Source organism: Pangasianodon hypophthalmus, chromosome 19, assembly GCF_027358585.1.
Source record: "Pangasianodon hypophthalmus isolate fPanHyp1 chromosome 19, fPanHyp1.pri, whole genome shotgun sequence".
NCBI lineage: Eukaryota > Metazoa > Chordata > Actinopteri > Siluriformes > Pangasiidae > Pangasianodon > Pangasianodon hypophthalmus.
Genome location: NC_069728.1, coordinates 19,979,717 through 20,050,610, shown reverse-complemented (window position 1 = coordinate 20,050,610; position 70,894 = coordinate 19,979,717). Strand labels below are relative to the sequence as shown.

The window sequence follows — 70,894 nt, the reverse complement described above, 5'->3', positions numbered from 1 at the left end:
TGAGGGATTTAAAGATAGCCGCTTCACTATTACTGTAAATGCCCATAAGTTTGATATCAACATTAATGGAGTAAGAGAAAATGATCGAGGAGATTATTTCTGTGTAGAACTGGAGGGAAGTTTACTAAAGTTCACATCTGGAACACGTCTGCAATTTGAAGGTAAACAGTTTTACTCTGATAACCTGCTAATTCCAGATCAACACTTTAACCAGAATTATGTGTACATATGCATTAAATGTTGAATATTTCACATTATTTATATTTAGTATCATTTCTGTTTAGAGATGAAACCCAGTCGTAGACCTGGAACAGTTAACAAGAACACAGATTCTGTTACACTCCAGGGTTCAGACAGCAGCGATGGAAAAGGTAAGAGTTTTAATCAAATAAGCTTCCTTTTACTTTCTATAACAGAATTTTCTCTAGTTAAAACCTTTTCCTGTTAATAAATCATCCAATATTGTAAAGTATTTTTTCAGTGTACTCCATTATGTACTTTAGCTTAAGATGTTTTTTAAAACAATTTTATTTTTCCATACAGGTTGTACTGATCAGATGCATGTGTTGTTCTGGCTCTCTATTGTTAGAGTTGGAGTTCTTGCCTTCATGATTATTGTCTTTCCAATAATCCTCCTTGTTTTCAAATTAAGATCAAATTAGAAATTCAAAAACAAATGGAAGAAATACTGATTTAAGAGAACAATATGTTAGATCAGCTGGCTGGCTTCACATGTCTCAGAGATAGCACGTGATAGACTTCGCCCTGCCTGGTTGGTAGCTGTTGTGTGCTAGGGGAGACCTAACTGGAGGGAAAGAATTGCTCATGAACAAATTAGAGAGGAAGTCATGGAACAATACAAAAAATGCATTTAATAAAAGTAAAATCTAAAGTGAATATACAATGCAGTAGTCCTCTTTATTTCTAAAATTTTTTTTATAACTTGAAAGATAACATCGTATTTTCCACATCTGCTAATTCCAGATCAACACTTTAACCAGAATTATGTGTACATATGCATTAAATGTTGAATATTTCACATTATTCATATTTAGTATCATTTCTGTTCATTTGCTGCTTTTCCATTTTATTTGTAAAGGTGAAGAGATGAAACTCTGTTCTACACCTGGAACGGTTAACAAGAACACAGATTCTGTTACACTCCAGGGTTCGAACAGCAGCAATGGAGAAGGTAAGAATTTTGATCAAATAAGCTTCCTTTCACTTTCTATAACAGAATTTTCTCTAGTTAAAACCTTTTCCTGTTAAAAAAAAAAACATACAATATTCATACAAGTTGTCCATTTTTTTTATCATTTCAGGAAATGTGTATTGGATTATTGCCTTAACAACCTCCATAATAATATCTCTTATTCTAATTGCGGTTCTGATTGGAATTTTATTTAAAAATCAAAGAAAAGGTTTGTTTACTTTTATTATTATTATTTATAGAGTCATTGTATAAAGATGTCACCAAAATGTGAATCCTTTCTACATTTAAACTTTACATATGTGTATTATTGTTCAGGTGCTTCATCAAGAAACCATCAAATTCCCACCAATCAGGTAATCCAGTCTTCTATTAACTGTGATTCTGTTCTGTTAAATAAATTCACATCTGACCTACAATCCACAATGCACAGAGAATTTTAGCAGACAACTATTTACAAACTATCAATGTAATAATTATTTGTAGTCTTTTAATGTGCTCTGGTTTATAAATGGCTCTTGTTCTTTATCAGGCTGATGATGAAGATGCCTTGAACTATGCAGCTGTGAGTTTTGCTAAGAAACCTTCATCCTCCAGAGCATCCAGAGACAAGAGCCATGAAGACGTTTATGCACAAGTTAAAATAAAATAGATATAGAGAAATGACTTCACACTTGAAATACAATATAAATGCAATTATTCACCCAGTTTGTAGACAGATGTGTCATATTTTAATGAGACAAAAACATTTTTATTGCTGTAAGTTTTATCACCATTTCCAAACCTTTGTAATGTACTAATTTGCCTTACTTGATGGATGTATTTGTTTTTTAAATTTATTTAATGATTTTTATCACTTTTATTTTAATTTTACTTTCATTATCTGCTGGGGTTTTTTTTCTGAAAGCCTTACATTTGGAATGTTTTCTCAGCATTTTCTCTTAAAGTTTCTAGTTTCCTAGAATGTAAAAAAAAAATTTTTTTTTTTTTATTTTGAAGGTTAAACTATCAAGAAATGGCTCATGGTACACAATTTGCTTAAACTTTTATTTTGTAATTTATTTTGCTTGGGAGCTTTATAAAGATGCTAAATCTTTTGAATATTGTAATTACTTTAGATTAGCTAAAACTTTTTTGTAGCCAGTACATCTGTAAACGTAATACATTTTCCACTTTTCCAGAAATACTAAGGGCCTTTAAGTGCAACAGGGCTGAATATAAAGACGAGTGGTTTCTGCATTACTGATGAGATTTGACTGCTTAACCTGAAACTAAATTCCAGACAGAAATTTACGTGAATGATCTTAATTACCATAATTAATCAAATTTCATTTAATTTTGTTTAAATCAATTTTCAACATTTATTAAAAATTTTGTTTAGTTCATAATTAATAGACAAATCTTCCAGATCAACATGTTTATTGACTCCAGTCCTTCACTTGAAGCTCATGTAGCTAATATTACTAGGATAGCCTTCTTTCATCACAGAAATATTGCTAAGATAAGAAATATAACGTCACTACACAATGCAGAAAAACAGTTCATGCTTTTGTTACCTCTAGGTTGGATTATTGTAATGCCTTACTGTCTGGACATTCTACTGGTGCATAAACAAGCTCCACTTAGTCCAGAATGCAGCAGCTAGTGTTCTTACTAGAACCAGACGATATGACCACATCACCTCTATCTTATTCACACTGCATTGGCTCCCAATCAAATTTCGCATTGATTATAAAATATTACTGCTGATCTATAAAGCACCGAATGGTCTTGTGCCGCAGTACCTGAGTGAACTTCTGGTGTTTTATGATCCACCACACCTACTTCGATCAAAAGGCTCTTTGTTGGTGCCTCGAATAGTGATTGCTACAGCAGAGGGCAGAGCTTTCTCTTACAAAGCCCCACAGTTATGGAACAGCATTGCAATTAGTGTTCAGGACTCAGATACAGTCTCAGTGTTTAAGTCGAGTCTGAAAACATCTTTCTTTAGTCAAGCCCTTTGTCAGTAGTTTTTTTCTTAGGTAAAGGAGCAGATCTGGAGAGCTCATGGGCATAGAGTGTTTAGGGGAACTGGGATGTTTGGATGCTGTTTTTCCCCCACTCTCATACGTTCACTCAGGTTTGTTGATGATGGAGCGGCTGGCCGCTTTATGTTCCAGATCACCCTCATGTCTGTGTTACCGGTTGGATCTCCTTTTTATTTATGTTGTCATACCTTGTCTTGCTGGAGTCCCTGCTTTCACTCTACACACAATGTACAATTTCTTTAACCATTATGTGACAGTGAGCATATCACTTCCTGATTGATAATAATAATAATACATTTTATTTATAAAGCACTTTACATTTTAAAGAAAATCTCAAAGTGCTACAGAAAAGAGTCATAATAACATACAGCAATTAAAACCAGCTGCCAACTGAGATTAGCACAGAAATTTAAACTATAAATATTAAAACACTTTTTAAAAAGGTAAGTTTTTAGACCCCTTTTAAAAGCATCAGTCATTTGTGGAGCCCTCAGCTGTCCAGGGAGGGCATTCCATAGGCGACGAGCAGCGGCGCAAAAGGCTCGATCCCCAATGGTGCGGGTCTTCGTCCTAGGGGGGAGGAGACAATGAGTGTTTGTAGAGCGGAGGGGACGTGCTGAAATCTGTGGGGTGAGGAGTTCTTTAAGGTAAGTGGGGGCATTGCCATAGATGCACTGATGTGTGAGGAGGGAGACCTTGTATTCAATCCGAGCGGAAATGGGAAGCCAGTGTAATGATTGAAGAATTGGTGTGATGTGTTCGTATTTACGCACCCTCATCAGGATCCTAGTGGAACTATTCTGTATGTGCTGGAGTTCCCAAATGCTAGGAGGGTCATGTCTTCTGCTTGGTGATATAGAGCAGAAGGTCACTGGTGCTGGCTCAGCCTGGACATAAAACACACCTGTATGAAATGTTGCCTGCTTGTGTGAACCCCCAAAATCAACTGCCTGTATCTCTTTTGCATATTTGCAGGAGTAATTTTCACTGAAATCTCCATGGATGAGGCATTCATTTGGGCCAAGGTTTTCACGCAGTTTCCTGTACAGGGAATACTGCCATCTGATGTTATAGATGTGTCCACGGAAGTTAAACAATCTGTCCTGAAACTGAGTCACAAGTTCATCCTCTGTTATAGCAATTTCCTTTTTGATTGTAACAGTGGAGCTATTACAACCATTCACGTGACTTATCTTTTCAAGGGACCACTGAGTCAGATTTACCTCTTTGTTCTGAGGGTATCTGAAGAGTGAACACGTAGTCATCTTGCATTCTTTGCATTGGCCATATGCACACTCCTTTTTTGTCATATTGCACGCAGTGGCATCAGCCTTTTCCTCCAGATTTTTAGAAGTAAGGATGCCAAGTGAAAACAGTTTGTCTGCCATATACTGCAAGTTCTCATGGGTTTTGCAGAGGCAAGTATCCCGGTCAGCCTCTTTTGGCTGTGTAATCCAAAATGGTCTCTGGGCACAAAAAGAAGAGTAAGACACATGCTTATGCTCTGCAGTGAACTTCTTGTGGAGATTGACCATTGTGGCACAGAGAATTCTTCTTTGCTTTTTTATTTTTCTTACAGTGACTGTGTTCTTCTTTCCGGTGACAACCCTACTCACATCATATCTCAGAAAGAATTGTTTGACAGTGCTCCTTAGACCTTGAGAGATTATATTCTTCTGTCTTATGAAATCAAGTTCTCTCCCACATGTTTTCCACCTGCATAAATTTATTTGACCCTTTCTTTTTTTGCTGCAGAATATCTTGCCTTTATTTCACTTAAAAGAGAGAAGTGAAACCTAAGGGTTTTTTTGACCAGTGATGAGGCATTGCTTCCCTCAAGAATGCTTACTGTTTTGGTTGTGGGGCTCTCAGGATTAATTTTCAGCATTTTCTTCTTTAGACAGCCACATTTTGTTTTGTATTTTGCAGCCTTTTTTTCTCCCTTTCAAGTTTATGTTGCAGCTTTTTCAGTTGTCAGTAGCATTGCCTTCTCTCTCGGTGGCTTTTCTTTTTTCCATGGATTTTTTGCCTGCAATACGTCAAAATATGATTAAGCCACGTGCCATCACTTACAAATGGTTAAGTATATAATTTGAATTATTTACATACAAAATATGATTTACAGTTACAATCTCTTTTATTCATCCTAAAACCTGACCTGGATATGCTGGGTATCCTCCTTGGACTATCTGAACTTAATGGTGTATCTGGTGGAGTCAAGGTGCCCTGTTGTGACTCTCTGCTCTTTCTTGCCCTGTATTCTGTCTTATATATTCTCCATTTCTTCCTTGCTGCTCTCTTTTCCCTATCTGAGAGATCTCATATTCTCAGTCTTTTTTTGCACTGAATGTCTTTTAAAAAGGTCTGCTTTTTCTTTTGAAGGTACTCTGCTCTTCTAACTAGGTCTGCATCTCTGCGCTGTCTATAAAGACGCTGCTTTTCAGCAGCAGTTAATCTTGCCATACCTGACAAGAGAGATACAATTATATGATTATGAATGTCCTATGTGTTTTATTAAAAATATAACATTTCTGTATATTGTCTGTGGAGTTACTATAGAGTCTGTGGTGTTACCAGGAAAGACAGTAACACCACAGACAGTAACACCACAGACAAATTAGCCTAAATCATCCAGACTTTTCTAAAATGGAGGCTGCCATCATGATGATTCAAAGATCAGGGGACATTTTGGAAATATTAATAAGTATGTATTTATCAAAATTTTGATTAAAATATGTCAGATCTGCAAGTTATCAACATAACACCACAGACACTAATAAAGTGTGACACATGAAATTGTCAGAAATTTAGCTAACTTTAAGAAAATTAATAAGAAATAATGTACTCACCATGCACCTCTCAGATCAACCAGCACCTGCAATGACCTTTACACACAGGACGTAGTCCAAATAGATTTCTCCCTTTTCTTAAAGGGGCGACATCCATTGTTGTAACACCACAGACATGAATTTGGGGGACACAACTTTTGTCTTAGATATAACAAAATATGTATTTTTTAAAACAATTTAATAAAATTGTATATGTTAAAAAAAATCTATATTCACAATATAACCACTTTATTTGTGTTAAAAATGTTATATTGTTGCAATTACATTCCATGATACCTCTCTGAGGCATGGCGGGGAACATGCATATTTTGTTATAAATGCAATCTCTCAAACTCAATTAAATACAAAAAACAAAAATGTAACTATTAACACTGCACAAATTGTGTTTACCCTACAGAATACAAACATGTAAACATTTTGTGATTTATTGGTATTTAAAGTTTATTTCGACTGTTGTAAAGTAGAGGGACACCACTTGCCACACCAATTGAAGAATGACCCAAACACCTAAATATCCCATTACACTAAAGGCAACTTCACAGAGCTGCGGCTCAACTACGGGGCAGACTGGGCAAAAAGGTAATTGTTCACCCTATTCACACCCCACACTCACACATGTACCAGCAGAAAATCCCCGTGCACACTGCAAGGCACAGCATTCGGTGCAAAGACGCCACCACCAAAAAGAGGAGGACAGCCACACTCCCTACTCCTATGGAGGCCTGCAGCTCCTAGAAGAAAACACACACTCAAACACACACACACACAAAATTAGCACACAAAATAGTAGCCCTGTTGCAGATAACAAATAAAAACAAGCCACAAGGCTTCAATGTTCTGCCAGACTTCAATACACTTAACTATACACAAATTAAATTAACACAAACAATTCTAAACAAACAACAAATAAAGACAAAATAATAATGTTCCAAGTTGACCATACAAACACCAATCTACTGTTAAAATGGCCTCAGGACTCTGGATATAATAGGATACTCAGTTACTCGGCCTACATTCAAGCATCGCTGAACGTATGCAAAACTGATAGCGCTGAGCTGAAAATAGAACAAATTGCCAAACACCCAACTACAACAGCCGATACACCATTGCGCTAATCAAATAAAATACATACCTAATGAAAAGCAGATGTATATAAATTTAATCCACACGCGATAAGATGAAGAGCACTAAACCGGCAGTAATGTTATCACCCACTTTTCAGACAATGAAGCCAACTCGGAAGAGCAGACAGCAAAAGGTGTCAGAGCAGCTTCCAACCACAGGCCAGGAAACGGGGTGATATCCCGGGAAATGACGCATTCCTGAGCTACCGGTGTGTGTCGCTTATATATATATATATACGCTCGACACGGCGCCAATTAATGACATCACAGGGCAGATAGGCATTAGTCCATCATGCCACATTATGTTAATGTGTCATATCAACACCGGAAGAGGCAGTGCTCTCCAGCTCACGTAACACGGACAGGCCTAAAAACAGGACTACAACACCCATCCTTCACGTACCTTCTCATGTTCACCATAATTCTGATTGCACATGCCTGGACTCAATCACAGTTACACTACTTAAAGACTCTCACTTCAACAGATCATTGTGAAGTATATGATCAGTGTCACATACCTGTCTATACCAAGCCTTCTATCTCTGTGCTCTAGTGTTTATGGTTATGGCTACGTTTCTGGATTCTGGTTTATGTCTTTGTCTCTTGCCCAAGTAACTCTGTTTGCACATCTCCTGACTTCTGCCTGTTTGTTGACTTTGACCCTGTTTCTCGTTTTGGATTTGCTTGTCTTTGCAAAAATAAAGAAACTTTAACTGCAACTGTAACTGATTCCACCACTTGATGTAATGATATTGTATCCATATATCATAATGTTTATTTTCAAATAAAATGTAAAATAAAAATGTAAAATTACAAAAAAAAATTAATCAAATACTGTTAATGTTATGAAATAATGCAGAATAAGAAACTTAAAATGGCAATTGTGCATTGGTCCATTACCATTACCATTAGATAGATGGTAAGAACAGGTCATTAAATATATAAAAAAAAATTTAAATAAAATTATAATATAATATAATAATGTTTAACATTAAAATTACACGCGGAATGTTGATACTTGTCATCTCAACATATGTAACGGAGTTCAAATATTGCTGTTAATTCATTCCAAAATTAGGAAAAGTTACCATTGACTGTTGCACCACAATATTTGCATATATTTGCATACCTTATATGGTGGGGTGGCGCTACGCGATTTTCGCGACATTTCGATTGTTGAAGTGATGCAAAATAAGTCAGTGTGAGCTACTGGCTAAAACTCTTAAGTCTGAGGCTTGAAAACACAGTGTTATTTCTGTTAAAGTGAAAGCATTGTGTGATGTGAGAAAGTGCTGCTGTAGCCAGTAAAACCTCTTCATATGCTTCAAGAGTGCTTTGACACTTGGTCCAAATAATTAAGTCGGCACACAGGACTGATTCTGGGCTTGTTTGGAGTGGGCTTATAATTGCAGGTTTGCCTTCACATGGAAGAATTCCTTTACATACATCACTTTATGTTCATTCATTTGCTGTTTTTATTATTATTTTCCTTTGGTACCAACAGACATGCAACAAAGAACAGCACTGTTTACAAGCATGGCATGGCATTGTGTTTTAAATTACGTATATTGTTGTAGTGATTCATGCAGATCAAAGATCACTCTGGAGAGCCTGGTTGTTGATGCCATTAGACTTTATTCTTTCCAGAATTAAGCCGAGCAGTTGTCTGCAGACAAAAGCTCCCTAACTCTTAAATGTACAGATGGTTCCTGCTCTCCCCACTTAGGAGGCTACCACTGCCTATGTAAGTTCATATAATGTGCTTTCAGGCCTCCGTGTTATACATTTCCTGCAGGCTACCCATTCCTATCTAAGGTCATATAGATCACTTTCAGGCCTTTGTGTCACCGTGTGCACTATACCGGCTCCATACATCTACACCATTGAGGATTAAATATTATCAAATCTGAGTACACATTTTGTGGTTAATATTTTATGGTTACAATATTTCTATAATATTTCCATAAATATTAAGGGGCTTAAAAACGTGTGGTCTACTGCTTAAACTGAAATTAAATTCCAAATACTAAATATTAAAATGGATAAAAAAATATATATTAATGACTGCTGAAGTGCCAAGTTATTATTTACATTTCATTTTTTATTTTACATATTTTACAGCATGACTCATGTTATTACAAACTGAGGAACATCGTTTTCATAATTTGTTGTATGTGATATGTCTAATACGCCTTCCTGGACTCTCAAACATGTACATGATGTGATGTGGAAAATACGATGTTATCTTTGAAGTTATAAAAAAAAAAATCTTAGAAATAAAGAGGACTAGTGTGTTGTATATTCACTTTAGATTTTATTTAATTAAATACATTTTTTGTATTTTTCTATGACTTCGTCTCTAATTTGTTCATGAGCAATTCTTTCCTCCAGTTAGGACTCCCCTATCACACAACAGCTACCAACCAGGCAGGGTGAAGGCTATCACGTGCTATCTCTGAGACATGTGAAACCAGCCAGCTGCATCTTTATGAACTACTGCTCATGCAACATCAGGGTGTGGAATAACACACTCACAGATGCCCATGATTGGATAGTGTTGCTGTGATTGACAGGGGAGAGAGTGTATGTCCCTCCCTCCCTGAGAGCATGGACAATTTTGCTCTCTTGGACTTCAGGCCACAGATAGTTGTGGCATCGTTTGGATTAGAGCTTGAGACGATAGGGCGAGCGATTTTCTACTGCGCCACTCAGGAGCCCTTAAATGCAGCTGTAAGTACAGCTGGTAAATACCTCCACATTACAGTTAGACCAAAATCATTCCAGTATACAGCCAGTATAAGCACTTAGCTCTAGTTAAATCTAACACATTTTTTTCTTAAATCAGTATTTCTTCCATTTGTTTTTGAATTTCTAATTTAATCTTAATTTGAAAACAATCAGAATTATTGGAAAGAAAATAAGCATGAAGGCAAGAACTCCAACTCTAACAACGGAGAGCCAGAACAACACATGCATCTGATCAGTACAACTGTAACCTGTATGGAAAAATAACATTGTTTTAAAAAAAACACCAGGAGCTAAAATATATAATGTATTACACTAAAAAAAATATTTTAAATATTGGATGATTTATTAACAGGAAAAGGTTTTGTCCTTTAGTTTCCATTTCACACCAGAGTGTTTGCGTCAGTGTTAATGGAAACAGCACTGTGGTTTAAAGTGAGAGATCGTCTCCAGGTTACGTATGTAACCATGGTTCCCCGAGGGAACGAGACGCTGCGTCACGAAACGCTATGGGAACGCCCCCGCGTGACCGCGCTCTGAATCACGTGTCTAATCCGTCCAATGGATGGGCGAGACGTCACGGGCGGGGTGACGTGGCGACCCGGAAGCATAAAAGCCCGAGCGGCGAGCCCCGCGTTAGCTTACTGGAAAATGAAGCAAGCGCCGCAGGGACGCCGGAAGTGTGGCACCGAGACGCAGCGTCTCGTTCCCTCGGGGAACCATGGTTACATACGTAACCTGGAGACGTTCTCCTTCAGGAACTCGAGCTGCGTCACGAAACGCTATGGGAACGAGTATACCCACGCCGCCAGACTTACAAGTCCCTGCCTCCAGGAGGAGGCAAGCCTAAGGCACAAGGACAGAGGAGCCGGGAGTGGCTCGGGTATCTAGGTCATAAAACCTGGCAAAGGTCAGGGGCGTGGACCATCCCGCCGCGTTGCAGATGTCCTGTAAGGACACACCTGCCAGAAAGGCCTTAGAGGCCGCCACCGCTCGGGTAGAGTGAGCCTTGACCCCCAGGGGACTGGGGAGACCAGAGGACTCGAAAGCCAGAGAAATGGATTCTACAATCCACCGGCTGAGGGTCTGCTTAGAAGCAGGAAAACCCCTCTTAGGGGGACCAAAGCAAACAAGCAACTGGTCCGCCTTTCTCCACAGGGCAGTTCTGTGGACGTATGCGTCCAGTGACTGGCCATCGAGAGGGGCGTGGCAGGCCGCAATAGCCGCCACGTACACCTTCAGGGTGGAGTGGGTCAGTCCCGCGGAGAGGCGGGCCTGCAAGAACTCCAGCACTGTACCAACTGGGCAGTGAACAGGGTCAAGCCGGCGGTCTCCGCACCAGGAAGTGAAAAGCTTCCACTTCAGGGCGTACAGTTTCCTCGTAGAGGGAGCTCTGGACTGGAGGATGGTCTCCACAACCTCGGTTGAGAGACCGGAAGTGCGGAGTTGTGCCCCCTCAGAGGCCACACCCACAGCTTCCACAGCTCCGGGCGGGGGTGAAGATGGCCCCCCGCCTGTGAGAGGAGATCCCTCCTGATCGGAATCTCCCATGGGGAGCCGTCTAGGAGGGAAATCAGGTCCGAGAACCATACTCGGCCCGGCCAGAACGGGGCTACTAACAGTAGACGAATTCCGTCCCGACGCACTCTCTCCAGAACTCCCGGGAGCAGAGCGACCGGAGGAAAGGCGTACAGACGCAGCCTCGGCCACGGCTGTACCATGGCATCCAGTCCAAGAGGAGCTGGATGAATCAGAGAGAACCAAAGGGGACAGTGCGACGTCTCCTGCGTCGCAAACAGATCCACCTGGGCTCTGCCGAACATACGCCATATGAGCTCCACCACCTCGGGGTGGAGTCTCCATTCCCCGGGCACCGGCCCCTGCCTCGACAGGGCGTCCGCTCCCACGTTGAGATGACCAGGGATGTAGGCCGCTCTCAATGAGAGGAGGTTCCCTTGGGACCACACAAGGATCTGGAGCGCCAGCCTGTAAAGGGGGCGCGAACGCAGACCTCCCTGGCGGTTGATGTAAGAGACCACCGTCGTGTTGTCGGTGCGCACCAACACGTGGCGGCCTCTTAGGTCTGGGAGAAAGTGTTTCAGAGCTAGAAACACGGCCAGCATCTCCAGGCGGTTGATGTGCCAAGTGAGATGGCGGCCGCTCCACAGACCATGGGCAGGACGGCCACTCATGACCGCTCCCCATCCGATGAGGGACGCATCCGTCGCTAGCACTACGCGGCGACCAGGAGCTCCCAGGACCGGGCCCTGAGACAAGAACCCAGGTTCTCTCCACACAGCTAAGGCACGGCGGCATCGCCGCGTGACCTTGATCATGCGGAGCGGGTTTCCTTTGTTTCGGAAAAACCCCCTGGTCTTGAGCCACCACTGTAGGGGTCTCATGTGCAGCAGGCCAAACGGTATCACGTTGGACGCAGCTGCCAATAGGCCCAGCAGTCTCTGAAACTGCTTTACAGTGAGTGACCGGCCTACTTTCGCTCTCGCGACCGCTGTGAGGACCGACTCGATCCGAGCAGGAGACAAACGTGCCTGCATCGTGGTCGAATCCCACACAACGCCTAGATAAGCAGTTCTCTGAGCTGGAGAAAGCACGCTTTTCTCGGCGTTTAGTCTTAACCCCAGTTCCTTCATATGGGCGAGAACGACATCTCGATGCCGAGCCGCCATCTGCTCTGAATGAGCTAAAATCAACCAGTCGTCGATATAGTTCAGTATGCGGATGCCCTGTAGTCGCATGGGAGCCAGGGCAGCATCCACGCACTTTGTGAAGGTGCGGGGTGAGAGTGCTAGGCCGAAGGGAAGAACCCGATACTGGTAAGCTTCGCCCCCGAAAGCGAACCTCAGGAACTTCCTGTGCGGGGGAAGGATGGAGATGTGGAAATACGCATCTTTTAGGTCGATCATGACGAACCAGTCCTCGGACCTGATCTGAGACACGACCGTAAGCATCCTGAACTTCAGTCGAGCGACTGAGAGGTTCAATTGCCGCAAGTCCAAAATGGGACGCCGCCCTCCCCCCTTCTTGGGAACAATGAAGTACCGGCTGTAGAACCCTGACTCCCTGTTGTGAGGAGGGACCACCTCGATGGCCTCCTTCCTCAGGAGAGTACGTACTTCCTGCTCCAAAACCAGAGCCTGCTCGGGACCCACCACAGTGGGAAGAACCCCAGAAAAACGAGGTGGAGGCAAGCCGAACTGAATTCGGTAGCCTCTTTCTACAGTACGCAGGACCCAATGAGACACATTCGGCAGAAGTTTCCACGCTGCAAGAAAGCTCACTAAGGGAATCAGTCTCTCGAGACTGACCTCTGGTGTAATAGAAGCGGTTAGCTGGGTGCCCTGAGGCGGCGAACCGACATGGGGGAAATGAGCTAACCGCTGCGAAGGCCTCAGGAGAGGCCGCGAGCCTCCCAGACCCGCTACATTGCCGGGCGAGAACTGGGAGAGGCGCTCGCCAGAGACTGCTGCGCCCCGAAGCACCATAGGTGGCAGGGTTGGCAGATCGACCTCCTGAGGGCACTGGGGGGACCCGGGCACCGTAAGATGAGGTGTACGCCGCGTCGCCCCAGAGGGGCCCGCCCTCGGAAGCCCTGGGCCAAAACCATCAGGGCTTCTTAGCCGCGGCCCTTCTGGACATGAGGACGGTCCTCAGATCCGCCTTAGTGCCCGAAGGGCCGGGCCCAGAGCGTCGTCGCGACTCCTGCTCCCGCCTCGGGGGAGCACGGGAGGCGACGCTCTGCTTTTGGGCCTCCCTGTAGGAGGGGGCCGTACACGGAGGGGGCTGCCCCCGCCCGGCAGCCCCACGAGCTAGAGAGCGACGGGGGAGGAACCGCTGAAACGCCGCCGCCTGAGCACGGGCCTGCTGGTATCTCTCGACGACGGAGTCTACCGCGTCGCCAAACAGGCCCGAGGGAGTAAGCGGGGCGTCCATGAGCACGACCCTGTCCTTCTCTTTCATATCGGACAGGGTCAGCCAGAGATGCCTCTCCGCCGCCACCAGGACTGCCATAGACCGACCGATAGCACGGGCGGTCTCCTTGGTGGCGCGGAGGGACAGATCAGCGGCCCGCCTGAGCTCAGCTACCTGCTCAGACGTACTCTTCCCCTGCTCATCCAGCTCTTTAAGCAGGTCAGCCTGGTACGCCTGTAACACCGCCATGGTGTGCAGACACGCACCGGCCTGACCTGCTGCCGTGTACGCCTTGCCTACCAGCGCTGAGGTGGTCCGCAGCGGCTTGGTAGGCAACGCCGGAGCCTTCAGGGACGATGCAGCAGCAGGGGACAGATAGCTGGCTAGCGTCTGTTCAACCCTGGGCATCGCCCTGTAGCCGGAGTAGTCCAGCCCCGCCACATTAGCGTAATGGGAAGAAGTGGGGCTGAACAACCGGGCTGAAAACGGCCTATTCCAGGACCTCCACACCTCAGTGTGGAGGTCCGGAAAAAAGGGCAGGCTCCGGGGCGGAGGTGGTGGCCTACTGCGCAAAAAACGCTCCTCCAGTCTAGAGCCCTGAGGCTCAGGCCGTGACTCAGCGGGCCAGTCAATGCTAAGCTTAGCGACTGCCCGCGCAACCACCTCGAGCAGCTCCCCGTATTGAGGAGACTGCGGCTCAGGGTCGACGCTCTCCACATCGACCTCCTTGGAGGACGATAGGTGGAGCGCCGAGTCCGCTCCCCGGGGGGAAGAAACCGCAGAGCGTGCTTCCGAGCCCAGGGAGGGGACAGAGGACCTGGAGGGTGACTCAGTGTGCCCGTCTCCATTCCCTACGCCAGGTCCATCTGCGAGCCCCACGAGCGCAACTGCCGCTCTGCCTCGGCAGAAGCGGGGCCGGCACCGCGAGGCACGCTAGTGAGGGCTCCCTCCTCAAAGAGAGCCCAGCGGGAGCGGAGAGTGCGCAGCGGTAAACGCTCGCAATGTGCGCAGCCGGCTCCCTCGAGAGCCGACTGAACATGCTCCGCTCCCAAACAGGCAACGCACAGACTGTGTGTATCCCCGCCCGTAATATATCGCGGACAGGGAGGAACACACGGCCTGAAGTGCTGCCCGCTCTCGCCCTTCGTCTTATCCTTGGCTTTAGGCATGCCAACGATAAAACACCAACCAGACAGAAAATAGACAGACAATAAACACAGAGCGCTTGCTGAAAACAGGAAGCTAACGCGGGGCTCGCCGCTCGGGCTTTTATGCTTCCGGGTCGCTACGTCACCCCGCCCGTGCCGTCTCGCCCATCCATTGGACGGATTAGACACGTGATTCAGAGCGTGGTCACGCGGGGGCGTTCCTATAGTGTTTCGTGATGCAGCTCGAGTTCCTGAAGGGGAACTTCTTACACCAGAACAGCTCCTCATTTGCAGGGATTCCTCCATGATGACATGCTGCTTGAGTGCTGCTACCAAATGAAACTTATTGAAAAAAACAATTAAAGGATGAACCTCCAGCAAAGTTGCATATGCATAAGTGACGTATGGAATTGCAGAAGTGATCCATGGCTCAGAATTAATTCATCTGTGTGAAAGCCAACCTGGGATTATGAGCCCCACCTCAAACAAGCCTAGAAGCAGTCATGAGAGTGGACTCAAGTGTTCAGGCCAAGTGTGAAAACGCTCTTAACCCATTTGTAGAAGTGTTACTGGCTGCAGCAGCTCTCTCACATCATGCAGTTGTTTTAGTTTAACAGAAATAGCATTGTGGTTTCTGAGTTTCTGGTACCGAGCGTTTTAATCAGCAGCTCACACTTATTTTGGGTCACTTCATCAGTCCAAATGTCTTTGTGTTAGAATCTCAGGCTGACACACAAAAGAGCTGGAGTTCATTAATAAAAATCTCTCTAAAAATATCATGTAAAATGTTGAAGGCGCTATTTATTCAAACTGTGCTAGAGACTGTGCTCTATCTGTGGGAGGCCTGTTATCCACCCTAAAGGACATAACAACAGAAAAACAATTGGTAATAATTAAAGTATAATCTCACACCTTTTGGTAGATATGAATCCTTTAATGATTAACCTGTATAAAAAATCTTCAAACTTATTCATGCAAAACGTTTAGACACAGTGCTGCTACAGTCTATGAGTCTGGCAGTTTCAGCACCTTTGATGTGGTAAAAACCTTAATGACCTCACGTTGGTGTTTTGTTTGTCCTCTAGTTTCCATCTCACACCAGAGAGTGTGTGTCAGTGTTAATGGAAACAGCACTGTGGTTTAAAGTGAGAGATATAAACTAAAGAGTTTGATTCTTTCTTTATCAGGGCTGTAAGAGATGTTAGACTTTTATAAATCCAGTGGTTCTGACGGAGATCGAGATGTGGTAGCACACAGCCGGCACTTGAGGTCTAGAAATATGGTGCATTGTTATGTGTAGTCCAAACCACCACCAAAGAGATCGGGACCAGATTTTATAAAAATTTATATTATACAAAGTGTTTTTCTTATGTCACACTGTTTGTATTGTTCAGTGTGTGTGATGGATTCATGGCTCAGTCTCGGTGCTTGGCTCTTCATAGATGCAGTGGCCCATCCCTCCTGCGTTCACACCTAAACACACACACAAAGAGTAAAGCCTGGTTTAAACTTCTGTGTTAACGTATATTTGTGTCTTTGTGTTGTGAAACAGAGAGGGGGATTACGGGTAAATGTGGCATGCAGAGAAGTGCTAGCATAGTCCTGTTTTATAAAGCACAGTCTGTAGCACAGTTTGAATAAATAGTGCTCTCAACATTCTACATGATATTTTTAGAGACATTTTAATTAATGAACTTGAGCTCTTTTGTGTGTTAACCTGAGATTCTAACACAAAGACATTTGGACTGTTGAAGTGACCCAAAATAATTCAGTGTGAGCTGCTGATTAAAACACTCGGTACTAGAAACTGAGAAACCACAATGCTATTTCTGTTAGACTAAAACAACTGCATGATGTGAGAGAGCTGCTGCAGCCAGTAACACTTCTACAAATGCATTAAAAGCGTTTTCACACTTGGCCTCTACACTTGAGTCCACTCTCATGACTGCTTCTAGGCTTGTTTGGGGGCGGGGCTCATAATCCCAGGTTTGCTTTCACACAGAGGAATGAATTCTGAGCCATGGATCACTTCTGCAATTCCATACGTCACTTATGCAAATGAACCATTGCTAGAGGTTCATCCTTTTATTGTTTTTTTTATAGTTTTACTCGTTACAAGCACTCAAGCAGCATGTCATCATGGAGACATGATGCAAATGAGGAGCTGTTCTGGTGTAAGAAGATTTCAGCCACGGAGGGCGACATGAGACGTGTGTATTTTTTTAATGTTCTCCGTACAAACACTCACAGCACAAGGGTGAGTTCATTACAGTAAAGTTGCTCCAGTCCTAGCGTGGTTTTACTTATCAATAAGGCATTCTGTCTCCTCCACTGACAATAACAACCCTTTCCCCAACATCACCAAACTTGAAACTGGAAGTGTACTGGCCTCACTGGCTACCTCACTCAGCTATCCAGTAAGTTCCACTCCTCCACACAGTGACCCCCGGACCACGACGTGATGTCGAGGTGTTTAAGTTTCATGAAAGGTGTGAAAGTGAAAAATACATACAAAGGCATCAGTTAGTAATTGGAGTTACACAAGCATACATCACACACTACATTCATTCATTATGTTAGAAATGCTGGGACTTAGCTAGAAATGCTAAGTACTTAACTACTGTGACTAATTTACATGTCAAATGCTGTTAATGTAATGAAATAACACTGAACATGAAACTTAAAAGGGTAAGTAAATTGATGTGGTTAGAAAGTTAATTAACACATGAAACATGTGGATTTGATAGATGGTAAGAACAGGTCTTTAATATATAATTTAACAATCGATGGTAAAATCTCTTGTGGAGAAACTCTAGTGTGTGTATATGCAGGGTTTTAAGGTAACCACCAAGCACTTCTAGAAAAAAGCTGTCACTCCTCTTTTCAGAATTAAATGTTAAAACTATAAATTTATACAAACACTTTCTGATTAACTGCTGTACGCAGCATCTTTATAAAAAGAAATAAAGAATAAAAGTAACCTTTTCTGCTGTAAACCTTTCTAGTGTCTACATCTTAAATAACACAGATGAGCTTTTTCCCTCAAGTGTCTGATGTTTACTGTAAAACCCTGTATAAACGCTCACTCCACTTTCTACCTTAGACAAATGATTTGTGAAAGGACCATACTGAAACTGTACTGCGTCCCGCTCCCCCACAGCGGGATTACACATTATTCCTCTTTGGGGTTGTTAGATCTGCTGACCTAAAAGCACTTCATTAAACTTCTTCTATCAGAGAGGTTCCAGCACACAGGACTGATAGAGCTCCAGCAGATCATATCTCTAAAGTCATGTGACTCATCACATCAGAATAGACAAGAATTCACTGTCAGCTTCACATCTCATTACAGCTAATGGACCAATCAAATCAGTCCACAGCTTCAAAACATGCAATCAGGCGTGAGTCTGTACCTGGTTTTCTACTGAACACACAAGTTCATTACCTCACTATCACTTTGTCTAAACAGGAACGATGATCACACTCTTTGTCGCTCTTTACTCTCTGCTTTGTCTCTGCACAGCTGGTGAGTAACATTTAGAAAACTTTCATTTAAAATAGTAATATTACATATTTAACTAATTCACTGACATCATTAAACATTAAATATTAAACACTTTTTTACAGTAAAAACTTCTGACATCAAGGAGCTTCATGTGAAAACAGTAAAGCGTGGAGAAAATGTAACTATGGAGTGTAACATTAGCAGGGTCAGAAGCAAAAATAATTTATTTTGGTACAGACAGAGTTTTGGAAAATTACCTCAGTTTTTAGCAAGACCATACAGTAACACTTTGGGCTACACATTTGCTGAGGGTTTTAAAGATAGCCGCTTCAGTATTACTGTAAATGAACATAAGTTTGATCTCTACATTAATGGAGCAAGAGAAGATGATGGAGGAGAATATTTTTGTGGAGAACTGGATGGAAGTTTACTAAGGTTCACATCTGGAACACGTCTGCAATTTGAAGGTAAACAGTTTTACTCTGATAACCTGCTAATTCCAGATCAACACTTTAACCAGAATTATGTGTACATATGCATTAAATGTTGAATATTTCACATTATTCATATTTAGTATCATTTCTTTTTATTTGCTGCTTTTCCAATTTATTTGTAAAGCTGAAGAGATGAAACCCTGTCCTACACCTGGAACGGTTAACAAGAACACAGATTCTGTTACACTCCAGGGTTCAGACAGCAGCGAAGGAAAAGGTAAGAGTTTTAATCAAATAAGCTTCCTTTCCCTTTCTATAACAGAATTTTCTCTAGTTAAAACCTCCTGCTGTTAATAAATCATCCAATATTGTAAAGTATTTTTTCAGTGTACTCCATTATGTACTTTAGCTTCAGATGTTTTTTAAAACAATTTTATTTTTCCGTACAGGTTGTACTGATCAGATGCATGTGCTGTTCTGGCTCTCCATTGTTAGAGTTGGAGTTCTTGCCTTCATGATTATTGTCTTTCCAACAGTCCTCCTTGTTTTCAAATTAAGATCAAATTAGAAATTCAAAAACAACTGGAAAAAATTCTGATATAAGAAAACAATGTGTTAGATTTAACTAGAGCTAATTGCTTATATTGGCTGTATACTGGAATGATTTTGGTCTAACTGTAATGTGGAAGTATTTACCAGCTGTACTTACAGCTGCATTTAAGAGCTCCTGAGTGGCGCAGTAGAAAATCGTTCTCCCTATCGTCTCGAGCTCTAATCCAAACGATGCCACAACCATCTCTGGCCTCGTGTCCAAGAGAGCAAAATTGTCCATGCTCTCGGGGAGGGAGGGACATACACTCTCTCCCCTGTCAATCACAGCAACACTATCCAATCATGGGCATCTGTGAGTGTGTTATTCCGCACCCTGATGTTGCATGAGCAGCATTTCGAAAAGATGCAGCTGGCTGGCTTTACATGTCTCAGAGATAGCACGTGATAGCCTTCACCCTGCCTGGTTGGTAGCTGTTGTGTAATGGGGAGACCTAACTGGAGGAAGGGAATTGGCTATGAACAAATTAGAGAGGAAGTCATGGAAAAATACAAAAAATGCATTTAATTAAATAAAATCTGAAGTGAATATACAAAGCAGTAGTCCTCTTTATTTCTAAGATTTTTTTTTTGTAACTTCAAAGATAACATCATATTTTCCACATCACATCATGTACATGTTTGAGAGTCCAGGGAGGTGTATTAGACATATCACATACAACAAATTAAGAAAATGATGTTCCCCAGTTTTTAATAATATGAGTCACACTGAAAATCATGTAAAATAAAAATGAAATGAAAATTATAACTTTGCACTTCATCAGACATTAATATACTTTTTTTTATCCATTTTAATATTTACTATTTGCAATTTAATTTCAGTTTAAGCAGTAGAATCTAATCAGTAACGCAGTAACCACACGGTTTTTATATTTAGTCCTCTTACAGTTTAAGCCCCTTAATATTTATGGAAATATTATAGAAATATTGTAACCATAAAATATTAACCACAAAATGTGTACTCAGATTTGATAATATTTAATCCTCAATGGTGTAGCTGTATAGAGCCGGTATAGTGCACAAGGTGACACAGAGGCCTGAAAGTGTTCTATATGACCTTAGATAGGAATGGGTAGCCTGCAGGAAATGTATAACACGGAGGCCTGACAGCGCCCTATATGAACTTACATAGGCAGTGGTAGCCTCCTAAGTGGGGAGAGCAGGAACAAGCTGTAAATTTAAGTGAGAAAGGCTGCCTTAAACCATAACATAAGCATATATGGGAATGTTGGGTCTTGTGAAAAACAGGATGTGTAAGCTTTTTCACATCAGTGTATATAAGAATGCCCTTCAGAAGAGTTGGGGAGCTTTTGTCTTTTGCTCTCCAGAGTGATCTTTGATCTGCATGAATCGCTACAACAACATACGTAATTTAAAACACATAATCATGCATTATAGTTACTGATTTACTGACTACAATTGCGAAAAATGAAAGCAGTGGTCTGGGGTTTTGCTTCATCTGAACCCTGGTCCGGTCTGCATTGTGTATGGAAGCTATCAGCGCCACGCTGCATGCCGAGTAATGTGATTGGTTCAACTTGTCACCTGTTTCAAGTTTAGTGATGATGGGAAAACGGTCAGACTTTTATAAGACTGGAGCACTGTAATTATCTTACTCTTGTGGTGTGAGTGTTTGTACTGAGAACATACAAAAGAAAACAGCTTCTCTTTTCCAGGTTTTCCTGCACAATGCCATGCCATGCTTGTAAACAGTGCTGTTGTTTGTTGCATGTCTGTTGGTACCAAAGGAAAATGATAATTAAAAACAGCGAATGGATGAACATAAAGTGATGTATGTAAAGGAATTCTTCCATGTGAAGGCAAACCTGCAATTATAAGCCTGCCCCAAACAAGCCCAGAATCAGTCCTGAGTGCAGACTGAAAGCACTCTTGAAGCATTTGAAGAAGTTTTACTGGCTGCAGCAGCACTTTCTCACATCACACAATGCTTTCACTTTAACAAAAACAACACTGACTCAGACTTAAGAGTTTTAGCCAGCAGCTCACACTGACTTATTTTGCGTCACTTCAACAATCCAAATGTCTTTATGTTAGAAGTAAACACTACAGCACGGGTCAGGAAGCTATCAAAGTCAAGCGAAAGAAACAATCATTAACAATCTGACATTTTCAGCTCTTAAAATATTCCTTGTAAGTATATACAGTATGTGTGACTAGCGGTAGGCAAAGACTCACTTTGGGATCAGGTGGACAGTCACTCAGTTCCCCTTCAGGAACTCGAGCTGCGTCACGAAACGCTATGGGAACGCTCCCGCGTGACCGCGCTCTGAATCACGTGTCTAATCCGTCCAATGGATGGGCGAGACGTCACGGGCGGGGTGACGTAGCGACCCGGAAGCATAAAAGCCCGAGCGGCGAGCCCCGCGTTAGCTTCCTGTTTTCAGCAAGCGCTCTGTGTTTATTGTCTGTCTATTTTTGTCTTTTGGTGTTTTATCGTTGGCATGCCTAGAGCCAAGGATAAGACTAAGGGCGAGAGCGGGCAGCGCTTCAGGCCGTGTGTTCCTCCCTGTCCACGATTTATTACGGGCGGGGATACACACAGTCTGTGCGTTGCCTGTTTGGGAGCGGAGCATGTTCAGTCGGCTCTCGAGGGAGCCGGCTGCGCACATTGCGAGCGTTTACCGCTGCGCACTCTCCGCTCCCGCTGGGCTCTCTTTGAGGAGGGAGCCCTCACTAGCGTGCCTCGCGGTGCCGGCCCCGCTTCTGCCGAGGCAGAGCGGCGGTTGCGCTCGTGGGGCTCGCAGATGGACCTGGCGGAGGGAATGGAGACGGGCCCGTCCCTTTCTCCTTCCTCACCCTCCAGGTCCTCTGTCCCCTCCCTGGGCTCGGAAGCACGCTCTGCGGTTTCCTCCCCCCGGGGAGCGGACTCGGCGCTCCACCTATCATCCGAGGAGGAGGTCGATGTGGAGAGCGTCGACCCTGAGCCGCAGTCTCCTCAATACGGGGAGCTGCTCGAGGTGGTTGCACGGGCAGTCGCTAAGCTTAGCATTGACTGGCCCGCTGAGTCACGGCCTGAGCCTCAGGGCTCTAGACTGGACGAGCGTTTTTTGCGCAGTAGGCCGCCACCTCCGCCCCGGAGCCTGCCCTTTTTTCCGGACCTCCACACTGAGGTGTCGAGGTCCTGGAATAGGCCATTTTCGGCCCGGGCTGGACTACTCCGGCTACAGGGCGATGCCCAGGGTTGAACAGATGCTAGCCAGCTATCTGTCCCCTGCTGCTGCATCGTCCCTGAAGGCTCCGGCGTTGCCTACCAAGCCGCTGCGGACCACCTAAGCGCTGGTAGGTAAGGCGTACACGGCAGCAGGTCAGGCCGGTGCGTGTCTGCACACCATGGCGGTGTTACAGGCGTACCAGGCTGACCTGCTTAAAGAGCTGGATGAGCAGGGGAAGAGTACGTCTGAGCAGGTAGCTGAGCTCAGGCGGGCCGCTGATCTGTCCCTCCGCGCCACCAAGGAGACCGCCCGTGCTATCGGTCGGTCTATGGCAGTCCTGGTGGCGGCGGAGAGGCATCTCTGGCTGACCCTGTCCGATATGAAAGAGAAGGACAGGGTCGTGCTCATGGACGCCCCGCTTACTCCCTCGGGCCTGTTTGGCGACGCGGTAGACTCCTTCGTCGAGAGATACCAGCAGGCCCGTGCTCAGGCGGCGGCGTTTCAGCGGTTCCTCCCCCGTCGCTCTCTAGCTCGTGGGGCTGCCGGGCGGGGGCAGCCCCCTCCGTGTACGGCCCCCTCCTACAGGGAGGCCCAAAAGCAGAGCGTCGCCTCCCGTGCTCCCCCGAGGCGGGAGCAGGAGTCGCGACGACGCTCTGGGCCCGGCCCTTCGGGCGCTAAGGCGGATCTGAGGACCATCCTCATGTCCAGAAGGGCCGCGGCTAAGAAGCCCTGATGGTTTTGGCCCAGGGCTTCCGAGGGCAGGCCCCTCTGGGGCGACGCGGCGTACACCTCATCTTACGGTGCCCGGGTCCCCCCAGTGCCCTCAGGAGGTCGCTCTGCCAACCCTGCCACCTATGGTGCTTCAGGGCGCAGCGGTCTCCGGCGAGCGCCTCTCCCAGTTCTCGCCCGGCAACGTAGCGGGTCTGGGAGGCTCGCGGCCTCTCCTGAGGCCTTCGCAGCGGTTAGCTCATTTCCCCCATGTCAGTTCGCCGCCTCAGGGCACCCAGCTAACCCCTTCTATTACACCAGAGGTCAGTCTCGAGAGGCTGATTCCCTTAGTGAGCTTTCTGGCAGCGTGGAAACTTCTGCCGAATGTGTCTCATTGGGTCCTGCGTACTGTAGAAAGAGGCTACCGAATTCAGTTCGGCTCGCCTCCACCTCGTTTTTCTGGGGTTCTTCCCACTGTGGTGGGTCCCGAGCAGGCTCTGGTATTGGAGCAGGAAGTACGTACTCTCCTGAGGAAGGAGGCCATCGAGGTGGTCCCTCCTCACGACAGGGAGTCAGGGTTCTACAGCCGGTACTTCATTGTTCCCAAGAAGGGGGGAGGGTTGCATCCCATTTTGGACTTGCGGCAATTGAACCTCTCAGTCGCTCGACTGAAGTTCAGGATGCTTACGGTCGTGTCTCAGATCAGGTCCGAGGACTGGTTCGTCACGATCGACCTAAAAGATGCGTATTTCCACATCTCCATCCTTCCCCCGCACAGGAAGTTCCTGAGGTTCGCTTTCGGGGGCGAAGCTTACCAGTATCGGGTTCTTCCCTTCGGCCTAGCACTCTCACCCCGCACCTTCACGAAGTGCGTGGATGCTGCCCTGGCTCCTATGCGACTACGGGGCATCCACATACTGAACTATATCGACGACTGGTTGATTTTAGCTCATTCAGAGCAGATGGCGGCTTGGCATCGAGATGTCGTTCTCGCCCATATGAAGGAACTGGGGTTAAGACTAAACACCGAGAAAAGCGTGCTTTCTCCAGCTCAGAGAACCGCTTATCTAGGCGTCGTGTGGGATTCGACCACGATGCAGGCACGTTTGTCTCCTGCTCGGATCGAGTCGGTCCTCACAGCGGTCGCGAGAGTGAAAGTAGGCCGGTCACTCACTGTAAAGCAGTTTCAGAGACTGCTGGGCCTATTGGCAGCTGCGTCCAATGTGATACCGTTTGGCCTGCTGCACATGAGACCCCTACAGTGGTGGCTCAAGACCAGGGGGTTTTTCCGAAACAGAGGAAACCCGCTCCGCATGATCAAGGTCACGCGACGATGCCGCCGTGCCTTAGCTGTGTGGAGAGAACCTGGGTTCTTGTCTCAGGGCCCGATCCTGGGAGCTCCTGGTCGCCGCGTAGTGCTAGCGACGGATGCGTCCCTCACCGGATGGGGAGCGGTCATGAGTGGCCGTCCTGCCCGTGGTCTGTGGAGCAGCCGCCATCTCACTTGGCACATCAACCGCCTGGAGATGCTGGCCGTGTTTCTGGCTCTGAAACACTTTCTCCCAGACCTAAGAGGCCGCCACGTGTTGGTGCGCACCGACAACACGACGGTGGTCTCTTACATCAACCGCCAGGGAGGTCTGCGTTCGCGCCCCCTTTACAGGCTGGCGCTCCAGATCCTTGTGTGGTCCCAAGGGAACCTCCTCTCATTGAGAGCGGCCTACATCCCTGGTCATCTCAACGTGGGAGCGGACGCCCTGTCGAGGCAGGGGCCGGTGCCCGGGGAATGGAGACTCCACCCCGAGGTGGTGGAGCTCATATGGCGTATGTTCGGCAGAGCCCAGGTGGATCTGTTTGCGACGCAGGAGACGTCGCACTGTCCACTTTGGTTCTCTCTGATTCATCCAGCTCCTCTTGGACTGGATGCCATGGTACAGCCGTGGCCGAGGCCGAGAGTGCGTCGGGACGGAATTCGTCTACTGTTAGTAGCCCCGTTCTGGCCGGGCCGAGTATGGTTCTCGGACCTGATTTCCCTCCTAGACGGCTCCCCATGGGAGATTCCGATCAGGAGGGATCTCCTCTCACAGGCGGGGGGCCATCTTCACCCCCGCCCGGAGCTGTGGAAGCTGTGGGTGTGGCCTCTGAGGGGGCACAACTCCGCGCTTCCGGTCTCTCAACCGAGGTTGTGGAGACCATCCTCCAGTCCAGAGCTCCCTCTACGAGGAAACTGTACGCCCTGAAGTGGAAGCTTTTCACTTCCTGGTGCGGAGACCGCCGGCTTGACCCTGTTCACTGCCCAGTTGGTACAGTGCTGGAGTTCTTGCAGGCCCGCCTCTCCGCGGGACTGACCCACTCCACCCTGAAGGTGTACGTGGCGGCTATTGCGGCCTGCCATGCCCCTCTCGATGGCCAGTCAGTGGGCAGGCACCCCTGGGTGACACGTTTCCTCCGCGGTGCGCTGAGGATCAGACCTCCAGCTCGATCTCGGGTCCCCTCGTGGGACCTGGCCGTGGTTTTAGAGGCTCTCTGCAAACCCCCCTTCGAGCCCATAGAGGAGATTTCGGACCGTCTTCTGACGTTGAAAACTGCCTTTCTCTTGGCAATTTCCTCTCTTAGGAGAGTGGGGGGTTAGACTTTGCGCCTGGTTTGGCCAAAGCATTCTTGTACCCCCGAGCGGGGTACGTACCGAAAGTCCCCTCCTCGGCACCACGGCCGGTCGTGCTGCAGGCTTTCTGTCCTCCTCCCTTTAGGGAGCCCGACCATCGGAAGCTCAATTGTACGTGTCCAGTGCGAGCACTGGACGCGTACGTCCACAGAACTGCCCTGTGGAGAAAGGCGGACCAGTTGCTTGTTTGCTTTGGTCCCCCTAAGACGGGTTTTCCTGCTTCTAAGCAGACCCTCAGCCGGTGGATTGTAGAATCCATTTCTCTGGCTTTCGAGTCCTCTGGTCTCCCCAGTCCCCTGGGGGTCAAGGCTCACTCTACCCGAGCGGTGGCGGCCTCTAAGGCCTTTCTGGCAGGTGTGTCCTTACAGGACATCTGCAATGCGGCGGGATGGTCCACGCCCCTGACCTTTGCCAGGTTTCCTCTGTCCTTGTGCCTTAGGCTTGCCTCCTCCTGGAGGCAGGGACTTGTAAGTCTGGCGGCGTGGGTATACTCGTTCCCATAGCGTTTCGTGACGCAGCTCGAGTTCCTGAAGGGGAACGTCTCCAGGTTACGTATGTAACCATGGTTCCCCGAGGGAACGAGACACTGCGTCTCGGTGCCACACTTCCGGCGTCCCTGCGGCGCTTGCTTCATTTTCCAGTAAGCTAACGCGGGGCTCGCCGCTCGGGCTTTTATGCTTCCGGGTCGCTACGTCACCCCGACCGTGACGTCTCGCCCATCCATTGGACGGATTAGACACGTGATTCAGAGCGCGGTCACGCGGGAGCGTTCCCATAGCGTTTCGTGACGCAGCGTCTCGTTCCCTCGGGGAACCATGGTTACATACGTAACCTGGAGACGTTTTCTTTTATTGGACCTTGCACAAACACGACCAAAGGCTGGTTAACATATAGTCGACTGATGTTACTCGGAGGTTTTAACGACAGCGAGAGATATAAAGCTCTGCTTTGTAATGTCCAGATAATGTCCAAGGTGACCTTGAACATATAGTGGACAGAAACTCAAAATAAATCATACATTTAGGAAAATAAAATATAAAACACTCATTCCATCATTACTTCCATCAATTCACATTAATACAAAACAACAATAAACTAAGTGACCATCAGTTTATGAATTACATATTTTTTTTTAAAATGAAACTAGCTACATAACTCAGCATGTGCGAGCAGATTACACATGGTCTAATGCTCAGTCTCAATTAGGGCTGGATCCAAGATGGCGGTGAGGCAGTAGCACGCAGTGGCCACTCCGGATACAAAATGGTGCTTTTTTCGTCCTTAGGCCGACTTTTTAATGGCACATGGACATCGGAGCTACCGGTGTTCGTGTTTACCACTGCCAGACACTTATAAACCTCAAACACTACAATACAGCCTCTCTGCAAGAAGATCTGTTGGAGAAGCTACGCGATCTCGGCTTGCTGCGGGGACCAGGCCTCCAGCCCTCGGTGTCGCCCGATGCCGGTGGCCGGGGGAGGGGACGTCGCAAGCGGTGCGCGAGAAAGCAGAAGCGCGGCAAGAGGGCGGGGGTTCGTGCTAGGCTAAAAACAAACCCTAGCCGGCCAGCTCTCCCGTCCATCCTGCTCTCCAATGTCTGCTCCCTGGATAATAAACTCGGCTACATCCGACTCCAGCAGGCTATGCGGCGTGAGTTTAGAGACTGCTGCGTCTATGTTTTCATGGAGACATGGCTCAGCAACAGAGTTCCGGACGCCGCCATTCAGCTAGATGGGCTAGCCTCTGTGCGGTAAGGCTCCGGGGGCGGGTTGTGTGTTTACATCAACATGGAATGGTGCAAGAACTCTGTGCTAGTCTCTAGTTACTGCTCATCGCTGGTGGAGTTTATGACTGTTAGATCTAGACCTTTTTATTTACCACGGGAATTCACTACTGTTTTCATAATCGGTGTATACATTCCCCCCAGTGCTAACGCTAATGCTAAGGAGGCGCTCTGTGTACTGTATGGGGCTATTAGCGAGCTGCAGAATTCACACCCTGATGGACTGTTTATTATTGCCGGAGATTTCAACCATGCAAATCTCAAGTCAGTGCTCCCTAAATACCAGCATACAGACCGCTAGTCAGACGCTCCAAACCGGTTCTGAAGCAGGTGAAAACCTGGCCAGCAGGAGCCATCTCTGCTCTTCAGGACTGTTTTGAACACACTGACTGGCACATGTTCAGGGAAGCGGCAACTGACAGCGACTTCACTGACTTGGAGGAATACGCGACATCGGTGACCAGCTATATTAGCAAGTGCATTGATGATGTCACCGCCTCCAAGACCATCACTTCACGCTCCAACCAGAAGCCATGGATGACTGCAGACGTGCGTGCGCTACTGAGGACCCGTAACTCCGCCTTCAGAGCAGGCGATAAGGTGGCCCTAAGAACAGCAAGGGCCAAACTGTCCCGGGCCATCAGAGAAGCAAAGCACGCACACGGTCAGAGAATCCACGACCACTTCAAGACCAGCAGAGACACCCGGCACATGTGGCAGGGCATCCAGAACATCACCAACTACAGGTCATCACCATCTGCCTGTGACAGTGATGCCTCCCTCCCAGATGCGCTGAACGACTTCTACGCTTGGTTCGAGGCACAGAATGGCATGACGGCGAGGAAGATCACCCCTTCTCCCAATGACCAGGTGCTGCGTCTAACCATGGCTGATGTGAGGAAGACTCTACACAGAGTCAACCCACAGAAGGCTGCTGGACCAGACAACATTCCTGGCAGGGTGCTCAGGGGATGTGCAGAACAGTTGGCAGGTGTTTTCACGGACATCTTCAACACCTCCCTGAGCAGCACCATTGTCCCGACGTGCTTCAAGGCCACCACCATCATCCCCGTGCCAAAGAAGTCTTCAGGGTCCTGCCTCAATGACTACCGTCCCGTTGCACTTACACCCATCATCATGAAGTGCTTTGAGAGGCTCGTCATGAGGCACGTCAAGACCCTGCTGCCTCCCTCACTGGACCCCCTGCAATTCGCTTACCGCCCCAACCGCTCAACAGATGACGCCGTCACCACCACCCTCCATCTGGCCCTCACCCGCAATAAAGACACTTATGTTAGAATGCTGTTCATAGACTTCAGTTCAGCATTCAACACAATCATTCCTCAGCACCTGATCGGAAAGCTGAACCTGCTGGGCCTGAACACCTCCCTCTGCAACTGGATCCTGGACTTCCTGACTGGGAGACCTCAGTCAGTCCGGATCGGGAACAGCATCTCCAACACCACCACACTGAGCACTGGGGCCCCACAGGGCTGTGTGCTCAGTCCACTGCTGTTCACTCTGCTGACTCACGACTGTGTAGCAATGTACAGCTCGAATCATATCATCAAGTTCGCCGATGACACGACCGTGGTGGGTCTCATCAGCAAGAACAACGAGTCAGCATACAGAGAGGAGGTGCAGCGGCTAACGGACTGGTGCAAAGCCAACAACCTGTCCCTGAACGTGGACAAAACTAAAGAGATGGTTGTTGACTTCAGAAGAGCACAGAATGACCACTCTTCGCTGAACATTGATGGCTTCTCCGTGGAGATCGTCAAGAGTACCAAGTTTCTTGGTGTTCACCTGGTGGAGAACCTCACCTGGTCGCTCAACACCAGCTCCATAACAAAGAAAGCCCAGCAGCGCCTGTACTTTCTGCGAAGGCTGAGGAAAGAACATCTTCCACCCTCCATCCTGACCATGTTCTACAGAGGGACTATCGAGAGCATCCTGAGCAGCTGCATCACTGCCTGGTTTGGGAATTGCACTGTTTCAGATCGCAAGACCCTGCAGCGGATAGTGAGGACAGCTGAGAAGATCATCGGGGTCTCTCTTCCCTCCATCACAGACATTTACACCTCACGCTTCATCTGCAAAGCCACCAGCATTGTGGATGACCCCACACACCCCTCTTCACACTCCTGCCGTCTGGTAAACGGTACCGAAGCTTTCGGGCCCTCACAACCAGACTGTGCAACAGTTTCTTCCCTCATGCCATCAGACTCCTAAATACCTAGAACTGGACTGAAGGAACACACACACACACATACATATACACACACACACATATATACACACACACAACTGAACTGGTCCAAAGGAACTCACGCATACATACATACATATATATACACACAACGGAACATCCTCTATGCACATGCATTGCACATGTTTTGCACATGTCTTATTATTGCTGCTACTACTATGTTTACACTGTTTACACTACCTCAGCTGTAATATTTGCACTACTGTCACTTTATCACTTTCAACAGGACTGTGTACTGGTCGGCGTCGTAGTTATGTACTGTCTGTTCTGTCTTGTGCTGTCTGCACATGTTTGAACTTGTGCACTTTACGTTAATTTATGTAATTTATGTAGTCCCCATAGTTCTGTGTTGTTCTGTGTTGTCTTATGTGGCACCTTGGTCCTGGAGAAACATTGTTTCGTTTCACTGTGTACTTGTATATGGCTGAAATGACAATAAACTCCACTTGACTTGCCTTGACTTGACTTGAATTTCTTACAAAGAACATGGATATTACAAAATAAAACACATATCTGGAACAAACACGACCAAAGACTGGTTAATATACAGTGGACCGATGTTGCTCGGAGGTTTTAACTGAAATAAACTGAAAGGTTCAGAGTTCACATGCAGGTTGATGGCGCAATTAGATACCCTCAGCTTTAACATTGCAAATATCATACACTGGACCTGACCAACAGAATCTGAACGCTGATAGATGAAAGAAGTAACCTTTTGTGTGATTCAAGCTCTAAACCTGCACCTGAAAACAACCATAATTCATTTTAACTTACAATAGAGCAATCATCAGAGCAACTTACTGACAGCAAGAGATATAAAGCGTAGCACCACCCCACCATATAAGGTATGCAAATATATGTAAATATAGTGGTGCAACAGCCAATGGTAAGTTTTCCCAATTTCAGCATGAATTTAACATTCTCTCCCTCTCTCTCCATCTCTCTCTCTCTCTCTCTCTCACTCTCTGTTGAGCTACACATGCTACTTCTGAGATGCCAGTGGTGCTGACCACTTCTGCTCCCCGGACCTGCCCGACCCATCCTGATGCCCCAGTTCTTGTTGGAGTTCTCATCGCTTGAGTTCGCTCACTGCTGCTGGTGGTGGCCCCATATGGACTGCCTGAAGAACTGTTTGGATTGCTGGGGATGGTGCCTCCTGGGGGCTGTGGAGATGGCTTGGGGATCACATATGGGGAGCTGTACCGAAACGGCTTGGGACTGTGATTGCTGTAGTGGCTTTGGGGCTGCAGTTGCCACGAGCACCTTCGTACTCAGGGCTCCATCAGTGGACAGTGGATAGATTTTAATCAACCGGACTTCTTGCAAAAACTGTGATGAATTTACTGGTTGCACAATTGCACTATTTGTCCATGTAGTACACAATAATTGAAGGGATTGATATCCGTTGCACCCAGATGAGGATGGGTTCCCTTTTGAGCTTGGTTCCTCTCAAGGTTTCTTCCTCATATTGTATCAGGGAGTTTTTCCTTGCCACCATCGCCTCTGGCTTGCTCATTAGGGATAAATTCACATATTTACAATATATTTTTTGTGAATCCATTTATTTGTGTAAAGCTGCTTTGTGACAATGTCCATTGTTAAAAGAGCTGTACAAATAAAATTGAATTGAATTAAATTTAACAGCAATATTTGACCTCCGTTACATATGTTGTGATGACAAGTATCAATATTCAGAGTGTATTTTTAATGTTAAACATTATAAGGAAGTTATATATTTAATGACCTGTTATTACCTTCTATCAAAGCCACACATTTCATGTGTTAATTAACTTTCTAATGACCAATGCACACCTGCCCTTTTAATTTTGATATTCCATGTTATTTCATAACATTTGCATATTTGATTAATTTTTTGTTGTAATTTTAAAATTTTATTTTACATTTTATTTGAACATAAACATTATAATATATGCATACAATATCATTACATCAAGTGGTGGAATAAGTTACAATTGCAGGTAAAGTTTCATTATTTTTGCAAAGACAAAGAAATCCAAAACGAGAAGCAGCATCAAAGTCGACAAACAGGCAGAAGTCAGGAGATGTGCAAACAGAGTTACTTGGGCAAGAGACAAAGACATAAACCAGAATCCAGAAACGTAGTCATAACCACAAACACTAGAGCACAGAGATAGAAGGCTTGGTATAGACAGGTATGTGACACTGATCATATACTTCATATTGATCTGTTGAAGTGAAAGCCTTTAAGTAGTGTGACTGTGATTGAGTTCAGGCATTTGCAATCTGAATAATGGTGAACATGAGAAGGTACGTGAAAGATGGGTGTTGTAGTCCTGTTTTTAGGCCTGTCCGTGTTACGTGAGCTGGAGAGCACTGCCTCTTCCGGTGTTGATATGACACATTAACATAATGTGGCATGATGGACTAATGCCTATCTGCCCTGTGATGTCATTAATTGGCGCCGCGTCGATCGTATATATAAGCGACACACACCGGCAGCTCAGGAATGCGTCATTTCCCGGGATATCACCCCGTGGCCTGTGGTTCCTGGCCTGTGGTTGGAAGCTGCTCTGACACCTTTTGCTGTCTGCTCTTCCGAGTTGGCTTCATTGTTTGAAAAGTGGGTGATAACATTACTGCCGGTTTATTGCTTTCCATCTTATCACGTCTGGATTAAATTGATACACATTTGCCCTTCATTAGGTGTGTAGTTTATTTGATTAACACAACACTGTATCGGCTGTTGTAGTTGGGCGATTGGCAATATGTTTTATTTTCAGCTTAGCGCTATCGGTTATGCATACGGACGGCGACTGTTGAACGTAGGCCGAATAATTGAGTACCATGTTAGATCCAGAGTCCTGAGGCCATTTTAACGGTAGGTTAGTGTTTCTTAGTAGTTTCTCTCTTTTTTTAATAACATTGAATATGATTATTTTAAACCGTATCCACTGTCTGCAGGGTGAAGTGCCGGTTCTTTGCAGTGCATTACCGCTGCTTTGTTCCTAGTGGTCTGCATCGAGCACATCGTGTGTTTGTTCCTGTGTGTTAACCCTCATTGTGGATACTTTTCTCTAGTTTTTTGTGTTTGTTTGTTAATTGTTTTTTTTTTGTTTGTTTTTTTCTTTTTGTATTTAAAACACCAGCTGATCATTAAGTTTAATATTTGAATATTGTTTTCTTCTTTGTGTAATGGAGCATTGTGATTGGTTTTCTCATTTGTCTGAGCCAATCAGTCGTCATTCAGTTTGACAGGTCAATTTTGTTTCTTTCTTTGTATGGTCAACTTGGAACATTATTATTTTGTCTTTATTTGTTGTTTCTTTGGAATTGTTTGTGTATATTAAATTATATAATTTAATTTGTGTATAGTTAAGTGTATTGAAGCCTGGCGGAACGTTGAAGCCTTGTGGCTTGTTTTTAAGAAGTTTTTTCTGTAAAACAATATTTAATGTTTAATGATGTCAGTAAATTAGTTAAATATGTAATATTACTATTTTAAATGAAAGTTTTCTAAATGTTACTCACCAGCTGTGCGAGAGTAAAGAGTGACAAAGAGTGCGATCATCGTTCCTGTTTAGACAAAGTGATAGTGAGGTAATGAACTTGTGTGTTCAGTAGAAAACCAGGTCCAGACTCATGCCTAATTGGATGTTTTGAAGCTGTGGACTGATTTGATTGGTCCATTAGCTGTAATGAGATGTGAAGCTCACAGTGAATTCTTGTCTATTCTGATGCTGTGATGAGTCACATGACTTTACAGATATGATCTACTGGAGCTCTATCAGTCCTGTGTGCTGGAACCTCTCTGATAGAAGACGTTTAATGAAGTGCTTTTAGGTCAGCAGATCTAACAACCCCAAAGAGGAATAATGAGTAATCCCGCTGTGGGGGAGCGGGACGCAGTACAGTTTCAGTATGGTCCTTTCACAAAGCATTTGTCTAAGGTAGAAACTGGAGTGAGCGTTTATACAGGGCTTTACAGTAAACATCAGACATTTGAGGGAAAAAAGCTCATCTGTATTATTTAAGATGTAGACACTAGAAAGGTTTACAGTAGAAAAGGTTACTTTCTTTATTTATTTCTTTTTAAAAAGATGTTGCATACAGCAGTTAATGAGAAAGTGCGTATATAAATTAATAGTTTTTACATTTAATTATAAAAGAGAGGAGTGACAGCTTTTTTCTAGAAGTGCTTGGTGGTTACCTTAAAACCCTGCATATACACGCACTAGAGTTTCTGCACAATGGGCTTTACCATTGATCATTAAATTATATATTTAATGACATATTCTTACAACGTATCAATTCCACATGTTTCATTTGTTAATTAACTTTCTAACCACATCAATGCACTTACCCTTTTAAGTTTCATGTTCAGTGTTAGTTCATGACATTAACAGTATTTGACATGTAAATTAGTCACAGTAGCTAAGTACTTAGCATTTCTAGCTAAGTCCCAGCATTTCTAACATAAGCATGAATGAATGTAGTGTGTGATTTATGCTTGTGTAACTCCAATTACTAACTGACGCCTTTGATGTATGTTTCAGTTGTTATTGTCAGTGGAGGAGACAGAACGCATTATTGATAAATAAAACCACACTTTGCTAGGACTGGAGCAACTTTACTGTAATGAGCTCACCCTTGTGCTGCGAGTGTTTGTACAGAGAAGATTAAAAAATACACACGTCTCATGTCGGCCTTCGTGGCTAAAATCTTCTTACACCAGAACAGCTCCTCATTTGCAGGGATTCCTCCATGATGACATGCTGCTTGAGTGCTGCTACCAAATGAAACTAATAAAAAACAATTAAAGGATGAACCTCCAGCAAAGTTGCATTTGCATAAGTGAGGTATGGAATTGCAGAAGTGATCCATGGCTCAGAATTAATTCCTCTGTGTAAAAGCAAACCTGAGATTATGAGCCCCGCCCCCAAACAAGCCTAGAAGCAGTCATGAGAGTGGACTCAAGTGTTCAGGCCAAGTGTGAAAATGCTCTTAACACATTTGTAGAAGTGTTACTGGCTGCAGCAGCTCTCTCACATCATGCAGTTGTTTTAGTTTAACAGAAATAGCATTGTGGTTTCTGAGTTTCTGAGACTGAGTGTTTTAATCAGTAGCTCATACAGAATTATTTTGGGTCACTTCAACAGTCCAAATGTCTTTGTGTTAGAATCTCAGGCTGACACACAAAAGAGCAGGAGTTCATTAATTAATATGTCTCTAAAAATATCATGAAGAATTTTGAGAGCACTATTTGTTCAAACTGTGCTACAGGCTGTGCTCTATCTGTGTGAGGCCTGTTATCCACCCTAAAGGACATAACAACAGAGAAAGAATTGGTAATAATTAAAGTATAACCTCACACCTTTTGGTAGATATGAATCCTTTAATGATTAACCTGTATAAAAAAGGTTTAAACTTATTCATGCAAAACGTTTAGACACAGTGCTGCTGCAGTCTATGAGTCTGGCAGTTTCAGCACCTTTGATGTGGTAAAAACCTTAATTGCCTCACGCTGGTGTTTTGTTGAGATGTTTGTCCTCTAGTTTCCATCTCACACCAGAGAGTGTGTGTCAGTGTTAATGGAAACAGCACTGTGGTTTAAAGTGGGAGATATAAACTAAAGAGTTTGATTCTTTCTTTATCAGGGCTGTAAGAGATGTTAGACTTTTATAAATCCAGTGGTTCTGACGGAGATCGAGATGTGGTAGCACACAGCCGGCACTTGAGGTCTAGAAATATGGTGCATTGTTATGTGTAGTCCAAACCACCACCAAAGAGATCGGGACCAGATTTTATAAAAATTTATATTATACTAAGTGTTTTTCTTATGTCACACTGTTTGTATTTTTCAGTGTGTGTGATGGATTCAAAGATGTAGTGGCCCATCCCTCCAGCGTTCAAAAAAACACACACACAAAGAGTAAAGCCTGGTTTAAACTTCTGTGTTAACGTGAATTTGTGTCTTTGTGTTGTGAAACAGAAAGGGGGATTATAGGTAAATGTGGCACGCAGAAACGTGCTAGCACAGTCCTGTTTTATAGAGTACAGTCTCAAGCACAGTTTGAATAAATATTGCTTTCAAAATTCTACATGATATTTTCAGAGATATTTTGGTTAATGAACTCTAACCTGAGATTCTAACACAAAGACATTTGGACTGTTGAAGTGACCCAAAATAATTCAGTGTGAGCTGCTGATTAAAACACTCGGTCTCAGAAACTCAGAAACCACAATGCTATTTGTGTTAAACTAAAACAACTGCATGATGAGAGAGAGCTGCTGCAGCCAGTAACACTTCTACAAATGCGTTAAGAGTGTTTTCACACTTGACCTCAACATTTGAGTCCACTCTCATAATTGGAGTTACACAAGCATAAATCACACACTACATTCATTCATGCTTATGTTAGAAATGCTGAGACTTAGCTAGAAATGCTAAGTACTTAACTACTGTCATTAATTTACATGTGAAATGCTGTTAATGTCATGAAGTAACACTGAACATGAAACTTAAAAGGGTAAGTGTGTTACTGTCATTATATGACAATAACAACCCTTTCCCCAACATCACCAAACTTGAAACTGGAAGTGTACTGGCCTCACTGGCTACCTCACTCAGCTATCCAGTAAGTTCCACTCCTCCACACAGTGACCCCCGGACCACGACGTGATGTTGAGGTGTTTAAGTTTCCTGAAAGGAGTGAAACTGAAACATACATACAAAGGCATCAGTAAGTAATTGGAGTTACACAAGCAGAAATCACACACTACATTTATTCATTATGTTAGAAATGCTGGGACTTAGCTAGAAATGCTAAGTACTTAACTACTGTGACTAATTTACATGTCAAATGCTGTTAATGTCATGAAATAACACTGAACATGAAACTTAAAAGGGTAAGTGCATTGATGTGGTTAGAAAGTTAATTAACACATGAAACATGTGGATTTGATACGTTGTAAGAACATGTCATTAAATATATAATTTAATGTTCGATGGTAAAGCCCATTGTGTAGAAACTCTAGTGTGTGTATATGCAGGGTTTTACGGTAACTACTAAGCACATCGAGGAAAAAAGCTGTCACTCCTCTTTTTAGAATTAAATGTTAAAACTATAAATTTATATACGCACTTCCTCATTAACTGCTGTATGCAACATCTTTTTAAAAAGAAATAAAAAATAAAAGTAACCTTTTCTACTGTAAACCTTTCTAGTGTCTACATCTTAAATAATACAGATGAGCTTTTTTCCCTCATTTGTCTGATGGTTGCTGTAAAACCCTGTATAAACGCTCACTCCAGTTTCTACCTTAGATAAATGATTTGTGAAAGGACCATACTGAAACTGTACTGCGTCCCGCTCCCCCACAGCGGGATTACACATTATTCCTCTTTGGGGTTGTTAGATCTGCTGACCTAAAAGCACTTCATTAAACTTCTTCTATCAGAGAGGTTCCAGCACACAGGACTGATAGAGCTCCAGTAGATCATATCTGTAAAGTCATGTGACTCATCACAGCATCAGAATAGACAAGAATTCACTGTCAGCTTCACATCTCATTACAGCTAATGGACCAATCAAATCAGTCCACAGCTTCAAAACATCCAATCAGGCGTGAGTCTGGACCTGGTTTTCTACTGAACACACAAGTTCATTACCTCACTATCACTTTGTCTAAACAGGAACGATGATCGCACTCTTTGTCGCTCTTTACTCTCTGCTTTGTCTCTGCACAGCTGGTGAGTAACATTTGAAAACTTTCATTTAAAATAGTAATATTACATATTTAACTAATTTACTGATATCATTAAATATTAAACACTTTTTTACAGGAAAAACTTCTGACATCAAGGAGCTTGATGTGAAAACAGTAAAGCGTGGAGAAAATGTAACTATGGAGTGTAACATTAGCAGGGTCAAAGACAAAGATAAGGTAGCTTGGTACAGACAGAGTTTTGGAAAATTGCCTCAGTTATTTGCAAGACCATACAGTAGCAAATTGGGCTACACATTTGATGAGGCATTTAAAGATAGCCGCTTCAGTATTACTGTAAATGAACATAAGTTTGATCTCTACATTATCAAAATGGTAGAAGATGATGGAGGAGATTATTTCTGTGGAGAATTGGAGGGAAATGCACTAAAGTTCACATCTGGAACACGTCTGCAATTTGAAGGTAAACAGTTTTACTCTGATAACCTGCTAATTCCAGATGAACACTTTAACCAGAATTATGTGTACATATGCATTAAATGTTGAATATTTCACATTATTCATATTTAGTATCATTTCTGTTTATTTGCTGCTTTTCCAATTTATTTGTAAAGCTGAAGAGATGAAACTCTGTCCTACACCTGGAACGGTTAACAAGAACACAGATTCTGTTACACTCCAGGGTTCAGACAGCAGCGATGGAAAAGGTAAGAGTTTTAATCAAATAAGCTTCCTTTTCCTTTCTATAACAGAATTTTCTCTAGTTAAAACCTTTTCCTGTTAATAAATCATCCAATATTGTAAAGTATTTTTTCAGTGTACTCCATTATGTACTTTAGCTTCAGATGTTTTTTAAAACAATTTTATTTTTCCATACTGGTTACAGTTGTACTGATCAGATGCATGTGCTGTTCTGGCTCTCCATTGTTAGAGTTGGAGTTCTTGCCTTCATGATTATTGTCTTTCCAATAATCCTCCTTGTTTTCAAATTAAGATCAAATTAAAAATTCAAAAACAAATGGAAGAAATACTGATTTAAGAAAACATACATGTTAGATTTAACTAGAGCTAATTTCTTATATTGGCTGTATACTGGAATGATTTTGGTCTAACTGTAATGTGGAAGTATTTACCAGCTGTACTTACAGCTGCATTTAAGAGCTCCTGAGTGGCGCAGTAGAAAATCGTTCTCCCTGTTGTCTCGAACTCTAATCCAAACGGTACCACAACCATCTGTGGCTTGGAGTCCAAGAGAGCAAAATTGTCCGTGCTCTCGGGGAGGGAGGGACATACACTCTCTCCCCTGTCAATCACAGCAACACTAGCCAATCATGGGCATCTGTGAGTGTGTTATTCCGCACCCTGATGTTGCATGAGCAGCAGTTCGAAAAGATGCAGCTGGCTGGCTTTACATGTCTCGGAGATAGCACGTGATAGCCTTCGCCCTGCCTGGTTGGTAGCTGTTGTGTGATAGGAGAGACCTAACTGGAGGGAGGGAATTGCTCATGAACAAATTAGAGAGGAAGTCATGGAACAATACAAAAAATGCATTTAATAAAATAAAATCTAAAATGAATATACAAAGCAGTAGTCCTCTTTATTTCTAAGATTTTTTTTATAACTTGAAAGATAACATCATATTTTCCACATCACATCATGTACATGTTTGAGAGTCCAGGGAGGTGTGTTGGACATATCAGATACAACAAATTAAGAAAACGATGTTCCCCAGTTTTTAATAATATGAGTCACGCTGTAAATCATGTAAAATAAAAAATGAAATGTAAATAATAACTTGGCACTTCATCAGTCATTAATATACTTTTTTTTATCCATTTTAATATTTACTATTTGGAATTTAATTTCAGTTTAAGCAGTCGAATCTCATCAGTAACGCAGTAACCACACGTTTTTTATATTTAGTCCTCTTACAGTTTAAGCCCCTTAATATTAATCGAACTATTATAGAAATATTGTAACCATAAAATATTAACCACAAAATGTGTACTCAGATTTGATAATATTTAATCCTCAATGGTATAGATGTATGGATCCGGTATAGTGCACAAGGTGACACAGAGGCCTGAAAGTGATCTATATGACCTTAGATAGGAATGGGTAGCCTGCAGGAAATGTATAACATGGAGGCCTGAAAGAGCCCTATATGAACTTACATAGGCAGTGGTAGCCTCCTAAGTGGGGAGAGCAGGAACAAGCTGTAAATTTAAGTGAGAAAGGCTGCCTTAAACCATAACATAAGCATATATGGGAATGTTGGGTCTTGTGAAAAACAGGATGTGGAAGCTTTTTCATGTCAGTGTATATAAGAATGCCCTTCAGAAGAGTTGGGGAGCTTTTGTCTGCAGACAACTGCTCAGCTTAATTCTGGAAAGAATAAAGTCTAATAGCGTCAACAACCAGGCTCTCCAGAGTGATCTTTGATCTGCGTGAATCGCTACAACAACATACGTAATTTAAAACACATAATCATGCATTATAGTTACTGATTTACTGACTACAGTTGGGAAAAATGAAAGCGGTGGTCTGGGGTTTGCTTCATCTGAACCCTGGTCTGGACTGCATTGTGTGTGGAAGCTATCAGCACCACGCTGCAGCCGAGTAATGTGATTGGTTCAACTTGTCACCTGTTTCAAGTTTAGTGATGATGGGAAAATGGTCAGACTTTCATAAGACTGGAGCACTGTAATTATCTTACTCTTGTGGTGTGTGTTTGTACTGAGAACATACAAAAGAAAACAGCTTCTCTTTTCCAGGTTTCCTGCACAATGCCATGCCATGCTTGTAAACAGTGCTGTTCTTTGTTGCATGTCTGTTGGTACCAAATTAAAATAATAATTAAAACAGCAAATGGATGAACATAAAGTGATGTATGTAAAGCAATTCTTCCATGTGAAGGCAAACCTGCAATTATAAGCCCACCCCAAACAAGCCCAGAATCAGTCCTGGGTGCAGACTTAATTATTTGGACCAACTGTCAAAGCACTCTTGAAGCATTTGAAGAAGTTTTACTGGCTGCAGCAGCACTTTCTCACATCACACAATGCTTTCACTTTAACAAAAACAACACTGTGTTTTCATGACTCAGACTTAGAAGTTTTAGCCAGCAGCTCACACTGACATATTTTGTGTCACTTCAACAATCCAAACGTCTTTATGTTAGAAGTAAACACTACAGCATGGGTCAGGAAGCTATCAAAGTCAAGCGAAAGAAACAATCATTAACAGTCTGACATTTTCAGCTCTTAAAATATTCCTTGTAAGTATATACGTTTAACTAGCGGTAGGCAAAGATTCACTTTGGGATCAGGTGGACAGTCATTCAGTTTTCTTTTATTGGACCTTGCACAAACACGACCAAAGGCTGGTTAACATATAGTGGACTGATGTTACTCGGAGGTTTTAACGACAGAGAGAGATATAAAGCTCTGCTTTGTAATGTCCAGATTCACAAGGTGACCGTGAACATATAGTGGACAGAAACTCAAATTAAAGCATACATTTAGGAAAATTAAATATAAAACATTCATTCCCTCATTACTTCCACCGATTCACATTAATACTGTAATGAATGCTGGGGATTTCTCTTTTGTCTGGCTTTGACCCCGCCTACTTGAGCTTTTACACAGCGTAATCTCTTCCCATTGACGGAGGGCAGAGATTGATTGAACTCACCTGGAGGGAAGGAAATTTAAGAGACAATATGAGAGGAAAGCGGGGCGTTAGTGTCAACGTGACTGGCTTTTGTGCTCAGGGGAAGAACTGGGACGCTTTTGTGTTGCTCGAGACCATTAGGGTTTGTCCGGCAATGAAGATAGCTAGATAGATTGTATTTTTTGGGTTTAGTTAGATAGTGAGGGGAATTTAGGAGCGTTGGCCACCTGTTCAAGGAGCGTTTCAAAGGAAGGTGCTGTTTCAAGAGGACTCCTCAGTTTCCCAATAAAAGTGTGCTGCACAGAGGGGACTCATCAGTACCAGTGACGTTGTGATTCTCCGAAAGTCATTGATTGCTGTGACTGTCGGGACTGGAATAAAGGACAGAAGAGTGCATGCTGTCTCTGAGGACGTTGACTCGGCATGGCTGGTTCCTTTCCCTAGACCCCGGGGCGGGGTCTTGTTTCCTGGAAAAGGGGAAGTGTTTTACCTTTTAAATTCTCTTTTGTATTTGTTTGTTGTGTCTATGTGTGAGTGTGTATGTTGTATTTGTGATTTTTAATGTTCCTATGAATAGCTGTGTGCATGCTGAGCTAGGGGAAGTGCTGATTTTTCTAACTGTGTAACATGCTTAGTGTTTAATCACGATGTTGTTGTGCTGTGTTGGGCGGGGAATGACCACGAGAGTGTAGTGCAGTGCAGTGCTGGAGTGTCACTTGTGTATCGCCGTTTGTTCTCAAGAGGACGTATAGAGTTAATGTTTGTCAAACTTATTTAGATGTTTATTTAAATAATGTTACTATTTTTCCAAAAAACATTGGCAATAAAGTGATCTCTTTGTAAAAAAGAGCTGGTGGTGTGATGTACCCTCTGTTCTCCATATAAGTCTGGTTAAACTTCTTTAAATAAAAATGGATATTACCAAATAAACCACATACCTGGAACAAACACGACCAAAGGCTGGTTAATATACAGTGGACCGATGTTGCTCGGAGGTTTTAACTGAAATAAACAGAGGTTCGGAGTTCACATGCAGGTTAATGGCGCAATTAGATACCATTGGCTTTAACATTGCAAATATCATACACTGGACCTGACCAACAGAATCTGAATGCTGAAAGATGAAAAAGTAACCTTTTGTGTGATTCAAGCTCTAAACCTGCACCTGAAAACAACCATAATTCATTTTAACTTACAATAGAGCAATCATCAGAGCACCTTACTGACAGCAAGAGCAGTCAAGGGTTCGAGTCTCAGGTCCGGCTGGGATTGTAGGTGGGGGTAGTGAAGGACCAGCACTCTCCTCCTCCCTCAAGGCACTGAACCCCCCACTGCTCCGGATGTGTGTGTGTGTTTGTGTGGCTCCACCTGGATGGGTTAAATGCAGAGCGCAAATTCCGAGTATGGGTCACTATACTTGGCTACACGTCACTTTCACTTTCACTTTCATAATGTGGCATGATGGACTAATGCCTATCTGCACGAGTTGTTGCTGGGATAGTTGTTACTGTGACACTCATGATGTCATTAATTGGCGCCGTGTCGAGCATATATAAGCGACACACACCGGTAGCTCAGGAATGCGTCATTTCCCAGGATATCACCCTGTTTCCTGGCCTGTGGTTGGAAGCTGCTGTGACACCTTTTGCTGTCTGCTCTTCCGAGTTGGCTTCATTGTTTGAAAAGTGGTTGATAACATTACTGCCGGTTTAGTGCTTTCCATGTTATCACGTCTGGATTAAATTGATACACATTTGCCCCTCATTAGGTGTGTAGTTTATTTGATTAGCACAACATTGTATCGTCTGTTGTAGTTGGGCGATTGGCAATTTATTCTATTTTCAGCTCAGCGTTATCGGTTATGCATACAGACGGCGACTGTTGAATGTAGGCCGAATAATTGAGTACCATGTTAGATCCAGAGTCCTGAGGCCATTTTAACGGTAGGTTAGTGTTTCTTAGTAATTCCCCTCTTTTTTTAATAACATTGAATATGATTATTTTAAACCGTATCCACTGTCTGCAGGGTGAAGTGCCGGTTCTTTGCAGTGCATTACCGCAGCTTGGTTCCTAGTGGTCTGCATCGAGCACATCGTGTGTTTGTTCCTGTGTGTTAACCCTCATTGTGGATACTTTTCTTTTGTTTTTTGTGTTTGTTTGTTAATTGACTGTTTTTTTGTTTTATTTTTTATTTAAAACACCAGCTGATCAGCCGTCATTCAGTTTGACAGGTCAATTTTGTTTTTTTCTTTGTATGGTCAACTTGGAACATTATTATTTTGTCTTTATTTGTTGTTTCTTTGGAATTGTTTGTGTATATTATATTATATAATTTAATTTGTGTATAGTTAAGTGTATTGAAGCCTGGCGGAACATTGAAGCCTTGTGGCTTGTTTTTATTTGTCATCTGCAACAGGGCTACTATTTTCTGTGCTAATTTTGTGTGTGTGTGTTTGAGTGCGTGTTTTCTTCTAGGAGCTGCAGGCCTCCATAGGAGTAAGGAGTGTGGCTGTCCTCCTCCTTTTGGTGGTGGTGTCTTTTCACCGAATGCTGTGCCTTGCAGTGTGCACGGGGATTTTCTGCTGGTACATGTGTGAGTGTGGGGTGTGAATAGGGTGAACAATTACCTTTTTGCCCAGTCTGCCCCGTAGTTGAGGCCGCAGCTCTGTGAAGTTGCCTTTAATGTAATGGGATATTTAGGTGTATATCTTTTTTAGTGAAGGCTATATTGTGTTACTGTGTCTTGTTGTAATAAAGTATTTTTTTTTGTTTGAGAATAGATACCTGTGTCTCCATGATTTATTCTGCCTTTGGGTGGGGAACCTGCATGTAGCTTTAGGGGTAAATTCTGTGGGCGAATTTCCCATAGTGGTGTAGACGAAAAGCAGATTTTTCTAATTATTTCTTTAGTTAAGGTAACGTTTTAATTCAGATCTTGCTTCGGACCATACTGCCTGGTCACAATAACAAAAAATATAAAGTAAAAAGAAAGAAAATAAATGTAGTGGTTTTTAAAAGGTATTTCTTTACCAATCCTTCTTTATACGCAATAAAAATGATTGTAAAATAGATTCTGTATCTGAATTACAAAAAATCCCTTATTTTGTTACTGAGGACATATTTATAGGAGAGAGGTGCTACTGAACACCAATTCTGTCTTTGTTTATTTTACCATTGAAAGGTTGCTGCATCTATAGTTCTCTTGACTAATAGGTTGATCAGCAGCAGCAAGTGATTTCCAAGTGATGAGAGTTTCAACCAGAAACAGGGTATCAGGATCAGCAGGCCCAGAGAGCTGTATAGGTCAGGGTCACTGGTATCTCAGGAATAGCATGTGTAACTCGAGAGAGAGAGAGAGAGAGAGAGAGAGAGAGAGATTATTAGGTATCCTCATTGTCACATAATTGGTAAAGAAATTGTACATTGTATGTAGAGTGCAAGCAGGGACTCCAGCAAGACAAGGTATGACAACATAAATAAAAAGGAGATCCAACCAGTAACACAGACATGAGGGTGACCTGGAACATAAAGCAACCAGCCGCTCCATCATCAACAAACCTGAGTGAACGTATGAGAGTGGGGGAAAAACAGCATCCAAACATCCCAGTTCCCCTAAACACTCTATGCCCATGAGCTCTCCAGATCTGCTCCTTAAACTAAGAAAACAACTATTGACAAAGGGCTTGACTCGCCTCGATTTACTTAACTACTCAATTTAAACACTGAGACTGTATCTGAGTCCTGAACACTAATTGCAATGCTGTTCCATAACTGTGGAGCTTTGTAAGAAAAGGCTCTATCCTCTGCTGTAGCCGTCACTATTCCAGGCACCCTTTTGATCGAAGTAGGCGTGGTGGATCATAAAACACCGGACGTTCACTCAGGTACTGTGGCATGAGACCATTCAGTGCTTTATAGGTCAGTAGTAGTATTTTATAATCAATGCGAAATTTGATTGGGATTGCAGTGTGGATAAGATAGAGGTGATGTGGTCATATCGTCTGGTTCTAGTAAGAACTCTGGCTGCTGCATTCTGGATTAACTGAAGCTTGTTTATGCACCACTAGAATGTCCAGACAGTAAGGCATTACAATAATCCAACTTATAGGTAACAAAAGCATGAGCTGGTTATTCTGCTTGGTGTAGGAACATTATATTTTTTATCGTAGCAATATTTCTGAGATAAAAGAAGGCTATCCTAGTAATATTAGCTACAGGTGCTTCAAAGGAAAGACTGGAGTCAATAAAAGTGCTGATCTAGAAGATGTGTTTATTAATTATAAACTAAACAGAACTTTTAATAAATGTTGAAAATTGATTTATTTTTTTAATGACATTTGATTAATTATGGTCATTAACATGATTCGCATAAATTTCTATCTGGAATTTAGTTTCAGGTTAAGCAGTCGAATCTCGTCAGTAATGCACTAACCACTCGTCTTTATATTTAGCCCTGTTGCACTTTTAAAGGCCCTTAGTGTTTCTGGAAAAGTGGAAAATGTATTACGTTTACAGATGTAATGGATACAAAAATGCTTTAGCTGATCTAAAGTAATTACAATATTAATAATATTTAGCATCTTCATAAAGCTCCCAAGCAAAATAACTTGCAAAAAAAAACGTTTAGGCAAGTTGTGTACCACGAGCCATTTCTTGATAATGTAACAAAAATATTTTTTTACATTCTAAAATCTAGAAACTTTAAGAGAAAATGCTGAGAAAACATCCCAAATGTAAAAAGGCTTTCAGAAATAAAAAAAACAGCAGAGAATAAAAGTAAAATCAAATTATAAAAATAAGTAAATAAATAAAAAACTACATCCATCAAGTAGGGCAACTTAGTACATTAAAAAGCTTTGGAAATGGTGATAAAACTTACAGCAATAAATTTTTTTGTCCGAGTAAAAAAAAGACACATCTGTCTACGAACTTGTTAAATAATTACATTTATATAGTTTTTCAAGTCTGAGTTCATTTCTCTTTAACTATTTTATTTTAACTTGTGCATAAACGTCTTCATGGCTCTTGTCTCTGGATGTTCTGGAGGATGAAGGTTTCTTAGCAAAACTCACAGCTGCATAGTTCAAGACATCTTCATCATCAGCCTGATAAAGAACAAGAGCCGTTTATAAACCAGAGCGGATTAAAAGACTACAAATAATTATTACATTGATATTTTGTAAATAGTTGTCTGTTAAAATTCTCTGTGTATTGTGGATTGTAGATCAGATGTGGATTTATTTAACAGAACAGAGTCACAGTTAATAGATGACTGGATTACCTGATTGGTGGGAAGTTGATGGTTTCTTGATGAAACACCTGAACAGTAATACACATAAGTAAAGTTTAAATGTAGAAAGAATTCACATTTTGGTGACAACTTTATACAGTGACTCTATAAATAATAATAATAAAAGTAAACAAACCTTTTCTTTGATTTTTAATTAAAACTCCAATCAGAACCACGATTAGAATAAGAGATATTATTATAGAGGTTGTTAAGGCAATAATCCAATTGTCATTTCCTGAAATGATAAAAAAAAACGGGCAACTTGTATGAATATTGTATGATTTCATAACAGGAAAAGGTTTCTGTGTTCTTGTTAACCGTACCAGGTGTAGGACAGGGTTTCATCTCTTCATCTTTACAAATAAAATGGAAAAGCAGCAAATAAACAGAAATGATACTAAATATGAATAATGTGAAATATTCAACATTTAATGCATATGTACACATAATTCTGGTTAAAGTGTTGATCTGGAATTAGCAGGTTATCAGAGTAAAACTGTTTACCTTCAAATTGCAGATGTGTTCCAGATAAAAACTGTAGTGCACTTTCCTCCAATTCTACACAGAAATATTCTCCTCCATCAACTTCTATTGTTTTGATAATGTTGAGATCAAACTTACGGTCATTTACAGTAATACTGAAGCGGCTATCTTTAAATCCTTGAGCAAATTTGGAATTATTTTGCCCGTAATGTCTTGCTAAAAACTTTTCCAAAACTCTGTCTGCACCAAACTAACTTATCTTTGTTTGTGACCCTGCTAATGTCACACTCCATAGTTACATTTTCTCCACGCTTTACTGTTTTCACGTCAAGCTCCTTGATGTCAGAAGTTTTTACTGTAAAAAAGTGTTTAATATTTAATGTTTAATGATGTCAGTAAATTAGTTAAATATGTAATATTACTATTTTAAATGAAAGTTTTCAGAATGTTACTCACCAGCTGTGTAGAAACAAAGCAGAGAGTAAAGAGCGACAAAGAGTGTGATCATCATTCCTGTTTAGACAAAGTGATAGTGAGGTAAGGAACTTGTGTGTTCAGTAGAAAACCAGGTCCAGACTCACGCCTGATTGGATGTTTTGAAGCTGTGGACTGATTTGATTGGTCCATTAGCTGTAAGGAGATGTGAAGCTAACAGTGAATTCTTGTCTATTCTGATGCTGTGATGAGTCACATGACTTTACAGATATGATCTACTGGAGCTCTATCAGTCCTGTGTGCTGGAACCTCTCTGATAGAAGAAGTTTAATGAAGTGCTTTTAGGTCAGCAGATCTAACAATCCCAAAGAGGAATAATGTGTAATCCCGCTGCTTATACACACACTAGAATTTCTACACAATGGGCTTTACCATTGATCATTAAATTATATATTTGATGACCCGTTCTTACCATCTATCAAATACACGTTTCATGTGTTAATTAACTTTCTAACCACATCAATGCACTTACCCTTTTAAGTTTCATGTTCAATGTTCTTTAATGACATTAACAGCATTTGACATGTAAATTAGTCACAGTAGTTAAGTACTTAGCATTTCTAGTTAAGTCCCTGCATTTCTAACATAATCATGAATGAATGTAGTTTGTGATTTCTGCTTGTGTAACTCCAATTACTTATTGACGCCTTTGTATGTATGTTTCAGTTTCATTCTTTACATGCAAATTAAACACCTCAACATCACGTCGTGGTCTGGGGGTCACTGTGTGGAGGAGTGGAAGTTACTGGATAGCTGAGTGAGGTAGCCAGTGAGGCCAGTACACTTCCAGTTTCAAGTTTGGTGATGTTGGGGAAAGGGTTGTTATTGTCAGTGGAGGAGACAGAACGCATTATTGATAAATAAAACCACACTTTGCTAGGACTGGAGCAACGTTACTCTAAGGACAGTACTGTGCTGTGAGTGTTTGTACGCAGAACATTAAAAAATACACACGTCTCATGTCGCCCTCCGTGGCTAAAATCTTCTTACACCAGAACAGCTCCTCATTTGCAGGGATTCCTCCATGATGACATGCTGCTTGAGTGATTGTACCAAATGAAACTAATAAAAAACAATAAAAGGATGAACCTCCAGCAAAGTTGCATATGCATAAGTGACGTATGGAATTGCAGAAGTGATCCATGGCTCAGAGTTAATTCCTCTGTGTGAAAGCAAACCTGGGATTATGAGCCCCGCCCCCAAACGAGCCTAGAAGCAGTCATGAGAGTGGACTCAAGTGTAGAGGCCAAGTGTGAAAATGCTCTTAACACATTTGTAGAAGTGTTACTGGCTGCAGCAGCTCTCTCACATCATGCAGTTGTTTCAGTTTAACAGAAATAGCATTGTGGTTTCTGAGTTTCTGAGACCGAGTGTTTTAATCAGCAGCTCACACTGACTTATTTTGGGTCACTTCAACAGTCCAAATGTCTTTGTGTTAGAATCTCAGGCTGACACACAAAAGAGCTGGAGTTCATTAATTAATATGTCTCTAAAAATATCATGTAGAATGTTGAAGGCGCTATTTGTTCAAACTGTGCTACAGACTGTGCTCTATCTATGTGAGGCCTGTTATCCACCCTAAAGGACATAAAACAGAGAAAGAATTGGTAATAATTAAAGCATAATCTCACAGCTTTTGGTAGATAAGAATCCTTTAATGATTAACCTGTATAAAACATATTAAAAATCTTCAAACTTATTCATGCAAAACTTTTAGACAAAATGCTGCTTCAGTCTATGAGTCTGGCAGTTTCAGCACCTTTGATGTGGTAAAAACCTTAATGGCCTCACGCTGGTGTTTGGTTTGAGACGTTTGTCCTCTAGTTTCCATCTCACACCAGAGAGTGTGTGTCAGTGTTAATGGAAACAGCACTGTGGTTTAAAGTGAGAGATATACACTAAAGAGTTTGATTCTTTCTGTATCAGTGCTGTAAGAGATGTTAGACTTTTATAAATCCAGTGGTTCTGACCGAGATGGTGGTGTGGTAGCACACAGCCGGCACTTCAGCTCTAGAAATATGGTGCATTGTTACGTGTAATCCATTCCACCACCAAAGAGATCAGGATCAGATTTTATAAAAATTTATATTGTGTTAAGTGGTTTTCTTAGGTCGCACTGTTTGTATTTTTCAGTGTGTGTGATGGATTCATGTCTCAGGCTCGGTACTTGGCTCTTCAAAGATGTAGTGGCCCACCCCTCAAGTGTTCACAATTAAACACACACACAGTAAAGCCTGGTTTAAACTTCTGTATTAAGACATATTTGTGTCTTTGTGTTGTGATACAGAGGGGAGGATTATGGGTAAATGTGGCAGAGACATGCTAGCACAGTCCTGTTTTATAAAGCATAGTCTCTAGCACAGTTTGAATAAATATTGCCTTCAACATTCTACATGATATTTTTAGAGACATTTTTATTAATGAACTCCAGCTCTTTTGTGTGTCAGCCTGAGATTCTATCATAAAGACATTTGGACTGATGAAGTGACCCAAAATAAGTCAGTGTGAGCTGCTGATTAAAACACTCGGTCTCAGAAACTCTGAAACCACAATGTTATTTCTGTTAAACTGAAACAACTGCATGATGTGAGAGAGCTGCTGCAGCCAGTAACACTTCTACAAATGTGTTAAGAGCATTTTCACACTTGGCCTCTACACTTGAGTCCACTCTCATGACTGCTTCTAGGCTCGTTTGGGGGCGGGGCTCATAATCCCAGGTTTGCTTTCACACAGAGGAATTAACTCTGAGCCATGGATCACTTCTGCAATTCCATACGTCACTTATGCATATGCAACTTTGCTGGAGGTTCATCCTTTTATTGTTTTTTATTAGTTTCATTTGGTACAATCACTCAAGCAGCATGTCATCATGGAGGAATCCCTGCAAATGAGGAGCTGTTCTGGTGTAAGAAGATTTTAGCCACGGAGGCCGACATGAGACGTGTGTATTTTTTAATGTTCACACTCGCAGCACAAGGGTGAGCTCCTTACAGAAAGTTGCTCCAGTCCTAGCAAAGTGTGGTTTTATTTATCAGTAAGGTGTTCTGTCTTCTCCACTGACAATAACAACCCTTTCCCCAACATCACCAAACTTGAAACTGGAAGTGTACTGGCCTCACTGGCTACCTCACTCAGCTATCCAGTAAGTTCCACTCCTCCACACAGTGACCCCCGGACCACGATGTGAGGTTGAGGTGTTTAAGTTTCCTGAAAGGAGTGAAACTGAAACATACATACAAAGGCATCAGTTAGTAATTGGAGTTACACAAGCAGAAATCACACACTACATTCATTTATTATGTTAGAAATGCTGGGACTTAGCTAGAAATGCTAAGTACTTAACTACTGTGACTAATTTACATGTCAAATGCTGTTAATGTCATGAAGTAACACTGAACATGAAACTTAAAAGGGTAAGTGCATTGATGTGGTTAGAAAGTTAATTAACAAATGAAACGTGGATTTGATAGATGGTAAGAACATGTCATTAAATATATAATTTAATGTTCGATGGTAAAGCCCATTGTGTAGAAACTCTAGTGTGTGTATTTGCAGGGTTTTACAGTAACCACAGAGCACATCGAGGAAAAAAGCTGTCACTCGTCCTTTTATAATTAAACGTTAAAACTATAAATTTATATGCACACTTTCTCATTAACTGCTGTATGCAACATCTTTTTAAAAAGAAATAAAGAATAAAAGTAACCTTTTCTACTGTAAACCTTTCTAGTGTCTACATCTTAAATAATACAGATGAGTTTTTTTCCCTCAAGTGTCTGATGTTTACTGTAAAACCCTGTATAAACGCTCACTCCAGTTTCTACCTTAGACAAATGATTTGTGAAAGGACCATACTGAAACTGTACTGCGTCCCGCTCCCCCACAGCGGGATTACACATTATTCCTCTTTGGGGTTGTTAGATCTGCTGACCTAAAAGCACTTCATTAAACTTCTTCTATCAGAGAGGTTCCAGCACACAGGACTGATAGAGCTCCAGTAGATCATATCTGTAAAGTCATGTGACTCATCACAGCATCAGAACAGACAAGAATTCACTGTCAGCTTCACATCTCATTACAGCTAATGGACCAATCAAATCAGTCCACAGCTTCAAAACATCCAATCAGGCGTCAGTCTGGACCTGGTTTTCTCCTGAACACACAAGTTCATTACCTCACTATCACTTTGTCTAAACAGGAACGATGATCACACTCTTTGTCGCTCTTTACTCTCTGCTTTGTCTCTGCACAGCTGGTGAGTAACATTTTTAAAACTTTCATTTAAAATAGAAATATTGCATATTTAACTAATTTACTGACATCATTAAACATTGAACATTAACCACTTTTTTACAGCAAAAACTTCTGATATCAAGGAGCTTGACGTGAAAACAGTAAAGCCTGGAGAAAATGTAACTATGGGGTGTAACTTTAACATCAAAAACAAAGATAATTTATTTTGGTACAGACAGAGTTTTGGAAAATTGCCTAAGTTTTTTGCAAAACCATACAGAGGCACTTTGGGCTACACATTTGATGAGGGATTTAATGATAGCCGCTTCAGTATTACTGTAAATGCCCATAAGTTTGATCTCAAAATTAAAGAAATAAGAGAAGATGATGGAGGAGATTATTTCTGTATAGAAGTTGATGGAAGTTTACTAAAGTTCACATCTGGAACACGTCTGCAATTTGAAGGTAAACAGTTTTACTCTGATAACCTGCTAATTCCAGATCAACACTTTAACCAGAATTATGTGTACATATGCATTAAATGTTGAATATTTCACTTTATTCATATTTAGTATCATTTCTGTTCATTTGCTGCTTTTCCATTTTATTTGTAAAGGTAAAAAGATGAAACTCTGTCCTACACCTGGAACGGTTAACAAGAACACAGATTCTGTTACACTCCAGGGTTCAGACAGCAGCGATGGAAAAGGTAAGAGTTTTGACCAAATAAGCTTCCTTTCACTTTCTATAACAGAATCTTTTCTAGTTAAAACTTTTTCCTGTTAATAAATCGTCCAATATTGTAACGTATTTTTTCAGTGTACTCCATTATGCACTTTAGCTTCAGATGTTTTTTTAAAACAATTTCATTTTTTCCATACAGGTTACAGTTGTACTGATCAGATGCATGTGCTGTTCTGGCTCTCCATTGTTAGAGTTGGAGTTCTTGCCTTCATGATTATTGTCTTTCCAATAATCCTCCTTGTTTTCAAATTAAGATCAAATTAGAAATTCAAATACAAATGGAAGAAATACTGATTTAAGAAAATAATGTGTTAGATTTAACTAGAGCTAATTGCTAATATTGGCTGTATACTGGTATGATTTTGGTCTAACTGTAATGTGGAGGTATTTACCAGCTGTACTTACAGCTGCATTTAAGGGCTCCTGAGTGGCGCTATAGAAAATCGTTCTCCCTATCGTCTCGAGCTCTAATCCAAACGATACCACAACCATCTGTGGCCAGGAGTCCGAGAGAGCAAAATTGGCTGTGCTCTCGGGGAGGGAGGCACATACACTCTCTCCCCTGTCAATCACAGCAACAATATCCAATCATGGGCATCTGAGAGTGTGTTATTCCGCATCCTGATGTTGCATGAGCAGCAGTTCGAAAAGATGCAGCTGGCTGGTTTCACATGTCTCAGAGATAGCACGTGATAGCCTTCACCCTGCCTGGTTGGTAGCTGTTGTGTGCTAGGGGAGACCTAACTGGAGGGAGGGAATTGCACTTAAATAAATTAGAGAGAAAGTGATGGAACAATACAAAAAATGCATTTAATAAAAGTAAAATCTGAAGTGAATATGCAATGCAGTAGTCCTCTTTATTTCTAAAATTTTTTTTTATAACTTCAAAGATAACATCGTATTTTCCACATCAAACACCTGCTAATTCCAGATCAACACTTTAACCAGAATTATGTGTACATATGCATTAAATGTTGAATATTTCACATTATTCATATTTAGTATCATTTCTGTTTATTTGCTGCTTTTCCATTTTATTTGTAAAGGTGAAGAGATGAAACCCTGTCCTACACCTGGAACGGTTAACAAGAGCATAGATTCTGGTACACTCCAGGGTTCAGACAGCAGCGATGGAAAAGGTAAGAGTTTTAATCAAATAAGCTTCCTTTCACTTTCTATAACAGAATTTTCTCTAGTTAAAACCTTTTCCTGTTAATGATTCATTCAATATTTATACAAGTTGTGCATTTTCATCATTTCAGGAAATGAATATTGGATTATTGCCTTAGCAGCCTCCATAATAATATCTCTTATTCTAATCGTGGTTCTGATTGGAGTTTTATTTAAAAATCAAAGAAAAGGTTTGTTTACTTTTATTATCATTATTTATAGAGTCACTGTATAAAGTTGTCACCAAAATGTGGATCCTTTCTACATTTAAACTTTACTTATGTGTATTATTGTTCAGGTGTTTCATCAAGAAACCATCAAATTCCCACCAATCAGGTAATCCAGTCTTCTATTAACTGTGATTCTGTTAAATAAATCCACATCTGATCTACAATCCACAATACACAGAGAATTTTAACAGACAACTATTTACAAAATATCAATGTAATAATTATTTGTAGTCTTTTAATTCGCTCTGGTTTATAAACGGCTCTTGTTCTTTATCAGGCTGATGATGAAGATGTCTTGAACTATGCAGCTGTGAGTTTTGCTAAGAAACCTTCATCCTCCAGAACCTCCAGAGACAAGAGCCATGAAGACGTTTATGCACAAGTTAAAATAAAATAGATATAGAGAAATAACTTCACACTTGAAATACAATATAAATGCAATTATTCACCCAGTTTGTAGACAGATGTGTCATATTTTAATGAGACAAAAACATTTTTATTGCTGTAAGTTTTATCACCATTTCCAAACCTTTGTAATGTACTAATTTGCCTTACTTGATGGATGTATTTGTTTTTTAATTTATTGATTGATTTTTATCCCTTTTATTTTAATTTTATTTTCATTATCTGCTGTTTTTTTTCTGAAAGCCTTACATTTGGAATGTTTTCTCAGTATTTTCTCTTAAAGTTTCTAGTTTTCTAGAATGTAAAAAAAAATTTTTTTTTTTTTTTTATTTTGAAGGTGATCAAGAAATGGCTCATGGTAAACAATTTGCTTAAACTTTTATTTTGTAATTTATTTTGCTTGGGAGCTTTATAAAGATGCTAAATCTTTTGAATATTGTAATTACTTTAGATTAGCTAAAACATTTTTGTAGCCAGTACTTCTGTAAATGTAATACATTTTCCACTTTTCCAGAAATACTAACGACATTTATGTGCAACAGGGCTGAATATAAAGACGAGTGGTTACTGCATTACTGATGAGATTTGACTACTTAACCTGAAACTAAATTCCAGATAGACATTTACGTGAATGATGTCAATGACCATAATTAATCCAATTTCATTTAATTTTGTTTAAATCAATTTTCAACATTTATTAAAAATTTTGTTTAGTTCATAATTAATAGACAATTCTTCCAGATCAACATGTTTATTGACTCCACTCCTTCACTTGATGCTGATGTAGCTAATATTACTAGGATAGCCTTCTTTCATCTCAGAAATATTGCTAAGATAAGAAATATAACGTCAGTACACAATGCAGAAAAACAATTCCTGCTTTTATTACCTCTAGGTTGGATTATTGTAATGCCTTACTGTCTGGACATTCTACTGGTGCATAAACAAGCTCCACTTCGTCCAGAATGCAGCAGCCTGAGTTCTTACTAGAACCAGACGTTATGACCACATCACCTCTATCTTATCCACTCTGCATTGGCTCCCAATCAAATTTTGCATTGATTATAAAATACTACTGCTGACCTATAAAGCACTGAATGGTCTTGTGCTGCAGTACCTAAGTGAACATCAGGTGTTTTATGATCTGCTACGCCTACTTCGATCAAAAAGCTCTTTGTTGGTGCCTGGAATAGTGACGACTACAGCAGAGGGTAAAGCTTTCTCTTACAAAGATCCACAGTTATGGAACAGCATTGTGTAACCCCTATGTGGAACTCCTGGGTAAAAGCAAATAATGTCTGTGGTAGATTTTGTTTAAATTCATTATCCTTAATTGGGTCTTCCAATCACCTTAGTCTGTAATACCTGATATGAGGAAATCTGCCTGGCAACTAGAGTCTAATAGCTGATGAAAATTTGCTATTGGTGGAAAATCACGAAGCTCTGATCTTGAGTGAATATCGGCGTGAGTGAGATTCCGGTTGTGCAGATGCAGAGAAGTTGATTTGATTACTCTAAAATGCATAATTTTAGAGAGATTGCGAGCTGATATTCATTCTACAAGATGACAAAGTTATCATAAGCATTTGAGCGTTTGGATTTTGAAGTTGTATCCTGTCTTCTGTGAATTTGAGTCTTCTGCTAAGCTGTCAGTGAGTGTTAACGAGCTTAACAAGCTTAAACGATCTGATATTAACTCTTTAATAGTTAAATGATATTTTTATTGTCATACTTGTTTCAATGTTTCTTCATATTATGATCAAATAATTTCTTTGAGTTGATCTTCCCTGAGTTTTATCATTGATGTGTGATGTAAATGCTGTAGTGCTCAGCAGCCTTTTTAATACGTTGTTGAGAACGCATAATGTGATTCATGGTAAGAAACGTGAATGTGATCGACTTGATGTAAAAGTTCTATGCATAGACAAAAGTGAATGTTGATTATTGTTAATTATTTACAATATGAAAGTCACGTTGTTGACAACATGATTAACTGAGTGGGCTTTCTGTATCTGAAGTAGGTATATTGAGTGAATTGAGCACATGATTGTGAATGTTTAAGAAGTCGAGTTCATGATTTGAATTCATTTATTGTGTTTAAACAGAGTTTATTGTACATTAAGGTCCGTATTAATTGACTATCAGCTGATTAATGAGTAACTGGATATATGGATAATAATATGGATGTGCCTGTTACATTGCAGGCCAGGTTTTTTTTTGTATGCTATTGAATTCTTCTGGAAGGAAGATGGCGAGCCACCCACCCTTGATCGTTGGATCCATGGAGTCACTGCTTTCTGAAGGATGTTCCAGATGATACCACTGTGCAGTAGGATCTCAGTGGGCCTTGATTGCACCCCTTTTGGATATATATCTTTTTCCCCTATCAACTCCTAAGTTCCAGATTTGAATCAATAGAACATTTTTTGGCCTCACCTTATTTTTGGTTGTTTTTTCCTTCATCATTAAAAACAAAAAAAGACAGAGCTTATTTCTACAATAAGCGAACATTTCTCCATTATCTTCAAGACTGGACTGTGGAACTTGAAAAAAACTGAACACATACACTGATTGCGCACCACACTTTATTGATGTTCTTGGTACAACAGTTGAGTTATATTTTGTACACATTTCAATGCAGTTCATGTGAAAGGGTAACCAATCTGTGTGTTGTCAATGACTTCCAATCGTACCATTCACCACATTAGAATCCAACTGACTTGGATACGAGTATTCAAACTTAGTGTGTATTTACCCTTAGAGAGGGTTACAATTGCAGTTAGTGTTCAGGACTCAGATACAGTCTCAGTGTTTAAGTCGAGGCTGAAAACATGCTTCTTTAGTCAAGCCCTTTGTCAATATTTGCACTATTGTCACTTGGTCACTTTCAAACAGAACTGCGTACTGGTTGGCGTTGTAGTTATTGTACTGTCTTGTTCTGTCTTGTGCGTCCGCACGTTTGCACTTGTGCACTTTATGTTTAATTTATGTAGTCCCCGTAGTTTTGTGTGGTTCTGTGTTGTCTTATGTAGCACCTTGGTCCTGGAGAAACATTGTTTCGTTTCACTATGTACTTGTATATGGCTGAAATGACAATAAACTCCACTTGACACTTGACTTGACTTGAATAGTTGTTTCCTTACGTAAAGGAGCAGATCTGGAGAGCTCATGGGCATTGAGTGTTTAGGGGAACTGGGATGTTTGGATGCTGTTTTTCCCCCACTCTCATATGTTCACTCAGGTTTGTTGACGGTGGAGTGGCTGGTCACTTTATGTTCCAGATCACCCTCATGTCTGTGTTACCTTCTGGATCTCCTTTTTAGTTATGTTGTCATACCTTGTCTTGCTGGAGTCCCTGCTTTCACTCTACACACAATGTACAATTTCTTTAACCATTATGTGACAGTGAGCAAATCTAATAATCTCTCTCTCTCTCTCTCTCTCTGTCTCTCTTTCTCTCGAGTTACACATACTACTCCTGAGATACCAGTGATCCTGACTCCTTCAGCTCTCTGGGCCTGCTGATCCATCCTGATACCCTATTTCTGGTTGAAATTTTCAATGGTAAAATAAACAAAGACAGAACTGGTGTTCAGTAGGGCCTCTCCCCTATAAATATTCCCTCAGTAACAAAAGAAGAGATGTACTTTTTATAATACTGCATAGCTTTTACCCTGTTAATGCTGCTTTAAGCATGTGAGTGATTTTATATGTTTTTTGTAAAGATACTACAGAATTCAATTAAATTAATTCAGTTTAATTCAGCTTTATTTGTATAGAGCTTTTAACAATGGACATTGTCACAAAGCAGCTTTACAGAAATAAATGGATTCACAAAAAATATACCCATCATTCTTGAAGTCGGTGCTCTTCATCAAGAGCAAATCTCCCTATTAGTCCCCATCACTAAGAAATTTTCCATTGTTCTGGGATTTCTCTGGATGCACACTCATGATCTACAGATTTCCTCGTCCAGTAGAGAAATCAGCAACTGGTCAACGCATTGTCATAACCACTGTCTACAAGCCCCTACCTTCCTTGCAGTGTCAACTCATCTGAGAGTCCTGAAGCCAGCTCTAATATGGAAATAACCCCAGAGTATCAGGACCTCAAGGAAGTTTTCAGCAAAACCAAGGCAAGCAGCCTCCATCCTTACTGGCCCTATGACTGTGCTATTGAGCTCATGGCCAGCACCAAGCCTCTTCATAACTGAATCTATACCCTCTCAGCTAAAGAAACTCAAGCCATGGGTAAATACATCACAGAAGCCTTGAAAGAGGGGTACATTCATCCCTCCACTCATCCACCTTGGCTGAATTCTTCTTTGTGGAAAAAAGGAGGAGGTTTCAGACCATGCATTGACTATTGTAAATTAAATTAATCCACTGTCAAATACCATTACTCTTTGTCTCTGGTGTCTGTCACACTGGAACAACTGAGAGAGGCAACAGTCTTCACCAAGCTTGACCTGCGCAGTGCCTACAATATCATTCATATCCGTGAGGGCAATGGCAGGAAAATGGCCTTTAGCATATGGGCTTTTTTGTGCTCCAGCATTGTTCCACATCAGAAAGGTTCTATCATGGCTCCTAGAGAGCCATCTCTTTGTCAAGGGGGAGAAATCTGCTATCTCATTTCTCTATGTTATCAACCAGGAAGGAGTTCTCATGGACAAAGACAAGGTCACTGCCATAACAATCTGGCCTATCCCCACCACTGTGAAGGAGCTACAGAGGATCCTGGGATTCACCAATTTCTAGTAAAGGTTCATCCAGGGATTCAGTTCCATTGCCACACTCCTCTAATGCTTTGGAATAATGTTCCTGTGGAATACCACCCCCACTGATTCCCCTGCAGTTGACGAATGGTTCAAGCAGAGAGAACATGTGTGGGAGGTTGCACACCAACACTTGGAACAAACTGTATAATTGAACAAAGAATTTACAGACAGACATTTGGGTACCACTTCCCAAAGCTTGACCTTCCATGCCGCTGCTGCTGTGCCCCTTCAATTCTTGTCTCCAAACTCAAACCAGTCACCCAAGGTCCCCTAGCTGTAAACATCCCTCCCTCTGACACCCTCCAGCTCAGGTAGGCATGGAAAGACAACTGGCCTACACCGTCATCGACTCTCACTGAAGAGAGGGCAAGCTAAACTACCTCACTGAGTAGGAGGGCTATGGACTGGAGGAAAGGTGCTGGATCATGGCCTGGGATGTTCTTGACCCTCTAATATGATGTGGTGTCACGGCAACGGCAGAAGCGGTGCTACTCACCAGGTGATGTAACAGAGTGCAGCCTACAAACATGGCCACTGAGGACAACACCACCCAACCTTCATGTATTTCTCACATCCATGTTCACCATCATTCTGATTGCACAGAGCTGGACTCAAACACAGTCACACTACTCAAAGACTCTCACTTCAACAGCTCAATATGAAGTATATGATCAGTGTCACATACCTGTCTATACCAAGCCTTCTATCTCTGTGCTCTAGTGTTTATGGTTATGGCTACATTTCTGGATTCTGATTTATATCTTTGTCTCTTGCCCAAGTAACTCTGTTTGCACATTTCCTGACGTCTGCCTGTTTGTTGACTTTGACCCTGCTTCTCATTTTGGATTTGTTTGTCGTTGCAAAAATAAAGAAACTTTACCTGCAACTGATTCCACCACCTGATGTAATGATATTGTATGCATATATTATAATGTTTATGTTCAAATAAAATGTAAAATAAAAATGTAAGATTACAAAAAAAAAAATCAAATACTGTGTTAATGTTATGAAATAACACGGAATATGAACCTTAAATGGGCAATTGTGCATTGGTCATTAGAAAGTTAATTAACACATGAAATGTGTGGCTTTGATAGATGATAAGAATGGGTTGTTAAATATATAATTTCCTTTTAATGTTTACCATTAAAAATACACTGAATATTGAAACTTGTCAGCTCAACATATTTACTTACAAGGAATGTTTTAAGAACTGAAAACGTCTCCAGGTTACACATGTAACCATGGTTCCCCGAGGGAACGAGACGCTGTGTCGAAACGCTATGGGAAAGCCTTCAGCGTGACCGTGCTCTGAATAACATGTGTAATCAGTCCAATGGATGAGCGAGACGTCACGGGCGGGGTGACGTAGCGACCCGGAAGCATAAAAGCCCGAGTGGCAAACGCCGCGCTAGCTTCTGAGAAATGAGGCAAGCGCGGCAGGGATGCCGGAAGTGTGGCACTGAGATGCAGCGTCTCGTTCCCTCGGGGAACCATGGTTACATGCGTAACCTGGAGACGTTCCCCTTCAGGAACTCGAGCTGCGTCGAAACGCCATGGGAACGAGTATGCCCACGCCACCAGACTTACAAATCACTGCCTAGTGTGGAAAGGGCACAGCTCAAGGCAAAAGGACAGAAGAGCCAGGAGTGGCTCGCATACCCAGGCCGTAGAACCTGGCAAACGCCAGGGTCGTGGACCAACCCGCCGCGTTGCAGATGTCCTTTATGGACACACCTGCGAGAAAGGCCTTCGAGGCCGCCACACCTCGGGTAGAGTGAGCCTTGACCCCCAAGGTTGAGGGGAGACCAGAGGACTCATAAGCCAGGGAAATGGCCTCCACAATCCACCGGCTGAGGGTCCGCTTGGTAGCAGGAAGACCCCTCTTCGGGGGACCAAAGCATACAAGCAATTGGTCTGCCCTCCTCCACAGGGCAGCTCTGTGGACGTACGCATCCAGTGCTCACACTGGACACGTACAGTTAAGCTTCCGATGGTCGGGCTCCCGAAAGGGAGGAGGACAGAAGGCCTGCAGCACGACCGGCCGTGGTGCTGAGCAGGGAATTTTCGGTACGTACCCGGCTCGGGGGTACAAGAACGCTTTGGCCAGACCGGGCGCAAAGTCTAAGTAAGAAGGGGCCACAGAGAGGGCCTGAAGATCCCCCACTCTCCTAAGAGAGGAAATCGCCAAGAGAAAGGCATTTTTTAACGTCAAAAGACGGTCCGAAATCTCCTCTATGGGCTCGAAGGGGGGTTTACAGAGAGCCCCTAAAACCACGGCCAGGTCCCAAGGAGGGACCCGAGATCGCACTGGAGGTCTGATCCTCAGCGCACCGCGGAGGAAACGTGTAACCAGGGTGTGCCTGCCCACTGACTGACCACTGAGGGGGGCGTGGCAGGCTGCAATAGCCGCCACGTAGACCTTCAGGGTGGAGTGGGTCAGCCCTGCAGAGAGATGGGCCTGCAGGAACTCCAGCACTGTACCAACTGGGCAGTGAACAGGGTCGAGCCGGCGGTCTCCGCACCAGGAAGTGAAAACTTCCACTTCAGGGAGTACAGTTTCCTCGTTGAGGGAGCTCTGGACTGGAGGATGGTCTCCACAACCTCGGCTGAGAGACCGGAAGCTCTGAGTTGTGCCCTCTCAGAGGCCACACCCACAGCTTCCACAACTCCGGGCGGGGGTGAAGGATGTCGCCCCCCGCCTGTGAGAGGAGGTCCCTCCTGACGGGAATCTCCCATGGAGAGCCGTCAAGAAGGGAAATCAGGCCCGAGAACCATACTCGGCCCGGCCAGAACGGGGCTACTAGCAGCAAGCGGACCCCGTCCCGGCGCACTCTCTCCAGAACTCCCGGGAGCAGAGCGACCAGGGGAAAGGCGTACAGACGCGGCCTCAGCCACGTCTGTACCATAGCATCCAGTCCTAGGAGAGCTGGATGAGTCAGAGAGAACCAGAGGGGACAGTGCAGTGTCTCCTGAGTCGCAAACAGATCCACCTGAGCTCGGCCGAACATACGCCATATCTGCTCCACCACCTCGGGGTGGAGCCTCCATTCCCCGGGCATCGGCCCCTGCCTCGACAGGGCGTCTACTCCCATATTGAGACGGCCAGGGATATAAACTGCTCTGAGCGAGAGGAGTTTCCTCTGGGACCACACAAGGATCTGGAGCGCCAGCCTGCAAAAGGGGCGTGAGCACAGACCTCCCTGGTGGTTGATATAAGAGACCACTGCCGGGTTGTCGGTGCGCACCAACATGTGGCGACCTCTCAGATCCGGGAGAAAGTGTTTCAGTGCTAGAAACACAGCCAGCATCTCCAGGCAGTTGATGTGCCAAGTGAGATGGCGGCCGCTCCACAGACCACGGGCAGAGCGGCCACTCATGACCGCTCCTCATCCGGCGAGAGATGCATCCGTCGCTAGCGTTACGTGGCGACAAGGAGCTCCCAGCACCGGGCCCTGAGACAAGAACCCAGGTTCCCTCCACATGTCTAAGGCCGCGTGACCTTGATCATGCGGAGCAAGTTTCCCCTCAGGGAGAACCCCCTGGTCTTGAACCACCACTGTAGGGGTCTCATGTACAGCAGACCAAAAGGTACTACATTGGACGCAGCTGCCATCAGACCCAGCAGTCTCTGAAACTGCTTCACAGTGAGTGACCGGCCTTCTCTCACTCTCGCGACTGCTGTGAGGACCGACTCGATCCGAGCAGGAGACAGGCGTGCCTGCACCGCGCCCAGATAAGTGATTCTCTGTACTGGAGAAAGCACACTTTTCTCGGCGTTCAGTCTTAACCCCAGTTCCTTCATATGGGCGAGAACGACATCTCGATGCCGAACCGCCATCTGCTTCGATCGAGCTAATATCAACCAGTCGTCGATATAATTCAGTATGCGGATGCCCCGGAGTCCTCGCCAAAAGAACGGTCCTCAGATCCGTCTTCGTGTCAGAGGGACCGGGCCCAGAGCGCCGCCGAGACTCCGTTTCTGTGCCTCCCTGTGAGAGGAGGCAGTACACGGAGGGGGCTGCCCCCGCCCAGCAGCCCCACGAGCCAGAGAGCAGTGAGGGAGAAACCGCTGGAACGCCCCCGCCTGCGTACGAGCCTGCTGGTACCTGTCGACGACGGAGCTAACAGCCCCGCCGAACAGACCAGAGGGCGCCAGCGGGGCATCCACGGCCTGCCTGAGCTCTGTCACGAGCTCAGATGGCATCTCCTCGTGCTCATCCAGCTCCTTGAGCAGGTCAGCCTGGTACGCCTGTAACACCGCCCTGGTGTGCAGACACGCACCAGCCTGACCCACTGCCATGTACGTCTTGCCCACCAGCGCTGAGGTGGTCCACAGAGCCTTCAGGGACGAAGCCGCACCAGGGGACAGATAGCTAGCTAGCGTCTGTTCAACCCTGGGCATCGCCCTGTAGCCAGTATGGTCCAGCCCTGCCACTTTAGCAAAGTAAGAGGAGGCGGGACTGAATAAACGGGCCGAAAAAGGCCTCCTCCATGACCTCGACACCTCAGTGTGGAGATCGGGGAAAAAAGGCAGGCTCTGGCGTGGAGGTGGCGGTTTACTGACCAGGAAGCGCTCATCTAGCTTAGACCCCTGCGGTTCAACCCGCGTTTCAGCGGGCCAGTCAATGCTAAGTTTAGCAACGGCCCACGAAACCACCTCCAGCAGCTCCTCATATCGAGGAGACTGCGGCAAATCAGAGTCGGCGCCCTCCACGTCAACCTCCTCGGAGGAAGACAGGCAGAGCGCTGCTCCCCGGGGGGACAAACCACAGAGCGGGTTTCCGAACCCAGAGAGCGGACAGTGGATCTGGAGGGTGAGGAGGGAGAAAGGGACTCGTTCGTCTCCATTCCCTCCGCCAGATCCATCTGCGAGCCCCACGAGCGCAACCGCCGCTCTGCCTCGGCAGAAGCGGGGCCAGCACCGCGAGGCACGCGAGTGAAGGCTCCCTCCTCAAAGAGAGCCTTTCGGGAGCGAAGCGCGCACAGCCTTTTTTTTTCCCCGGCAAACACTCGCAATGCGAGCAGCCGGCTCCCTCAAGAGCCGACTCTGCGTGCTCCGCTCCCAAGCAGACAACGCAAAGACTGTGAACACACAGCCTAAAACGCTGTCCGCTTCTTTCAGTTTCGTTTTGTCCTTGGCCTTAGGTACACCGCAGACAACACAGAAAGACAAGCAATAGACAGACAATATCACACAGAGCGCTTGCTGAATAACAGAAAGCTAGCGCGGCGTTTACCGCTCGGGCTTTTATGCTTCCGGGTCGCTACGTCACCCCGCCCGTGACGTCTCGCCCATCCATTGGACTGATTACACGTTATTCAGAGCGCGGTCACGCTGAAGGCGTTCCCATAGCGTTTTGACGCAGCTCGAGTTCCTGAAGGGGAATGTTAGATTGTTAATGATTGTTTCTTTCGCTTGACTTTGATAGCTTCCTGACCCGTGCTGTAGTGTTTACTTCTAACATAAAGACATTTCAATTGGTGAAGTGACGCAAAATAAGTCAGAGTGAGCTGCTGGCTAAAATGCTTAAGTCTGAGTCATGAAAACAGAGTGTTATTTCTGTTAAAGTGAAAGCATTGTGTGTTGCGAGAAAGCGCTGCTGCAGCCAGTAACACTTCTTCAAATGCTTCAAGAGTGCTTTGACACTTGGTCCAAATAATTAAGTCTGCACTCAGGACTGATTCTGGGCTCATTTAGGGTGGATTTATAACTGGAGGTTTGCCTTCACATGGAAGAATTCCTTTACATACATCACTTTATGTTCATCCATTTGCCTTTTTCATTATTATTTATTATTATTATTACGTTACTGATGAGTTTCGACTGCTTAACCTGAAATTAAATTCCAGATACTAAATATTAAAATGGGATTAAAAAAAAGTATATTAATGGCAGATGAAGTGGCAAGTTATTATTTTCATTTCATTTTTTATTTTACATTATTTACAGTGTAACTCATTTTATTACACATTGAGGGACATAATTTTGTTAATTTGTTGTGATATGTCTAACACGCCTCCCTGGACTCACAAACATGTGCATGCTGTGAAGTGGAAAATATGATGTTATCTTTGAAGTTATAAAAAAATCTTAGAAATAAAGAGGACTACTGCATTGTATATTCACTTTAGATTTTATTTTATTAAATGCATTTTTTTTATTTTTTCATGACTTTCTCTCTAATTTATACATGCCCAATTCCCTCCCTCCCAGTTAGGTCTCCCCTATCACACAACAGCTACCAACCAGGCAGGGTGAAGGCTATCACGTGCTATCTCCGAGACATGTGAAGCCAGCCAGCTGCACCTTTTCGAACTACTGCTCATGCAACATCAGGGTGCGGAATAACACACTCACAGATGCCCATGATTGGATAGTGATGATGTGATTGACAGGGGAGAGAGAGTATGTCCCTCCCTCCCCGAGAGCAAGGCCAATTTTGCTTTCTTGGATTCCAGGCCACAGATGGTTGTGGCATCTTCGGGATTAGATCTCGAGACGATAGGGTGAACGATTTTGTACTGCACCAATCACTAGCCCTTAAATGCAGCTGTAAGTACAGCTGGTAAATACCTCCACATTACAGTTAGACCAAAATCATTCCAGTATACAGCCAATATAAGCCATTAGCTCTAGTTAGATCTAACACATTGTTAGACCAAAACTCAAAACTATTCCAGTATACAGCCAACACTAGTTGCAATGCTGTTCCATAACTGTGGGGCTTTGTAAGAGAAAGCTCTGCCCTCTGCTGTAGCAATCACTATTCGAGGCACCAACAAAGAGCCTTTTGATCGAAGTAGGTGTGGTGGATCATAAAACACCAGAAGTTCACTCAGGTACTGCGGCACAAGACCATTCAGTGCTTTATAGGTCAGCAGTAGTATTTTATAATCAATGCGAAATTTGATTGGGAGCCAATGCAGTGTGGATAAGATAGAGGTGATGTGGTCATGTCGTCTGGTTCTAGTAAGAACTCTGGCTGCTGCATTCTGGACGAAGTGGAGCTTGTTTATGCACCAGTAGAATGTCCAGACAGTAAGGCATTACAATAATCCAACCTAGAATTAAAAAAAGCATGAACTGTTTTTCTGCATCGTATAATGACATTATATTTCTTATCTTAGCAATATTTCTGTGATGAAAGAAGGCTATCCTAGTAATATTAGCGACATGAGCTTCAAGTGAAGGACTGGAGTCAATAAACATGTTGATCTGGAAGATTTGTCTATTAATTATGAACTAAACAAAATTTTTAATAAATGTTGAAAATTGATTTAAACAAAATTAAATGAAATTGGATTAATTATGGTCATTGACATCATTCACGTAAATTTCTATCTGGAATTTAGTTTCAGGTTAAGCAGTCAAATCTCATCAGTAATGCAGTAACCACTCGTCTTTATATTCAGCCCTGTTGCACATAAATGTCCTCAGTATTTCTGGAAAAGTGGAAAATGTATTACGTTTACAGATGTACTGGCTACAAAAAAGTTTTAGCTAATCTAAAGTAATTACAATATTCAGAAGATTTAGCATCTTCATAAAGCTCCCAAGCAAAATAAATTACAAAATAAAAGTTTAAGCAAATTGTTTACCATGAGCCATTTCTTGATCACCTTCAAAATAAAAAAATAAATTTTTTTTTTACATTCTAGCAAACTAGAAACTTTAAGAGAAAATGCTGAGAAAACATTCCAAATGTTAGGCTTTCAGAAAAAAAAACCCAGCAGATAATGAAAGTAAAATTAAAATAAAAGTGATAAAAATCATTAAATAAATTAAAAAAACAAATACATCCATAAGGCAAATTAGTACATTACAAAGGTTTGGAAATGGTGATAAAACTTACAGCAATAAAAATGTTTTTGTCTCATTAAAATAAGACACATCTGTCTACAAACTGGGTGAATAATTGCATTTATATTGTATTTCAAGTGTGAAGTAATTTCTCTTTTTTATCTATTTTATTTTAACTTGTGCATAAACGTCTTCATGGCTCTTGTCTCTGGAGGTTCTGGAGGATGAAGGTTTCTTAGCAAAACTCACAGCTGCATAGTTCAAGGCATCTTCATAATCAGCCTGATGAACAACAAGAGCCGTTTATAAACCAGAGCAGATTGAAAGACTACAAATAATTATTACATTGATATTTTGTAAATAGTTGTCTGCTAAAATTGTAGGTCGGATGTGGATTTATTTAACAGAAACACAGTTAATAGAAGACTGGATTACCTGATTGGTGGGAATTTGATGGTTTCTTGATGAAGCACCTGAACAATAATACACATATGTAAAGTTTAAATGTAGAAAGGATTCACATTTTGGTGACAACTTTATACAGTAACTCTATAAATAATACTAATAAAAATAAACAAACCTTTTCTTTGATTTTTAAATAAAACTCCAATCAGAACCGCAATTAGAATAAGAGATATTATTATGGAGGTTGTTAAGGCAATAATCCAATACACATATCCTGAAATGATAAAAAAAAATGGACAACTTGTATGAATATTGTATGTTTTTTTTTTTACAGGAAAAGGTTTTAACTAGAGAAAATTCTGTTATAGAAAGTGAAAGGAAGCTTATTTGATCAAAATTCTTACCTCCATTGCTGCTGTTCGAACCATGGAGTGTACCAGAATCTGTGTTCTTGTTAACCGTTCCAGGTGTAGGACAGGGTTTCATCTCTTTACCTTTACAAATAAAATGGAAAAGCAGCAAATAGACAGAAATGATACTAAATATGAATAATGTGAAATATTCAACATTTAATGCATATGTACACATAATTCTGGTTAAAGTGTTGATCTGGAATTAGCAGGTTATCAGAGTAAAACTGTTTACCTTCAAATTGAAGACGTGTTCCAGATGTGAACTTTAGTGCACTTCCATCCAGTTCTACACAGAAATATTCTCCTTCATCATCTTCTACCATTTTGATAATGTTGAGATCAAACTTATGGTCATTTACAGTAATACTGAAGCAGCTATCTTTAAATCCCTCATCAAATGTGTAATTATTTTGACCGTAATGTCTTGCTAAAAACTGCGGTACTTTTCCAAAACTCTGTCTGTACCAAACTAAATTATCTTTGTCTTTGACCCTGCTGATGTCACACTCCATAGTTACATTTTCCCCACGCTTTACTGTTTTCACGTCAAGCTCCTTGATGTCAGAAGATTTTGCTGTAAAAAAGTGTTTAATATTTAATGTTTAATGATGTCAGTAAATTAGTTAAATATGTAATATTACTATTTTAAATGAAAGTTTTCAAAATGTTACTCACCAGCTGTGCAGAGACAAAGCAGAGAGTAAAGAGCGACAAAGAGTGTGATCATCGTTCCTGTTTAGACAAAGTGATAGTGAGGTAATGAACTTGTGTGTTCAGTAGAAAACCAGGTCCAGACTCACGCCTGATTGGATATTTTGAAGCTGTGGACTGATTTGATTGGTCTATTAGCTGTAAGGAGATGTGAAGCTCACAGTGAATTCTTGTCTATTCTGATGCTGTGATGAGTCACATGACTTTACAGATATGATCTACTGGAGCTCTATCAGTCCTGTGTGCTGGAACCTCTCTGATAGAAGAAGTTTAATGAAGTGCTTTTAGGTCAGCAGATCTAACAATCCCAAAGAGGACTAATGTGTAATCCCGCTGTGGGGGAGTGGGACGCAGAACAGTTTCAGTATGGTCTTTTCACAAATCATTTGTCTGAGATAGAAACAGGAGTGAGCATTTATACAGGGTTTTACAGTAAACATCAGACACTTGAGGGAAAAAAGCTCATCTGTATTATTTAAGATGTAGACACTAGAAAGGTTTACAGCAGAAAAGGTTACTTTTGTTCTTTATTTCTTTTTAAAAAGATGTTGAATACAGCAGTAAATAAAAACGTATGCATATAACTTTATAGTTTATTGTTAAATTATATGTATAACGACCCATTCTTACCATCGATCAAAGCCACACGTGTTAATCAACTTTCTAACAGCAATGCACTTACCCTTTTAAGTTTCATGTGCAGTGTTCCTTAATGACATTAGCAGCATTTGACATGTAAATTAGTCACAGTAGTTAAGTACTTAGCATTTCTAGCTAAGTCCCTGCATTTCTAGCATAATAAATGAATGTAGTGTGTGATTTATGCTTGTGTAACTCCAATTACTTACTGATGCCTTTGTATGTATGTTTCACTTTCACTTCTTTTCATGCAAATTAAACACCTCGACATCACGTCGTGGTCCGGGGGTCACTGTGTGGAGGAGTGGAACTTACTGGATAGCTGAGTGAGGTAGCCAGTGAGGCCAGTACACTTCCAGTTTCAAGTTTGGTGATGTTGGGGAAAGGGTTGTTATTGTCAGTGGAGGAGACAGAACGCCTTATTGATAAATAAAACCACACTTTGCTAGGACTGGAGCAAGTTCACTGTAATGAGCTCACTCTGGTGCTGCGAGTGTTTGTACTGAGAACATTAAAAAATACACACGTCTCATGTCAGCCTCCGTGGCTAAAATCTGCTTACACCAGAACAGCTCCTCATTTGCAGGGATTCCTCCATGATGACATGCTGCTTGAGTGATGGTACCAAATGAAACTAATAAAAAATAATAAAAGGATGAACCTCCATCAAAGTTGCATATGCATAAGTGACGTATGGAATTGCAGAAGTGATCCATGGCTCAGAATTAATTCCTCTGTGTGAAAGCAAACCTGGGATTATGAGCCCCGTCCCCAAACAAGCCTAGAAGCAGTCATGAGAGTGGACTCAAGTGTTCAGGCCAAGTGTGAAAATGCTCTTAACACATTTGTAGACGTGTTACTGGCTGCAGCAGCGCTCTCACATCATGCAGTTGTTTCAGTTTAACAGAAATAACATTGTGGTTTCTGAGTTTCTGAGACTGAGTGTTTTAATCAGCAGCTCACACAGACTTATTTTGGGTCACTTCAACAGTCCAAATGTCTTTGTGTTAGAATCTCAGGCTGACACACAAAAGAGCTGGAGATCATTAATTAAAATGTCTCAAAAATATCATGTAGAATGTTGAAGGCAATATTTACTCAAACTGTGCTAGAGACTGTGCTTTATAAAACTGTGTTAGCACGTTTTTGCATGCCACATTTACCCATAATCCCCCTCTCTGTTTCACGACACAAAGAGAGAAAGACAGAAATACGAGTTAACACAAAAGTTTAAAGCAGGCTTTACTCTTTGTGTGTGTGTGTGTGTGTGTGTGTTTAGGTGTGAACACTGGAGAGATGGGCCACTACATCTATGAAGAGCGAAACACCGAGCTTGAGCCATAAATCCATCACACACACTGAAAAATACAAACAGTGTGACCGAAGAAAAACACTTAATATAATATGAATTTTTATAAAATCTGGTCCCGATCTCTTTGGTGGTCGAATGGACTACACGTCACAATGTACCACGTTTCTAGACCTGAAGTGCCGGCTGTGTGCTACCACACCTCCATCTCGGTCAGAACCACTG

General features: G+C 42.6%; 5 protein-coding genes and 1 pseudogene across 5 annotated transcripts in view; 4 read left to right on the top strand and 2 right to left on the bottom strand.

The window, feature by feature from the left end:
• Positions 1-2,085, top strand: part of LOC113525604 (uncharacterized) — a 2,421-nt gene extending 336 nt beyond the window's left edge. Inside the window, exons 2-6 of the mRNA XM_053242262.1 lie at positions 1-161; positions 1,100-1,192; positions 1,323-1,421; positions 1,529-1,566; positions 1,743-2,085. The exon at positions 1-161 is cut by the window's left edge and continues 184 nt beyond it. Coding sequence (XP_053098237.1) covers positions 1-161; positions 1,100-1,192; positions 1,323-1,421; positions 1,529-1,566; positions 1,743-1,862 — 511 coding nt within the window. The 3' untranslated portion in view covers positions 1,863-2,085. The remainder of the gene's footprint in view (positions 162-1,099; positions 1,193-1,322; positions 1,422-1,528; positions 1,567-1,742) is intronic.
• Positions 2,086-18,500: 16,415 nt separating this feature from the next.
• LOC128321627 (uncharacterized) lies at positions 18,501-19,540 on the top strand. The gene is made up of 4 exons (XM_053241934.1): positions 18,501-18,559; positions 18,661-19,005; positions 19,157-19,255; positions 19,422-19,540. The coding sequence occupies exons 1-4, from the start codon at positions 18,508-18,510 to the stop codon at positions 19,538-19,540; spliced, it is 615 nt and encodes a 204-aa protein (XP_053097909.1). The 5' UTR covers positions 18,501-18,507.
• An 18,007-nt stretch (positions 19,541-37,547) lies between these two features.
• Positions 37,548-38,890, top strand: LOC113523951 (uncharacterized). The gene is made up of 4 exons (XM_053241935.1): positions 37,548-37,911; positions 38,005-38,349; positions 38,501-38,596; positions 38,769-38,890. The coding sequence occupies exons 1-4, from the start codon at positions 37,860-37,862 to the stop codon at positions 38,888-38,890; spliced, it is 615 nt and encodes a 204-aa protein (XP_053097910.1). The 5' UTR covers positions 37,548-37,859.
• A 7,653-nt stretch (positions 38,891-46,543) lies between these two features.
• Positions 46,544-47,839, bottom strand: LOC128321628 (uncharacterized; annotated as a pseudogene).
• A 4,190-nt stretch (positions 47,840-52,029) lies between these two features.
• LOC113524722 (uncharacterized) lies at positions 52,030-54,826 on the top strand. The gene is made up of 5 exons (XM_053241932.1): positions 52,030-52,081; positions 52,183-52,524; positions 52,676-52,768; positions 54,272-54,309; positions 54,481-54,826. The coding sequence occupies exons 1-5, from the start codon at positions 52,030-52,032 to the stop codon at positions 54,598-54,600; spliced, it is 645 nt and encodes a 214-aa protein (XP_053097907.1). The 3' UTR covers positions 54,601-54,826.
• Positions 54,827-67,248: 12,422 nt separating this feature from the next.
• LOC128321626 (uncharacterized) lies at positions 67,249-68,737 on the bottom strand. Its single transcript, XM_053241933.1, has 5 exons — positions 68,686-68,737; positions 68,243-68,584; positions 68,002-68,091; positions 67,628-67,665; positions 67,249-67,474 (listed from the first exon to the last, which is right to left on the bottom strand). The coding sequence occupies exons 1-5, from the start codon at positions 68,735-68,737 to the stop codon at positions 67,355-67,357; spliced, it is 642 nt and encodes a 213-aa protein (XP_053097908.1). The 3' UTR covers positions 67,249-67,354.
• Positions 68,738-70,894: the final 2,157 nt, after the last annotated feature.

Excerpts from the sequence above, each read along its gene's own strand:
- LOC113524722 (XM_053241932.1), top strand. The coding sequence starts at position 52,030 with ATGATCACACTCTTTGTCGCTCTTTACTCTCTGCTTTGTCTCTGCACA. Across the intron at positions 52,082-52,182 it reads GCTTTGTCTCTGCACAGCTG|CAAAAACTTCTGATATCAAG; the intron begins GTGAGTAACATT and ends ACTTTTTTACAG. Across the intron at positions 54,310-54,480 it reads ATCAAATTCCCACCAATCAG|GCTGATGATGAAGATGTCTT; the intron begins GTAATCCAGTCT and ends GTTCTTTATCAG.
- LOC128321627 (XM_053241934.1), top strand. The coding sequence starts at position 18,508 with ATGATCACACTCTTTGTCGCTCTTTACTCTCTGCTTTGTCTCTGCACA. Across the intron at positions 18,560-18,660 it reads GCTTTGTCTCTGCACAGCTG|TAAAAACTTCTGACATCAAG; the intron begins GTGAGTAACATT and ends ACTTTTTTACAG. Across the intron at positions 19,006-19,156 it reads AACACGTCTGCAATTTGAAG|CTGAAGAGATGAAACCCTGT; the intron begins GTAAACAGTTTT and ends TTATTTGTAAAG.
- LOC113523951 (XM_053241935.1), top strand. The coding sequence starts at position 37,860 with ATGATCGCACTCTTTGTCGCTCTTTACTCTCTGCTTTGTCTCTGCACA. Across the intron at positions 38,350-38,500 it reads AACACGTCTGCAATTTGAAG|CTGAAGAGATGAAACTCTGT; the intron begins GTAAACAGTTTT and ends TTATTTGTAAAG. Across the intron at positions 38,597-38,768 it reads CAGCAGCGATGGAAAAGGTA|ACAGTTGTACTGATCAGATG; the intron begins AGAGTTTTAATC and ends TCCATACTGGTT.
- LOC128321626 (XM_053241933.1), bottom strand. The coding sequence starts at position 68,737 with ATGATCACACTCTTTGTCGCTCTTTACTCTCTGCTTTGTCTCTGCACA. Across the intron at positions 67,666-68,001 it reads TTCGAACAGCAGCAATGGAG|GTGCTTCATCAAGAAACCAT; the intron begins GTAAGAATTTTG and ends ATTATTGTTCAG. Across the intron at positions 67,475-67,627 it reads ATCAAATTCCCACCAATCAG|GCTGATTATGAAGATGCCTT; the intron begins GTAATCCAGTCT and ends GTTGTTCATCAG.